The 71,353-nt window shown below is 32.2% G+C and overlaps 6 protein-coding genes across 9 annotated transcripts; 2 read left to right on the forward strand and 4 right to left on the reverse strand.

The window, feature by feature from the left end:
* Positions 1–11,184: 11,184 nt before the first annotated feature.
* On the reverse strand, positions 11,185–17,774 carry LOC126682121 (putative clathrin assembly protein At2g01600). 2 transcript variants are annotated; one of them, XM_050377697.2, is made up of 15 exons: positions 17,468–17,774; positions 17,293–17,362; positions 17,124–17,221; positions 15,824–15,962; positions 15,582–15,712; positions 14,789–14,884; positions 14,635–14,685; positions 13,789–13,854; positions 13,609–13,674; positions 13,358–13,438; positions 13,187–13,267; positions 12,343–12,522; positions 12,117–12,198; positions 11,904–12,022; positions 11,185–11,773 (listed from the first exon to the last, which is right to left on the reverse strand). In XM_050377697.2, exons 1-15 carry the CDS (start codon positions 17,555–17,557, stop codon positions 11,384–11,386), a joined length of 1,740 nt encoding a protein of 579 aa, XP_050233654.1. In that variant the 5' UTR covers positions 17,558–17,774; the 3' UTR covers positions 11,185–11,383. The 2 variants fall into 2 exon arrangements, with proteins under 2 accessions (XP_050233654.1, XP_050233655.1); XM_050377698.2 differs by having other exon boundaries at positions 14,789–14,881; positions 17,468–17,773.
* Positions 17,775–20,637: 2,863 nt separating this feature from the next.
* Positions 20,638–21,880, reverse strand: LOC126682129 (probable NAD(P)H dehydrogenase subunit CRR3, chloroplastic). The gene is made up of 3 exons (XM_050377707.2): positions 21,587–21,880; positions 21,356–21,501; positions 20,638–20,852 (listed from the first exon to the last, which is right to left on the reverse strand). The coding sequence occupies exons 1-3, from the start codon at positions 21,844–21,846 to the stop codon at positions 20,728–20,730; spliced, it is 531 nt and encodes a 176-aa protein (XP_050233664.1). The 5' UTR covers positions 21,847–21,880; the 3' UTR covers positions 20,638–20,727.
* A 1,084-nt stretch (positions 21,881–22,964) lies between these two features.
* LOC126682119 (uncharacterized) lies at positions 22,965–28,586 on the reverse strand. The gene is made up of 9 exons (XM_050377695.2): positions 28,195–28,586; positions 26,893–27,243; positions 26,596–26,811; positions 25,392–26,044; positions 24,564–24,660; positions 24,408–24,461; positions 24,219–24,328; positions 23,851–24,041; positions 22,965–23,739 (listed from the first exon to the last, which is right to left on the reverse strand). Exons 1-9 carry the CDS (start codon positions 28,441–28,443, stop codon positions 23,102–23,104), a joined length of 2,559 nt encoding a protein of 852 aa, XP_050233652.1. The 5' UTR covers positions 28,444–28,586; the 3' UTR covers positions 22,965–23,101.
* A 1,739-nt stretch (positions 28,587–30,325) lies between these two features.
* Positions 30,326–32,214, forward strand: LOC126681133 (NAD(P)H-quinone oxidoreductase subunit L, chloroplastic). The gene is made up of 5 exons (XM_050376540.2): positions 30,326–30,486; positions 30,592–30,660; positions 31,157–31,264; positions 31,355–31,449; positions 31,978–32,214. Exons 1-5 carry the CDS (start codon positions 30,364–30,366, stop codon positions 32,123–32,125), a joined length of 543 nt encoding a protein of 180 aa, XP_050232497.1. The 5' UTR covers positions 30,326–30,363; the 3' UTR covers positions 32,126–32,214.
* Positions 32,215–32,228: 14 nt separating this feature from the next.
* Positions 32,229–36,320, reverse strand: LOC126681132 (uncharacterized). The gene is made up of 10 exons (XM_050376539.2): positions 35,762–36,320; positions 35,541–35,678; positions 35,100–35,288; positions 33,898–34,035; positions 33,665–33,783; positions 33,444–33,576; positions 33,224–33,353; positions 33,045–33,124; positions 32,792–32,926; positions 32,229–32,660 (listed from the first exon to the last, which is right to left on the reverse strand). The coding sequence occupies exons 1-10, from the start codon at positions 36,239–36,241 to the stop codon at positions 32,430–32,432; spliced, it is 1,773 nt and encodes a 590-aa protein (XP_050232496.1). The 5' UTR covers positions 36,242–36,320; the 3' UTR covers positions 32,229–32,429.
* A 10,649-nt stretch (positions 36,321–46,969) lies between these two features.
* On the forward strand, positions 46,970–52,631 carry LOC126683213 (protein BCCIP homolog). Of its 3 annotated transcripts, XM_050379058.2 has the most exons (10): positions 46,970–47,123; positions 47,163–47,201; positions 50,080–50,241; positions 50,331–50,437; positions 50,521–50,742; positions 51,237–51,446; positions 51,567–51,632; positions 51,737–51,823; positions 51,911–51,967; positions 52,246–52,631. In XM_050379058.2, the coding sequence occupies exons 3-10, from the start codon at positions 50,085–50,087 to the stop codon at positions 52,342–52,344; spliced, it is 1,005 nt and encodes a 334-aa protein (XP_050235015.1). In that variant the 5' UTR covers positions 46,970–47,123; positions 47,163–47,201; positions 50,080–50,084; the 3' UTR covers positions 52,345–52,631. The 3 variants fall into 3 exon arrangements, with proteins under 3 accessions (XP_050235015.1, XP_050235013.1, XP_050235014.1); XM_050379056.2 differs by having other exon boundaries at positions 46,970–47,201; XM_050379057.2 differs by lacking the exons at positions 46,970–47,123; positions 47,163–47,201 and adding an exon at positions 49,875–49,977.
* The last annotated feature ends 18,722 nt before the right edge of the window (positions 52,632–71,353 follow it).

A 71,353-nucleotide genomic window follows, 5' to 3' on the forward strand; every position in this document is an offset into this window, starting at 1 on the left:
CATAAATATGATATATTTAAATTAAATTTATATATAGTATTGATATAATAAAACTCTACTGATAATTTATGTTTAAAAAAATATTATTTGTTTATCTCTATACAACAAAAAGTATCTATTTTTATTGTTTATATAATCCTCACATATACTATCTACGTTAATAATAATATTATAATTTAATAAAGAAATTTTATAAATATATCTTCTTTTAATAAGAGAACTAAAAAATTGTGCTCGACATACTGATTTTAGTTGAGATGTTCTTACCATTTGAGCTAATTCATCCTGTTTCGAATTGTATATTATTTTATCATTAACTACACTTTTATTTCAAAATCGATAAGATTAATTTTACTTTAGTTTATCTCAAATTTTAAATTCGTCTTAAATTTTAAAAAATATATTTATTAGAATCATATTTAAAATATTTTTAGTTGAATTAATACTAATCAACTAAATTAAATATAATATAATTCTAATAATGTTATTAATTAATTATCTCTACTAATTTTATAATTAAAGTTACTTTCGTGTTTATTCGAATTGTAGTTATAAAATAATGTCTTTATTTTCTTATGATAAAATAATATTTATCAATTTTTATCATTATTTTTTAATTAAACTTATACTAATTATTTGTAATATTATTATTAAATGATAAATCATAATGTTTTGGCTTAAACTCAAATAAGCTTGTAAATTTGAGAACAAAAAGTACAAATTAAGAAATTTGTAATTTTCCATCTAAAGTGAAGATATTTGCCTTGACGAGGCTTCAAAGAAATTGGGATTTTGGATTGGAAACTCAATAAAAATGAAATTTACTTTAGATTCCAAACAATTTTTGTATTTTTCTTTGAATGTTAGGAGGCAATGCCCATGCCTACTTCTCCGGTCTGGTTTTCTATTTGGGCAACAAAAGATGGAATGGCCCACCAACCATCACCAATCAGTTTTAGTGGGCCACTCTCAATGTTTAGTGTGGGCCCAATTAGGATGCCAGATGCTCCACTTCATCATCATTCTATTTTTGCTAATCTTTACTTTACCCTATAATCCTTTTTATGTTTCCTAATCAAATTCTTTTTTAATTTTATCAGTTTCGCCATTTTTTATTAAGAATTTAGTATTTTTTTTAATTATTGATACTCTGATTAGGTAATATGTTATCATATTAGAAGCAAATAGGAAATAAATTTAAAAGCAACAAATGTGTGAGGGAAAAAAAGAAAAAGAAAGAAGAATAATTGATTGCACCCACATGCACATAAGATACCTAATTAGGTAGTTTATTATCATACAAATACACTAATTATCCATGTGGTATTAAGTCCCTTTTTCTTTTTTATATCCTATCTATCAATGTTTACAAATTAGATTTGTTTTTAAGTACACCCTAATCTTTTTTAGCAAGATCTATATGGATTATGTAATTTATTTTGTGTAATATTATACTTAAGGCGCTATTTGAATTGAAATTTTTTGCAACAAATAAATTTTACTAGACTTATAACTTTTAGAATTTATGAAAATTTAAAATCCATAAATTTATTAATTATTGTTTTGATTAATATAAAATTCATGAACTTTATAAGAATCCTTTTGAAATGATTTCTTTTAAAACAATAAATAAAAAATTATTTGTATTATAAAGGTTAGCTAAACAACAAGAATCAACCAATTTATCAAAAAATCAACCGATTATCAATATAAATAGAAATATTAACATTTCTCATTTGGTTGGCTAACTAAATGCTAATTTTAATTCAATAAAAAGAGTCAAAAGCTCAACATAATTTCTTAATAGTATCTAATAATTCTTGAAAATGCATATGATTTGCATTTTTATCAAACTAGAATTAAATGATATTCATAATTGTGGTGCATATAAATAATAAAACAATCTCTTTAGATTAACTTTTTAACTTGACAAAATAAGAAAGACTTGGAAGAATAGAATGCTAAACAAATTATGTTGGTTCATAGTTGAATCGGGTTAGAGTCGGCATAGGCTGCACCGCCACACACCGACCCATAACCCAACTTTTCTTTTTAAGTTTTCTAATTTCTCATAATTATAAATCATGCCAAACTTGTAATGCATGTACTTACCGAAATTGTTTAAATTGAAGAATTATAGATATTGATTAATTGTGGAATTAAGTCTTTTAGTGTTTTGCATTAAAATTAAAAATTAAAAATCATATATGCAAACTGAAGAATGAGATGATCTGATGATTTATTTATTGAAGTGTTTATCACATATACTGATTGTATATTGTCATATTGACAAAAAATTAAAAAGCATTTGTGATAGAAATTTTTTTAAGTATTATATTTTTTGTACGAATAATATGTCATAATAGAAATATGATATATAGATAATACAAGTGAGTTTAGTTTTCTATACAAATGTAATCTAAATACAAGATATATGCTTATTATCTTGCCGTAAGTTGAGCACGAATAGAAATGATGGTTAATTTATCTCTAAAGATTTCAAATAAATTTTTGAAAAATAGTTTTCATAAAATATCAATAATTTGTCTTGTAAGTTTATGTACTGAACTTGAAGTTTTTTGTTGATAACTTACTCTAACATAGTCAAAATCAACCTCTAAATATTATTGATATGGACGAAAATGGAGTGGTGGTGAGGTATGCAACACTAAAAATTAGGAGTGAACAAAAATTGAGTCGAACCAAACAATCGAGTCCAACCAAATTGAAGTTAAAATGGAGTAGTTAAAGTTGTTAATATAGTTTATTTTGATTTATAATTAATAGAAATTACAGTTTTCAATTTTAATGTGGTTTTAGGGCTCGGTGCACCAAAGCGAACCGAAAAATCCAAACTTTCAAAACCATGCACCTAGTTTTGATTAAATATAAATACCCCTTTAAAGCCTCCTAACCCGAATTTTATCATTTTTACGGTTACTCCCGAACCCTGATGTTCTCATTTATCATCATTTTCATTATTTTCTTTCTACACGTAATCCACACATCCATTTTTCATTATAGCGTTCTCGCATTCTTTTGATGTAAACCGGTTTGCATCTTCCGTTAAATCGCAACGCTCTCATTTGCGAACTCCACTTCTGCTATATTAATTAGCTGTGTTTCTAGTGTTATTACCACCATTGTTGCCGCTACTCCTCTAACACTTTATCTAACTTGCCTTAATTTTCTCTTAAGACATATCTTTCCAACTAACCCTTCTTACATCTAATTTTGAAAATAGTGGTGAATAATTTGATATTTTTCTTTAGCTCAATTATGTGCATGTTAGTCGGAAATAGAGTGTTCATTGAAAAACAATATACTTTTGTGAAGATTGTGCAACACATAGATGAAGACAATGATTTCAAATGGTGAACCGATCAAATTGAACCGGCTAAAACCAACATTTCTGTTCACCGAACTGAAATAACCATAAACTAAAGTAGTGAAGTTTGATTTTTATTTTGGCCTAGCAGACGATCGTCTATAATTTCAGACGATCGCCTGACTTGCCGAAATACAATGTCCATTCTCAGTCAACCCCCAAATCAAATCAAGCATTAGACGAGCATCTTCAACGATCTACCTTGCAGACTATCGTCTCTCCTAAACAGACGATTGTTTGTCTTCACTAAGAGGTATTAAAATGTAAACAAAGAGTTGGACAATTATAGACGATGGTCTATATGGAGCACATGATCGTCTACTTTTCCAGACGATCATCTACTATTTTAAAATTTAAATTAATTTGATCGTTTGAAGCAAGCAGACAATCATTTATTAGGTGCATTAAATGAAAAAAGAGAAGGGTTCAAATGAGATTCTTCTATTTTAAACTAATGAACAATTGTCACGCCACTCAAGATATATTAAATATGTGCGCTAACTCATTGTGTTCGGTTAGAACAATCACTATACACATCTCTTTCTACAAATTCTTAAAAACTTATCGTGCGTCAATTCCTGTATTGATTGTTTGTTGTTTGTTAGGTGAAATTCTAACTTTTTTAGGCGTTAAACTTCTAAAAACACCATCTTTATAACTTGTTCAACTTCAGTAAATTTACAAATCTAAATTTTTAACACAATGATAAATTGTATATTTGATTTTAAACCGAATCATTGTAAAGTTGCTTTATCAATTTCCCATACCTTAACCTACTTTTTGTTATTTCTCTAATCAATTTTTTATTTTTTAAAACAATCTATAAACATCTCTACTAAAATTGCATTTACATTTCTAAAAAATATATTTTCCTTTCCCTTGTATAAGGGATATTGTGCAATTTATCTTCTAAAAAAGTTTTAGTAGGAAACTGTCTTTTAACAATGAATATTTTCGTCGCTAAAGGCTAAAATCCGTTGTTAAATCAGTTTTCCGTTGTTAAAAGGTTGAAATCCGTCGCTAAATCATAATTTTTCCGTCGGTAATTTGCAGTTTTCTAGTAGTTACGGAAACCTATAAAAATCTCTTTTAAAGGAAGTTTTTAGGTCAAAAAATTATATTTTCTTAAAAGGGTGCTAGAATTAGAAATATAGAATTAGAAGTTGTGCACCTTTATTGAATTTATGTAAGAAAATCATAATTTGATGCATTTTGATTCAAATATAAATTGAACTTTCCTAATTTACTTTATTTAAAGGTTTGATCGACTCTTTCATTTTTATTTCTTTACAACTTGCAATTTTTGACCCAACAAAAAAAGTAAGACACCATATTTATTAGTTTAATTGATTCCCACAAGTGTTATGATGAAACACATGATTATTATTTTTTATGTTTAATGTAATGCTCTGATTAAACAAATAAAATTGCGTACTTAGAATGAAATATTGACCCGCAAATTAAATATTTTCAAAGGTCTAATAAAATGCGCCGGAAATCTTCAAATTAAGTGACCTAAAGGGCCATATGTATAAATATATATACACACCATAGTTGATTAGAGGGTCCCCTTAGGGCATCAAACCACATAGGCTAGCGTGGCTAAAAAGATAAATCAAATATTATTTAACAAAAATTAAAACACTTTGTACATTGCTTAATCTTCTCCCGTAATCATTATACCAAAGTGTCCCTATTTATTTTGAATCATAGCAATTCAGTAATTTATCAATGGAGCTCGGGTTATCTAATTTTGGACAACATTCTGCTAAATTTATAGGGTCGTATTTTTTTTATAAATATGAAGAAATTCTTTTTCTCCAATAATATAAATTTTTTTTATCAATTTTCAACCGTTCAGGAGTAAGAGTGTGCTATTAGTTTTCGATTCCAAACTGGAAGTAAATTTCTTGAAAATCTATCAGTTTTTAAAAGAATAGATATAGAATTGAATTAGAAGAATAAAATTTAATTTAATTTGAATTTCAGTTTTACTGACATAAAAAGATAATTATTCTTTTTAAATCTAAGAAAATGATAAATTTTATTAAACCAAATGATGTTATACATTTTGACTACATAAACAATAAGAATTTAATATTTGTTTATAAAAAAATATTTATATATTAATAGTTTGAATAGTTTGATTGTTTGATTTTTCAGTTTTTCAAAATTAATGTGAAATCAAACAAAATGGTTAGGAGATTATAAGTTCAATCGCTACTTATTTAATTTTTTAGTCGGTTTAATTTGATACTTTTTTTATATAAATAAAAAGGAAAGTGTTTGTAAGAAAATTTGAACCCACAATCTAATAATTTATTATCCATTATTTATATCATTTGAACTATAGTTCATTGGTTTTATATGCAGTATTATTCGCAAGCTCGGATCATTTAATAGGTCATTGACATTTTTAGTATATCATATGTTATGTAATTTGGAATGTGTTGAGATAGATTGAGTGGTAAAATAAATAATTAAATTATACTAATACTAATACAAAAGTATCAAATTTTGTCAACCCTTAGCTTATTTCAGATGAGATAAGCATTGATGATAGTTGAAGTGTCCAAGTCTTATGTGACCCAATCTGCCCCATTTTGCGTCCTATAACTGCACTGTTTATAAATATAAAATCTTATTCTCAAAATAAATAAATAAATTTTTTTAAAGAGTTGCAAATTAATTAAGTTCCACATTAATTGATTTATTTTTTAATTCAAAGAAAACGAAATTGAAATTTCAAATCTTTAAATATAAACGATAAGATTGTTATGGGTAAAATAAAATATCAATGTATTTCAACTGAATTTTGATGTGACATATTTTTCTTATAAAATGATAATAGCCTCTAGAAACTTCATAAAATATTGATTCGTTAAAGATATGTAATATACTTATATTAGCCACGAATCAAGATTTTAAGTTGAAATGGAAGTTAAACTTTTTGTTTATAATTCATATTTTACTTTGGTTTATAGAAATTGTGTGGAGAAAGTGCTAGTTGTCGGCTAGCTCCTTTCTTTCCGTCTCCTTAGCGTTTGCTGATGTGCCAGAAGAGTTTTTTTGTCTTTTCCATCCAGTATCTGTGATGTATCAGAAAAATCTTCGTATTCGATTTTATTTGCAATGCAATATTATCAAGACAGTATTTCAGCCTACTATCACTCCTATTGATCAAGCTCAAATTAAATATATTTGATTTGATCCTATTTTCCTTACTTACATTAGTCAAATACTGTAGTTGTGATGTAGTTGTGATTCTCCTTGTAATTAGCTAAGTAATTGATACATCTTGTGTATATATATATATTGGCTCTTTGCCTCTGAATAATATATACAAAAAACACAAAGGTTATACTATTATATACGATGTTGCTTTTTAGATAGAAAATTTATAATCTGCAATTTTTTTCATCAAACTCTTTATTAATTATCAGCTGTGTAATCATGTTATATTTTTGAAATAATGTTCCGATACATATGGTACGAAAAACGTTTCTAGTGTGTCTGTGGATCTTTATTGTCTCCACCAATATTCCTAAGCATTCTCGGATGATGACTTCGTTCTATATTTAACTATTTTAGCTTAGTGCTGATTAATGCAGCATGAGATGTTTTAATAGTCAATTCTAGTAGTGAAAGTAAAGTGTGTACTTCTATTTTAGAATGGTTTAGTTTATGTCTGAACTAGTTTTAATTTGGTTATACATTTTTATATTAAGCCACAATGGATATATTTCCATTTTATAAAATTGCCTACTAGAATTTCATCCTCCGATCGAGTTTAACTTGCGGAGATTAGTGATTTTTCTTTGGCATTTTGGAAAATAGACCTGTTTATGGGTCGGACTCGGGTCGGATCCGATGAGCTTTTTAATTTGGCTTCTTTAAATAAGTACCCTACATGGCTATATTTAATTAGATTTTTACTGTTGACCAAAAAAAAGTTGATGACATACTTTTTAAGTTTCTAAATTGCACAAATAACTTTATGATATTTGAGGATTACTGTCAACTATAAAAAAGGAAGGAAGTGGTTATAAGAATCAAAATCTCCTACAAAATCTCAAAGCATAAATATATAGCAATTAATATTCAAGAATCTTTAATAATCCTTAGTTATAGCAACTGATAATTTGAATTATATGCCATAAACGGCAAAAGGAAAACCAAAAAAATAAAATGATTAAAAAAAATGAAAATAACAAGCATTTGAGAAATAAAAAAAAATCCAGCAAAATAAGAAATTCAAATGTAATTCCCATATATAATGGCAAATACATGATTATTCAAATACATGATTCTTAAAAAACAAATAACAATTTTTTTAGACCAGCTGTAATTATTTTTTCAACAAAAAAACGATTTGATTTTTTTTTTAAATAATAAAATTTTACTAATAGTTACCTAATGGTTAACTAGTATGAAAATTAACAAATTTTTTATTTTATAAATGCAAGAATGACAACATTAAAAGTTCTGATATGACGGAGTGTGGAAGGAAGATCTTTATGTAGACATTGGTTTTACTTTTCAGTTAACCAATAGTATACTACGAATCATTAAAAAATATCAATTTGTTCTTAATAACTTAACATTAGGTTGAAAAATAAAGTTAATATGAAATTAACATACAGTTAACTAATAGTATGCTATTACTCATTAAATAAGCACTGTTAGTTAACTATTAGTCACATATTAGTTACTGTAATTAAAAAAAGTAATTATCAATATATATTGATGTTTATATAAAAAATCATACAAAGTTAGTTAACTATTAATTAACCATTAAAAAACATATAGTTAACCTTAATTATTTTTACATCATTGCTAATATCCCAATTACAATAAAAAAGACAACAATTCGCTTTCGTCCATCATTCGCTTTCGTTCATCATTCGCCTTCGTTCATCATTCGCTTTCGTTCATCGTTCGCTTATCTTCATCTCATTCCAACGACTGCTTTCTTCGTTCAACTCAAACCGCCTTCGTTCATCGTTTTTTTCATCAATTTGACATAACAAAACTGCAATATAAAAAATAATAAAGACGATTCAAAAACTTTAGAAATGCTTGCAGAATTATAGTTTCTGTTATAAATTAACTAATAGTATACTAATAGTTATCTAATGGTTAACTAACATGGATACTGACAGTAATTATTTTTTAAAAATGCAGGAATGGCAACGTTGAAGGTTGTTGTTTATTATAAGATCAAAGGAATTTTAATTAAATACGATGCATAATTCTGAACTCTAAAAGCAATTAATATAAGGAATTTTTAGAACAATTACATTGACATCAACGGGCGGAGGAGCAATCGGTTTGTTCTTTTTCACAATATTGACAGTGAAGCCCTCTTTTTCTTCTACATGAACTTCAATGTAAAAAAATAAATACGATTCCAAAACTTTAAAAATAAATTGTAGAAAAAAATAATAATCCACCACCGCCACGACCTCCCGCCGACCTCCACGTCCGCCATCGAATCTTCCACCCCTTCCACGACCGCCATCGTCACCACAACTTAATGGTTCAATTTATTGGTGCGAGATAAAAGATAAAGAGAGTGAGAGCAGGTTTTATCAAAATTGAATTTTAGGGTTTATTGGTTCATAAGTATTAGGTTTTTCTTTTGGATTAGAGAAAATGGAGAAATCAATGCCGAGAATCTCGGTGGAATTTTTAAAGTTCTATCTAAATGGAAAATATGAAAATCCTTTCCAATTTCTTCTTACCATATTTTTCAAATTAAAAAGGTATAAAGTTGAGATAATAAAGATTATTTTTGCAAGGAAAAAGATGGCCACCGTAATGTTCAAAAATGAAACTTGGACCCGTATGTTTGAGATTAATATGGGCTAAGAAGGTATTTTGTGTGATTTTCTCTTTTAATTTTTTATAAATCCAAACCTGATCAGCGCCCGTCTCGGATTTATATTTTCTACCCAAATTCGGCTCTATACTATATCTTTGTGGTTTTGGTCGGACTTGGGCGGACTTACATATAAATTTTACAAATAATAAAGTCCGAATCCACATATAAAATATCGGATTTTTCGGGCTCGGGTTGGATTTGGTATGAAAAATCATTGTCCAAACCCGACCGTAAGCACCGGGTTTGGATGGTCCTGACCGGGTACCCATGAACCTATGGATGAAATATGTTACCTATTTTTCATTCATGATTTAGGTTTGGGGATGGATTCAGTAGTCAACCATTTAATATTGTCACCAAACTACAATTAATGCAGTCGAGAAATTTGGATAACAGCCAAAAATTGTGCGCTGCTTAAATTATTAATATTGGTTCAAAACTTTAATTCATTCTGAATATATTTTTTTTTAATAAAAGGTTCATGTAAATGGTCCTTCTTATTGTTTTATACATTAAGAAAATTAATGTCCAATTTAGATAAATGCAGTTATATATTTTGTTTCAACCACTATTAATGTAGTGGAGAAATTTTTATACATTAAGAAAATTGATAGTTCTTCAATTTTGTTTCTATTCCAGCATAATTCATAAATTTTTATTTATAGATTAATATATTTTTTAAAATTAAATTTCATATTTATATTGTCCCGATGTTATTCCAGCATCATTTCTGTCATATTATAATGATTTATACGGTCAATCTGGAGTTCTATTTGATAGAAGTGTTGTCATAGTGCGAAAATAAAAATTTAGACATAGTTACAAATTAAAATTTATAAATTATTTGAAAAGAGAGATAAAAGTTGAAAAAATTATCGATAAAATCAAAGAGTTGGAATCTACCCTTCTTTTTCAAATAGTAAAAAGCAAAACATATTTTAAGTTTAATCAAGGACAGACATAATGTTATGCAAATGCAAGCATAGGTTTTTGAAGATCCAAAACTCTTTATAAATTGTCCTCTCTCCTTTCAACAATAAAAGTTGCTAAATATTCCAAAAAATATATAGAAATGAGAGAGGAGGGAAAAGATTTAGGTCAAAATGGAGAGAATGATGATGATTTGAGAGCCTTTGAAGTAGGGACATAAATGCTACTATTTCTTTTGTTTTGTTTTTTTGCTTTATTGCCTCTCTTATTAAATTTTATTTCCTTTCTCTTTTACTTTTTGTTCCCCCTTCTTTGGCTTTGAAAATATTCATTGCATCTTCCTCTCTTTTTTTTTATTGAAAAAAGCTCTAAATGTAAATTCACATAGTTTTATTTTAGAGACTGGCTTTCTTAAACTTGAGCTTGATTAATTTTTTTTATCCCAAGTAAGAAATTATTTTCCAATTGAAATCACAAAGAATTGAGATAAGTGGCTGTTCAAGGAATATAGAGTATCAAACTGACTATATCTCATTACAGAACTATATTTCAAATGACACGCAATAACTTCATCATAAGTGAATCCATAAGCTTCAGTAATGGAGCATGCCATTGTTTTAAAAATCGAATCGGGTTAATCAGAAACCGGTCAGGTGTCCAGGTGCAGTCTGATTTCAAAAACATTGGAACATACTACAAAAGAAATATAACTCACTTCATAACAGCATAAAACCACCAGCCAGCTTCAGGATCCACGGTCATTAAATTCGGGAAGGGTAATTTTCTTTTTTGTCGATTCGTGCACTTTAGCTAATAATTTTGTCTCCGTAAGAAAAATCGTGTTATGAGATTGTTTCCTGCATATGGAATGCAGATGTCTAATTGTCAGAGGGTTCTCCAACCCTAATGCCATCTGATCAACGCCCAAACTGGACAAAAAATAACAATGCAACGTCGATCAGACATGCCCAAGGACAGGAACTTTCAAAAAATCGCTTACAATAATACTGATCCATATAGACTAGTTATTACATAATACACTATTCACTTCCTAACTTTTACAACCCAAACGAACTCATCATTCATCCTGCAAACCATCAACCTTATGATTCACATTCCCTCGCTCATTTTCAATCGACAAATAAACTGCACCACCTAAATTACATTTTCCACACATGTTATTACAAAAGCCCTGTGCTTCCAAATGGATTGCTAGCGGCAGGGTGAGTAACCGGATTCACCGGAAATGTCCCAAACCCTGTATCCAGAAACGGATTTGAAGCGCCCATCATCATATGTTGCTGTTGCTGTTGCTGTTGCTGTTGCAGTTGTTGCTGTTGCGGCTGTGGATGGAAAACATGTTGATATGTACCGAAGGGATTATTGGGAGGCTGTTGAGCCATTGTTGCCAATTGAACTCCAGAAGAAGGAGGAATGCCGTTTGACATTGAAAATGGATCGTGCGACTCGAACGGATTGGGAGCTGGTGCTCCGTAAACAGGCTGTTGGGAAGCTCTATATGCCCCGTCATCGTATAAACTGTTGAGAGTGAGCGTGTCCAATCCACCCGCCTAACAATCATTAGCAAATTAGTTACTTGCAGACCACTTAGTAACCATTGTTGATATGAAATTAAATCATAGTAAATCCAAAATGATGCACAGAAAAATTATGAATTCATCAAAAAAGAAGGGAATGTACCAATTGTCTATCGTTAACCGAAGAAATGTTAGGGCTTGGAGTCGTAACTAGGGCCAGTTCCCATCCTGTAGGATCAAAATTTGTTGGACCAGCGCCAGAACTGAAAGTTGGTGCAGCATCTGGAAAACAAGTTCAATCTAACCGTATAAATAACGAGAAATAAAATTCACAGAATAGCACATTTATGGAGATTAGATAAGGAACAGAGGTTACCCTGTTCTGTAGGAACTATAGCCAGAGCCAATGCATTTCTTTCTTCAATGGCTGAGGCATCAGGGGCAAAAAAATTCAATCCCTATTACCACCAAGGTGAGGAGAGGAAAATGAGATAAACCAGAAAAAGGGTAAGGTCCGCTTCACAAGATCCATGAGCCCCATGACTCAACTAACAGCTACGAGATTTCATTGTTTCAAAAAAAATAAACAGCTAAGAGATTACCAGTAGATCCACAGTGTCCATGTTGTTTTGAGGCGGTGGTATCGGAGGAGCTGCTGGTGGAGGGGTTTCAACATTGACAACTGCAACAGCATCTGAAGGCACGGGTTCAGGTTCATCACTTGGTAATGTAACATCTTCAGTCTCAGAAAGACCCTCGTCTGGTCTGTATGTCAATTGAAGCTGTTTGAAATGACCATATGAGTCCTAAATCATCCTTTACAATAGATACTTCCCCATAAGTGATAAACTTATAAATGATAAATTTACAGACCATTGTGAATGCAAGAGTACAAAGGAGTATATGATATTGTGAAAAAAAAATCGACCATTTGCACATACTATTACAGACGATAATATCATTGTAGGAACGTCTCCTAACAGTGATTGAAGGGTTATATAAAATGGTTTCAGAACCTCTATAATCAAAAGATCCACAGTTCGCTATAATTACCAATCCCCCATTCTAAATCAAATATTTCAATACAAGGTAAAGGTGAACTTTTACTTGTTCATGCTTCAAACTCAATGGGCATTCACATGTGGGGATTGACCTAACAGTTTAAACTTTTTGGTTCAATGGTTATCTCACACATATCAATGGACACATGACCGGTGAAGATTACGAATAAAATATTAAAATTATTGACATAAATTGATATTGGCAGTCTTCTTTTTGATGAAGTCTGTAACTGATCAAAAGTTTGAATTCCTAACATCTTGAATTTCGTTCCCAAATTGGCTACCATTGATCAAATATAACCATCAAAGTTGACTGATATTTGGTCGTCCTAAAATATGGCGTTAAGCAGAAACACATTGTTCAGCTGCAAGTAAATGTACTAACCAATGGCTCATTTGGAGCAGTTACCATCCTGGGTGCCTCTTTTATATACTCTTCCATGGTTGTTAGAAAGGATTGTGGAGGCTGCAAATGAAAATAAATACCACAATTAACCTAACTACGAGAAGAAAATATAAAGCAAGGAAAATATTTTATCAAGTCAGCATCATGTACTTCTCTCAAAACAGGAAACTGGAAGTTCCTAGCAAGTTCCAATCCTTTGCAAACTTCGTAGAAATCTGAAAGACTACCAGCCTGCAGGAAGAAACAAATCCCTCAATACGACAATAAATAAGTTATTTGTTGAGACTGCAGTTCTATCATCTCTTCAACAATTTAAATACCCTAACCGATTAAAGATGCTCACTAAGAATATTTAACTAGAAACTGACAAGCAACATCAGAAAATTGATTCACAGTATGACCTGCTGGCCAGCACGTTTGTACACGTCAAGGGCCTTGATAGCTTCATGTCTTGGCATCTCAAAAAACTGCAAGCATACAATGAATTTAATATCAGCGAGATAAGCATACATTGCTATCTAAATTGATCCTGTACAGGAAGGTAAGCTTCCGTGATTATTAAAACAATAAAACCATATTACCTTGTCCACAAGATTGATAATTCCATCATTAATAGCGCAATATATTTTAAAACTCTCCTTTAATACCTGTAAAGCACATACATCGCAAACATTGTTAATTTTTAATTCTAATACATATAAAAGAAACATTAATTTAAGCCCTATCCAAATATTCTTCAATTTAAATAACTCTGCCAGTTTGATCCCCCCCTCACTCAAAACACCACTGCTCCCAAGCCTAAATACTTGAATTACATGATACATATGCGCACTCTAATAGAATATGGACAAATATTCTAGGTCTGGTTATAAGAATTTCAACTTATAACCGTCAGTTAGCTAATGAAGGAACGTGAGTAGAATTAGTGAATCATATTGCGACATTCTAGAAGTATGAGATGGGAAAAAGCGATAAAAAAGTATCAAGCTGAACATGGAAGAATTTAGAATAGTAATTTTTTTCTGGTACATCTATCTGTTTCCGGGATGGCAGGAAAGGAAAAATAAAATTTTAGGGGCAGAGATTGCCTCTCCAATCCACAGTTGATTTGGATGGGATAACATAAAAATTTCAATAACGTCTCTTGCTCTCTTTTTAAAATATTATTATTTCATGGAATTTTTTTAATGATGGCACCCTATTTCTTCTGGTGGGGCCGTGGAGCAAATATAAAGGAGCTACATAGCCAACCCATACTAGTTTATGCTGAAGTTAGCAAAGTTTAGTTCAGTACTACCATTGGTTATATGAAAAATATATCAGGATGACATTCAAACACGTCAGGTAACAAATTTTGTCAATTAACTTTAAACAAACTTAATAACAATGCAAAATAAGATGGGAATACTGAAGGGAGAGGAACATACCAGTGCTAGAGCATACTGTATAACATAATTGCCAACAGCTGCACCTTCTGGCTGTAACGACAAAGGTCAATTTGTTTAATATATACAAATGCAATATGAACATTAATCAATAGAAAATGGAGAACAAAGTTTCATTATTTTCACAAAAGAATACCCGACAACCAACAAGACGATATAGCAGTTGCTGCAAGGAAGGCAATTGTTCTAATAGGTCTTCACTGTCCAAATCCCTAGTTCTGCTGTACCCCTGCTTCAAGATAACAATTGATTAAGAAATCATTAGAAACCTAATATAGCAATATAACAACAGAGAAATCAATGAAGTCTGGTGTCGGCATGCTTCTGGTTATTACTTTCTGTATTTGGGTAGTGAACTTACATCATCATATGTGCGTAAAAGAACAAATAGAATAACAGTCAAATGTTTTCACATATAATCAATCAAGCCATATGAAAAATGTGGAAGATCTACTTCAATACAAGTAGACTAAAGGCAAGGTTAAACAAACTATTTGTACAATAACATGTATGACCCTCTATTTGTACAAAAACATGCAGTTTGTCAAACATGAGAACTGCATGATCACCAAATTAAATCACAATAAGATGATTTAAAAAAAAATCCTTTAAGTTAAAAATGCTAATATAATCATTTATGAAAAAAACACATTGAAGTTCTTCAACGGCATGATCTTCCAATACCAGAAAGATGGCACGGCTCCTAAAATTAAGTTTTCGCTACACTGATTCAAGTTCCACAATCAGATTGACAAGGTTGTGCTTCCACCTTTTCAACGAGTGTATAATTCTAAGAAGACTAATTCCAAGAATTTGTACCATCTTTGCTAGAATTTAAAAAACTCTTTCTTTTGGCTCCTATTATTCCTTGCATAAGCCCTCTATACAGATTAGTGATGACAGCAAAATTTACTAGGATGTCCATGTACCTTATCCTGCCCTTGGGTCGCAGGTCTTGGAAGACGCTCGGCTTCAATATCATACTTCAGAATTCTAAAACATTCAAGCCGTTCCTCCAAAAATAGTGCATATGTACGTACCCAGCCAGAGCAATCCCAAGCTAAAAGATGAGAGAGAGAAATGATGAAATAACAACACAAGGTTTCAAGAAACCGACTGCAAGAGAAAAAAAGACATCCAAACCAAAGGCAAGAAAGAAATGTAAATCTACCAATAGGACTTGAATCATCCTTAAAATTGGAAAGTTGGAGAATGCGTCCTCGCTGCGAGAAGTTCAGTAATTCTTCTCTGAAAGTAGGATCACCCTCCCGTAATAATCTATGAACAACAATCAGCGTTTTCAAAGCAACCTGTCAACCAAAAAACGTTAGAGTTAATAGAACTTCTGGGACAAGCCTCATTTCAGAAAACAACAAAAAGAAAATCCTCTATCTACCGAAATAAGATATTGCTAAGCAACAAGAATTGGATATAGCTACAAAAAACTAACTTCATTATGTAAAACATCGCATTATTAAAAGAAACAGAACAATATTCATAAATGCAAAGCAATAACAATGTATATAAACAAAACAAATAAAACCATCACCAATACTGAATCTAACCGACTAGTGAAGTAGACATCAAACATCAATCGAGATGATCCAAATTAAACTACAACATAGTTATTAAAGGCGACAAGGCGACCCGAGGCGACAAGGGTCCAAAAGCCTGAGGCGCAAGGCGTGGGGCGAGGCGAAAGCCTTTTGGAGAAAAGGCGATCAATTAAAAAAAAAAAAAATTAAAATATACCTCTACTAGTCAACTGATTTATATGATTTTTATTTTCTATTTACTAATTTAATAGTTTAAACTTTATTTTATGAACTTAAATATATTTTTAATTTACACTTAGAAAGCTAAATTAGCCTTTTTTGCTAAAAACAAGAGTCATTTGAAAACTTAACCATTACTGATGTTAAAAAAAACCCATTTATTATAGATTAAAGCCTTTCAATGTATAATATAGGTCATGGGCTGGTTAAGGGAGGCCCAATAAAATATTAGGGGACCTCTATTCTCTTTCCCTAACCTATTCTAATTTTCCAAACCCTAGACACAGCAGCCGCACGTCAGTCGTCTCTTCTTCTTCTTCCTTCATTTTCTTTTTTGTTGGGTTACAAAGGTTTTAATTGTAAAAAAAAAGAAAAAAAATAAAAAAATGCCTGAAGTCACAAAGGCGCGCGCCTCTGGCCTCTCGCCTCCCACCTGAGGCGCCAGAGGCGAGCGCCTTTGTGACATCGCCTGCCTTTGGCCAGTTGAGGCGACTCGGCCATCGCCTGAGTCGCCTCTCGCCTGAGGCGCGCCTTTAATAACTATGAACTACAACAACCGGCAATCCTAGAACAACACAGATCCTAATTCTAACTTAAGTTGTAATCTCCAAAATACGAAAATGCAACATTACCTACTCGATCAAATTACTCAACTAAAACCAAAACCATAAGTAAATGTGAATGATAAACCAGTACCGTCCAGTTATGAGTCTTGGCTAACCGGCGAGAAATAGCATGAATACAGTATTGAACATCGGCACGAGGCCGAATTGCCGAAGTAGCAATCAATATCTCTGCAAAAACAACCCTAATTAATCCAAAACACTAATATCAGATCAAAAAATAATCCAAAAAAAATACTAACTTCTAAGATGCCGTTCTTTGGGCGGACATTCAACGTGATTGGTTGCTTTGACTATAGCCACATCCAGATCCTATAATCAGACAATAAAATTCATCTCTAATTTACCAATCCAATCAAATAAGCGTAATAATAAGAAGAAGACGGGGATAAAATTGGAAAAGTAAAATGAAAATACCGCAAAATCGGAATTGACATGAGCGAGGCCGACTTTAGTGGAATCTTTGAGAGCGCCATAAGCTTTCCGCCATGACTGGAGCGTTCCCATTGCTAAAATTCTATTTATATACAAAAACTAACCAAAATTTAATAAATCTGATCCTCGTGTTTTGCGCTCTCTCTCTCTGTGTATCTATGGCGGATCAGTAGATACAGAGCGTCTTGATTGGGCCTTGGATTTCTTGGAGAGAAAAAATGGTTGAAAGATCAGCGGAGAAGAAAAGTGTACACAAATTAAATTTAGATGCCTATTTCTTTTCTTTTGTTTTACTTTTTTTATTTATTTGAATAATTTAAAATTAAATAAGATTTTTGGTACAACTAATCTAAATTGCCACTTTATATATATTTGTTACAAGGTTTATCAGTTTTTTTTATCGGATCTCGGCTATAAAATGATACTTTTAAACTTAACATATATAAATTAACTCCTAATCGAGTCGTGCGTGTTTTTTAAGGAAGGCAAATTTTGATTCTAAATTTTAAATAGTTGTATATTTTAAATTATATATTTATATATTGTTTGATAAAAAATAATAATTTAAATTTACATTTTTATTTAATTAATAATAGAAAAATAGTGTTAATCTTATTAATATGAGTTAATTTTATTTTATTTTGGAAAAAACTGTAAATTACATATAAATTCTGATATTTTAAATGAAATATTTTATTTAGGCAAAACTTTATATTAATATTTTTTGTTTGGTACAGGTTTTTCCAGCTTTTCACTTCGGTATTGGCTACCCCATAGATCATCAGTGGCCCCTTATTTTGGTGCCTTGTTTTCTTTTATTTTTATATATTTTGTTATTATAATATTGTTTTGGCATAAGTTGTTGTTTTCAGATTGTTATTTTTGTATTAACTTCTTAAAATTCTAAACTGAGAGTTAATATATAAATTTTTTAAGTTCAATAATTTATCACATTTTACTGGTTAAACAATATTCTTTGAAAATTTCAGTTTTTATTTATATTTATCTCTCTTTTTATAAATTAGTCAATTTATATTAGTTTAATTTTGAAAAGAACAATTAATAATGGTGGAGACAGCTAATGTGATTCTCCTATAGTTTTTATTTTCTTAATTCATTTTCTAAGGTCAAACTAAGAAATATAAAAACGTAAATTTTCAGTCGAAAATGAATGAACATAGTCAAATCTATGATTAAATTGTATAAGAAAGTATACATTTTGTTTTCATGTTTTCTTTTAATCATCAACCAATGTTAACGAATTACAAATAATTTATGCCAACTAAATACTAGTACTAATTACTTATTAAGACATAAGTATTTAATTTAAAATTAAGGACCACATAACCACCGACCAGCAACACTAAAAAGCCTGTAATTCCAGACTACAAAATGAACCAACAATTTGTTCATACCAAAACCATAAAGTAATGGAATAACCAATTAACAAGCAATGTTTTAGAATGTAAGTAATCCAATTAAAACCATTAAATAAAAAAAATAGAACTCAAAAGGTTAAGAATAACATAAGCGTAAAAGCAAAGTATAAACCTGTATTTTAAAAACTGAATCGGTAGCTGAACTAGTGAAACCAATAGTTTCTAACTCGACCGGTTGAGTAATTATATTTACAAGGTAAAAATTAGACATAGACTAGGGTCTAATTTGTTGAACCGACAGTTCAGTATAAATCAACTCGATTCAACCAGATCTTATATTTTTAAAATAAATCAAACCAAACCGATGATCAATTGAACGTTCAACCATCGGTGCGATCTAAATTTTTAATCACCGGATCAAGCATCATTTTCAATTATTACAAATTAAGCTTTCAACTGGGAAGAAAGTAACATTTGCAACCAGAAAGCAAATGATTAATGGAAGAAAATGACTCAATGCACCAGCATAGACAAAATGAACACCCAAGCATAATGGTGTTTTTTTTTGCCTAATAGTTTTAAAAAATTCCGATCTTTTATCTCCTTTTCAATACTATTTTGACGTTGAAAATCAGTCAATTTTATCCTATTTGTATTTTTCATTTCAATTGTACCGTGAAACATTTAATTGACCTTCTTTTATTTGGTAAAAGTTCAAAAAATATTTCTAAATCAACCATTTTTATATTTAAATTAAATTTTTATATTAAATTGAACATTCCTGAAGAATTTTTTTAAACTGTTGCAAAATAACAAAATGTCAATTTTATGCTTTAGGGTACAATTGAAATGAAAAAAAATGTAAAATAGAGTAAATTGACCGACTTTTAATGTCAGGATATGATTGAAAAAGGGATGAAAGGTCGGAATATTTTAGCGCGTTAATCCTTCTTTTTTCTTTCTTCTTTATAAGGTATTTTACTCTAATAATCCATGGACTATCGTCTCTCTTGCATAACATCCCTAGATTTTTATTCGTATTCAAATATTCCTAAGTTTTTATAAGACTTCTGGCTACGGCATCATTGTAATTGATAAAAACGGCATAAGAATAATGGCAAGAACGATCAAAATTATTAAATAAAAGTTAGAGATAATTGAAGTACGAAATAAAATTTAAAGATGGTACTAGAAGGGACGGTAGTCCAAGAGCAATTAATTTCTATTTTATAATATGGACATGTTTTATATTTGGACGCTCCAACCCTATATAATAACGGATCTATAATTTAATTTTTATAAAATAAACTAAAATATAAACTGATATAGTATATTTTATTAGTATAATTTTATAATGGTGGATAACATAAAATTTAAAAGATAATTATATTATGAAATTCTATATAGAATTAATATCAGTAAGTTAAATGTGGTTAGTATTTAATAATAAAGAGCGAATTTTTTAATAAGTCAAACTGGAAAACAAAATGAAGAACTGAAGAAGGTAGGCTACTAGTCGGCTACCATCCAATATTGACCAACATTGCATTACAGAGCTTCAAAATACAGAGTCAAGGCATAATATTCTAAATTTATACTTGCATATTATTATTTTGCATGCAAATTTGTCGAATTCTATAATTTTATAAACTTTTAAATTTAAGATTATTTTTTTTGTTGATAATTTGGGGTGGGGGAGCGCTTGTGGAAAGAATCGAACCTACGGCCTAACAGTTTACTGCTCAACGCTTATACAATTTGAGCTATAGCTCATTGGTTAGAAGATTTAATGATTTTATATGTGATGGTTTATAATTAATTACAGCATTACAATAACAAAAAGTTGAATTAATTTGCATATATTTACAATAGAAAATCATCAAGAAAAGGAGTGCTAAAGGGTAGCTTCACAGTTCCAGTAGTCACCAAGAACATCAAAATGTATAACGGTAGAACCCACTTCAGGAAAAACATCAAAATTCGTTTACCTACAAATAAAAAACATCAAAAACTAATAACAATTATCTATATACATACATACACAAAAACTTATTGTTTCATTTCCATTTCGAAATACTTCAAAAACTTCGAAATTTTATATTTATAACTTAAAAACATATCATTTTGCGGTGTTTCCAACTATAACATTTCTCAAATTTCTTGCAAACATTAGGTTGCAAATAGATGGGGAACTAAGCCCCACCCCAGTTCCGAAATATTAGTCGATAAGTGTCGAATCGAATGATTTTTTCGAAAAATTTAAGCCTACCAACATTTTGTTTAGTGAAAAAGTCAAATAATGTGTAGTTCGGTCTATATAAAAAATATCATATTGTCTAAAACAGATTTTAAAAAGTCAATCATAATATCCTTTGGTCTAAAAATTGCCAAACGAACGTATCGTCCTACCAAAAAAACTTGTATGCCCCACCGGAATAAAATTTCTAGTTTCGAACGGAAAAAATAAGAACAAAAAATTAGTAGTACATACTCGAACTAGAAGAACGAAACTGTTTCTCAGTTTTATCAGAAAGCCATTCTCCAGTTTCTCTAAGCTTTCTCTCTAATGGCCCCTCAAGAACACCATATTCATTCGGCACCACTCCGTTAAAGATAGACTCCTTCTGCTCCGAGCCACTAATATAAAAAAAATCAAATTAAGTTATAGAAACCGAAATAATCCGAATACAAGAATCAAGAAAACGAAGCAAGAAGAACAAACGTAGGATCCGAATCACGGTAACTTCCAGCGCCAATGGCTTGTTCCATTTTCATAAGATTGAGCTGCTGTTGGAGTTTGGATTGCTGGCTGCTTTTCTTACTTGGAGGAGTTGAGGATTTCAACTTTGTGTTTGTTTTAAGGACCGGAATCGATGGCTTGGCATCGGAGAGGTTCGATTGTTGCGGCGGAGAAGCGGTGGAGTCATGGTTTGCGGAAAGAGAAGCAGAAATGAAAGGTTTGGTTATGGATAAGCAAGCCATGGTGTGTAACTGATGATTCTATTGAAGATAGGAAAATGTATAGTAAATAGGAAAAAGGTGCAAATATAACCTTTATGTTTTGACCATAGTCTACATTGGACCTTAAAGTGTTATTTTCTCGCTCAATTTAACGGATATTCAAAGACGTTTAAGCATCTATTGTTTTTGCTGATATGGATTTAGTAATGCCTAATATAGTGACATGGCAAAATCTTTAATTTCCCAAACCCCATTGATCCCAGAGAAATTCTTATGTAAACTCAGTCCACCACGTCATCCGTAGACTAAACCAATCATATCATGACACCTCATTAAAATGAGGGTATTCTTATAATATCATTATTCAAAAGTGTATGAAAATAACAAACGAAATTACATGAATACCCTCATTTTAATGAGGTGTCATGATATGATTGGTTTAGTCCACGGATAACGTGGTGGACTGAGTCTACCTAAGAATTTCTCTCTTGATCCCATTCGGATTCATGCTGCTCATTTGCAGACCAAAAAATGCCTAAGAAAAATAGATTTATACTCGCTATGGTCATAAAAAAAATGATACATGACTTTATCGTTAACTCCGTTAAAAATTCTGTTTTTAAAATAAAAAATACAGATAAGCTCTTGTGGTCAAAAATAGATCACTTAAATCCCTAGTACAAAATGTGTACAACTTTCATTTTAGAAATAAAATAATTATTTTCATTGAATATAATTATTTTAATTATTATAAAATTACTCTAAATTAATTTTTATAATCTTTTTCAGTTCAACAATTAGTAGGTAAATTTTAGTAATTTAAATTTTTTTATGTTTTATTTAATAGTCAAAAAATGACATTTTTCATAAATTTTATGTTAATTTTTATTTGTTTGAATAATTTTTAATTTATGTTGATGATAAAAAAAGGATAAAGCTAACTTTTGAGCTCAGAATCATCTATACACTCGTGATTCGGAAAGGTGCATATATGACCTTAAATTTTTTAAATGGGCTCGTTTAGGCTACTAAAGTTTTTCAAAAAAAGGCTATTGATGCCCCTAACTGTGCTAAATGCGAGGGCATATTGTGGAAAAAGACCATCTTATGCATAAAATTGCATCTAACTAGCTTGAGTGTAGGAGAATAAGCAAATAAATGTGATTGATTTGTAGTACAAAAGATAGCAAAATTGATCAGCATTTGTATAAATATATACAATCAACAAGCTCATACCTCAGGGTAACTAATCGCATGGGTACCTGTCTTGCCATGTTCAAGTTGGTAATGTCCGCAGCAAATGAAGAGCTCGCCTCCATTGCGGTTTTTGTGAAAGAACAATTTTCCTCAGAGTCGGTACTGCTCCAGCAGCTATAATGGCCGAATGATTTTCGATGTCCATGCTTAGATTATATAGAATAGACATTGCTGCTTCTGCAGTCCTCTCATTTCTTTCTTCGATTAGCTTAACCAGAGGAAAAATTCCGTCAGCAGAAGCAACAGCTCGAGTACCATCCACCATCCCCTGGGAAATTATTCTGTTGAGTTCTACAACTGCAGCTTCTTGCACTTCCGGGAAGAATGAGGACTTTATCTGCTCTATTAGCCTCGGAATAGTCTCGTAAAGAGTTATTTCCATGTTTATCGGATCCTCAAATTCTAGTCTACACCCATGTTTAGTGCTGAGTTTCACTAAACAAGCGGCAACCCAGTCCTTGTAATGAAGCGGGATGTCTGCCTTCAGAGTTTTACGCAGCAGTTCAGTAAAATGAGCGGAGTTAATGGTGCGGGAGAATTGATCTGAATCTAGAAGCTTTGTGAGTAACCGGGATGCTGCAGATATTGCTTGACCAGCCTCTTCGACTTGAAGAGCATATAGCTCAGGCTGATAATTTTCACTATCATGATCTAATTCTGCCAAACATCAAAACGCACAACTGGTGACACATTCGAAACAGCAGAAAACGGAAATATAATTACAAGCAAATTTAGTACTATGCGAATTTATAAAATACAAGGCCGTACCACTTAATACATTTTGTTGGAAAACAGCACTCAGACCGGATTCAATATTTCCCGAGATGAGTACGTCCGTGTTTTTATCATTCGTTGCCGCAAATTCAAGGATAGTAGCAGCTTTTCTTTGTATATCCAAGGACGGATCCTTCAGCATCTCCACAAGGCGAGCAATGACAGATGAGTCCAGCAAATTCTGTCTGCAACAATTTGCAAGTTGTGCAGAAAGGTAAATGCAATCTTTGCTGTGCTGATTTGTTATTAACTAATAAATTATTCATCCAAAAATAACACTGAGCTCCATATGAACAAATTTTAAATTGCTTTTAGAAACTAAATTTGCGTTGGAAGTAGGCAAATGGCAGACACTCACAAACCTGGTGTGAGTGGATATTTTCTCTTCGCTTGTAGTTAATCCGCCAGAAGAATCCGCAGCTCTTTCTTTATCTAATCTGCTTTTAAATCCATTTACTGGACCATCATAAAACTGAAACACATCATGTGCCTAGTAAGCCTCTGTCAAAATAAAAACTGCAAAGATAATGATGCACAAACAACCGACTTACCTTTGATTTGATTTCTTTGCTAGGGTCTAATATTTGCTCTAGTAAATTCAAGGTCTGCAATGCAGCATTTTAATGCCATCAAATACCGAATTAGAAACATCATCTACATATTCTGAGAAATGTGCAAAAATAAACGCAAAAAGAGCAACCAGAAACCTTTTCCATCATCATCTTGGAGGAATTTGAGTTTTTGAAGATGTCAATCAATGGACATAGAACGCCTTCAGCTTCAATTATTTGGCAAACGCCATTGCTGCAAAACAAAAAATAATGTAAAATTGTTTTGCATAGCATGACATTTCAAAAATTTAGAATATACTTCCACAGGTTCATAATATTTGTCGTTTTAGACTATTTCACATAAATTACAAAAATAATAAATGTGTCTTGATTAATATACACTTCAACTAAATTTCCCATATTAATAATAGGCTTATCCCCTTAAAAAACCCTCACCTTTTACCCCCAATTCGTTTGCACCCTCACATTGCAAAACCACCAAATATACCCAAATTACGACCTTTCACTTTCAATTGCACCCTCAAGCATTAAATTGATCTCTTTTCACTTGAAAAATAGGTTTATTTTTATTTTAAATAAAATATTAAATCCTATTTTAAAATATGTGCTAAAATTTAAAGTATTGATTTGAACATTTTTCAAGTAAAAAGAGGTCAATTTAATGCTTGAGGGTGCAATTGAAAGTGAAAGGTCGTAATTTGGGTATATTTGGTGGTTTTACAACGTGAGGGTGCAAACGAATTGGGGGTAAAAGGTGGGGGGATTTTAAGAGGATAATCCTTAATAATACTATGTTTGATTATCTTTTTATTCTCACTAAATTATTTATTGACAGGGATAAACTTGGAAAAATAGCAATAAAATGCTCCCTTGATATTTTAAAGTGACAGTAAAAAAAAACATTTTTAACAGAAATCGAGGCATTACGATAGTCATTTGAAACAAGGGAACTGATGACATTACCTGGCAGACAATCTCTCCAATGCACCAATAGCAGCAAGTCTGATATCATCATTCTTATGATATAAAAGCCGAACTAAATGCTTGATAGCACCTGCTTCCTTGAATGAATTTCGCATTTCTTCATTAATAGATGCATCAGCAATTGCATTTGCAGCTCTGGATAAGGCAGACTCGTCATCAAGTTCGAGAATTAAAACTAATCTGGCCACACCATCCATCCAAGGCAAAAGTGTAAACTGCCTTTTTGGAGATATTTCAGTTTGAGAAGATTTTGCATCTTCGACTTCTATGGATCCAGAACGAGCAAGGAATTGTTGCTTAGATCTTCCAATTATTGCTTTCATCTTTGCGTCCTCAATGTTTGCATTTTTGTCATCAACATTCAAACCGAGGAGCAAATCAGACGCACCGAATCTTGAAGGGCCCTTATAAGAACGTTCAACATTCATACCATCAGGTAAACTAGGCCATGAATGCAAAGCCGGAGTATAAGACTTATAGGCAGCTGCACCAATCAGTGGGACAGGAACCAAGCCTTCCTCTACGATAAGAATACGATAGTATTCATTCTTCGATAGTTCCACAAGGGCATTTCTTGCTTCCTTCCTAATGACTTTATAGTCATCTTCAATTTCAGCTTTTATGAACACTGCCTGCATCATCATCAAAAGATATTAGACTTCTAAGAATGTGGCAAGCAAACAATGGAACAGTGCACACGATGTTTGTTTAAAAGTGAAATATTATAAATAATATTATATGACATTGACTTCTCACGAGTTCATCCTGAAATGAAAAATAACAGAGAATAACAAATGCTGAATCTATTATCTGTATAAACTTTTGCATGTGCTCATTTCTTATTTTGTGATGCAAAGACTCTTGAGGAACTTGATTTTTGAAAGTTTGTGTCCGACAAGAGTACCATAATGTAATTTCTGGACCATTGTCTTTTTTTCCAGACCAAAACACTTACAGCCAGTTAAAGTTGAAGAAAACTCAATCAGCCAAAGGCAATATGAAATATGCCCCATCTACATATTTCTCATTGAACCAACAACATGAAGGCATAGCCACTTGAGAAAGCCAATCAAAACTTCTTTAATTGTCTTATCATGCAAATCACTACATTTCGAAATGAAATTAACCTTTAATGTCATTAAACATTAAACATAGTCATTTCAAAATATGAAAGACTTCTCACCAACTTAGGAATAAGACCTGCTTCAACCATAATGTTATGATTTGAGTGAGTCAATGCCAGATTGGCCAAAACCCCTCCAGCTGCTTCCTTCACTCTTATGTCCTCGTCCTCAAGGGATTTAACGAGAAATGGCAATATATCATCGTTTGCAATTTTAACTCTGATATTCTCATCTACAGACAAGTTCCACAAAGCACAAATACTTTGTTCCTTTACCTGCAAAAACCAGCTCACCTCTACCTCAATGTTCCAACTCGAAAGTCGTGTAGTAAATTAGCAAATGGTAACTTCCTATACCTCAGAAGTCAAGGAAGATTGCAAAAGTAAGCCAGTTATCTCTTCTATTGCTCCACTTTCTGCTACCACATCTCTATATACGTTAACCGACGCTATTGATCTTAGAAGGCCAGCAGCTGCCTTAGAAGTAGAATCGGAATCTGACTTGAGAAGATTTACAATGAGATTGACACATCCGCCAAACTGCATGATGTTATCGACACAGTTTTTTCCTCCCAGTGAATATTTCCATAATGCCTCTACAGCCTGTTCTCTATCAAGCGGATCATTGTCTAGCCCAAGCATCCGAACAAACAAGCCAACATAATTGTCGCCAAGACCAGATGAACTAGGTTTTGTTTCATCTATTTTCTGCAATTGCGGAAAATTTATCACTATCCAGCTTAAATTTGTTACTATGCAGCAAGTCGAGATCATAAAATTTCAAGCAAAAAACATGATAAAATAGATTTCTGATTTCTAACCCGATGTAAAATTGTAGTCTATTTCTTTAGATAAAACTTATAAAAACATCACTCAAAGCACTATCGCATCTAAATCAAAGAACCCAATTCGTACAATCTGTATCGAACCACTTCAAGCAAGGAAATCCGTTTCCCATTTAACACACCAGAAAGATAAGTGTGTGCATTCAACAACATGGCTTCATGATCAACTCTGCAAAACGCTTCCACATTTCATAATAGCTCCTAACAGCATTTTACTAAGAAAAATTAATGTTTTCATCAAACTTCACAAAATGAACAAGAAATTACTCAATTAAAATGACATTTCCACAAATTTCACAAAATCAGGAACACCATTTACAACAGCAAAGAACCCAGAGATAATGCCATACGCGAGTATACCTATAAGCAAACTCAGTTCCTAAATAGAACCTACAAAATGATGTAATAAACAATTCAACCAATCACATAACAACTCATATGTAGAAACAAAACTTGTTGCAAATGACATGTATAAATTTAAGGTTTAATAGCTTAAAAAATTACCACCTTTGACGTGTTTTGCAAATTTAACACAAACTTTTAATGTTGATAAATTAATACATGAATTATCATCTTTTTGCAATTTTTTAGACACCGAACAAATTTCCATCAGAAAAGCACTGATGTACACCGGAACAAATATTGTTTAAGCATCCACATAAGCATTTTTCTGACAAAAAATTGCTCGGTCTCTAAAATTGCAAAAAATCAGAAGTTGATGGCCAAATTTGCCAGAATTTAACTAACGTTCGTGATTTTTTACGCTATTAAGTCTAAATTTAATAATCAAACTAGCAAATTTGGGGATAATTACACTGTACTCTTGCTGTGGAGCGGCACCACCACCACCACTGCCACCAGTATTTTCAGCGCTGACCCTAGCAAGAACCTTGAGCAAAGAGGAAGATTTGAGGTTAAAGATTGGATTTTTAGTACTAATATGGAAATGGGTACTACTATAAATTGGTTTTCTTGATATGGGTCTGAGATTGGAAGTGAGTTGCGAGTGTGGAAGATAAGAAGGGTTCCAAATGAAGTGAGCAGGTATTGTTGTTGCCATCATTTCTTGCTTAAAAGAACACTGACATATGATGAGTTTTTATATTTTTGGACAAATTGGCTTCTTAATCTTGATTTTGTCTTGGGGTTTAGGGGTTTTTCTATTTTTCTTTGTCTTTGGTAAGGATTATTTTCCTGCAAGTTGTTTCTAGCTTCTTCCTTTTTTTTAGGCTAAATTTATTTTAAGGTCTCTGTACGTTTTTGGTTCATTAGATCCCTTAACTTTTATTTGGCTTTTTCAAGTTCCTAAACTTTTATTTTTTTGATTCATTAGGACCTTCAACTTTTATTTGACTTCCTCAAATCTCTAAATTTTTGTTTTTTGGTTCCTTGAGTCCTTAAACTTTTATTTTTTTACTTCATTAAGTCCTTAAATGGATCTCACTTTAAGGACCTAACGAACCAAAAAACAAAAGTTTAGGGATTTGAGGAAGCCAAATACAAATTGACGGACATGATGAACTTTAAAATAAAAGTTTAGGGACCTGAGGAAGCCAAATAGAAGTTAAGAGATCTAATGAACTAAAATTATATAGTTTAGGGACCTCAAAATGGGTTTAGCCCTTTTTTTAAGAGTAAATTATTTTAAAACGACCCAAAATTATGCTCGAGCCGAGACCTATACTAGAGAATAGGAATGATAGTTTCAAAATCCATAGTAAGCCTAAAATCATAAAAAAAAAATCGCCAAAACATCAATCATACGTTGACCTTATAAACGGAAGCATTTGCATATATGTTTATACACTAATAACTTACACATACAAACTACTTGGGCTTACTATTTCCATATCCTGTATGTTCTAGCCTGATATATACTAGTGTTGATAACTGTATTATCACGGATATTCACTTTCTGTGTACAAACATATATTACTACAAAGACAGAGTATCAAAATCGACATTGTATCAAAAGTTGTACTAGACCATGACTCTGGTCAGACAAGACACTACTGCAGCAACAACGAAAGTCCGGACTGCACACGTCAAGGTTGGCTTCCGATCAAGAACGCACTTCTAGACAACTTATATTTGTTATAATTTATAGTTTCATTTTTTTATTTGAAACTCAAATAATTTAATTTTTTATTTTTGATTCTGTCAGCAATTTAATTTTTCTATCTAGTTTTAGTGTTAGGCAACTAAATGAAAGGATTTAGGGATAAATTAATTTCAGAATTGAGGGATCAAATCGTAGACAAATATCATCTATCAATAATAATTACTATATGCAATTTTAAATTAAAGAATTAAAAAAAATACTAATCAAATTTTATTTTTTTAAAATATTTGAAAAATTCTGAGAAGGATACCCCAAGTAAAAATTATAAGAATACTATATTTTAAAAAGTTCTACCAAAAATCATTGTCGGAATATAAACGCCGGAATTCGGCCATAAATTTTGGTGAATTTTGATAGATTAAATACTTTTAAATTTTGGTGTATTTTACATTATTGTAATTTAAGTTGTAATATACATCTAAATTCATTTAAATATTAATATTTAGTCAACAATCACTTAATCAACAGACCGTCATTGACCACCGACGATCGGCGAAAATTCCGGCGACCGGATTACCACTCCCTCCATTTACAATAAAAATATAAACAGCTTAAAGTAAATATCCTAATTTTTCAAACTTTAAATGTATTTTATTATATAAACTTTATAAATGGATAAACCTTATATTTTTCTTAAAAAAATTATAATCTATCAAAATATGGGCAGCGTATGGAGGACTTGAAGTGTAGTTCTTTTACTATAACAGAAAATAAAAAGAGTGAAAAAGAATGTACCTTTCTGGTAATAATAGAAGAGTTTTTTTTGTGGCCTTAAAATATTTGGACTGTCTGTTTATATCTTATAACTTTTCAAATAAATAATGAAAGAAATAAAAAAAAAGATAGATAAAAAACTCTAAAATGAGCTGCTCTTTGAGTCTCCATATCCCCAAAGCTTTACCTTCAATTTCTCCACAGTGCACAACAAAACTCCTCTCTATTTCATCTAATTACAAACCACTCCTCAATTCTAAGCTCCACAAGGTCCATATTTCTTTCTCTTAAATTGTTTAATTTGTAATTTTCTTAATTAAAATAGTTTTTTGGTCATAATTAGTAAATTCACAATTTCTTGTTTGTGTATAACAGAAAGTTGGAATAAGCAATGATTTGAAGAAATTCAGCTTGGCATTTCAACTTGGTGCCTTTTTGGCCACTGTAAGACTTGGCTTCTTTTTAGTAGTTTTTAAGAAATTATTATGATTACCACTTTAAGAATATTTATGTATTAGAATAAAATTACTGTTTTTCTGTTTTTTTAAATGTTATTGTTTATCCTAATATTTACGTATTAGATAATTCGGTTTCGTGAAATTAAAATATCAGAAGGAAATAGTAATTCTCTTAAATGTAGGGAAAATTCGGGTTAGACGAATTAGCCGATATATTTCAATTAAGTTCAGTTGATTTGGTTCGGCTAATAAAATAATTTGGTTTGGTTGAATTAATCAATATTTTTATCTTTTTTTATTTTTATTTACATTCTTTATATTTTTCCTGTTTAACTATAAATTAACCGACTAATTCAGTCGATTCGGTTTTATAGTTCAATTTATTTAGTTTCGGTTAATTTAGTTAATTCGGTTGATTAAACCGATGGGCCATGAATCACAATTTTCTTGAGTTTGAAACATTGTGAGTTGATATAAAACAGGTTGAGCAGCCAGCATTAGCAGTAACAGGAGTGAACAATAAGGAAGACTTGACATCCATTTTGATTCAATCAGCAATTGTTGCTTTTGGGTATTTCATAGTCATGCCAGTGAGTCTTTTTCTTCATTCTTTTTTTATAAAAAAAAATGTTTGTAATTTGTCAAATAAAATTTAGCCTAATCTAATGCTAAAATTGCAGCCTATAATAATGAACTGGATGAGAGTCCGTTGGTACAGAAGAAAGCTCTTTGAAATGTACTTACAGTTCATGTTTACCTTCATTTTCTTTCCTGGGTAAGCCTCTAAATTTAAAACCTAATCAATTTTTTTTAAGAATTAAGAAATCCGTGTTAAGTAAGTTTACAGAACGGTTATCGATATTCAAATTTATCGTTTGGGTAACCCGATATTCATTTTTCAAACAACGATCAACTCAGGCTAAAATTTGCCTATATAGCAATCCACTTGACCAAGTGATACATTGACAATTTATCGACCACATAGATAAAATTTAACCTAAACTGATTGATAACCTCTCTTTATTTTTGAAAAGTTTATGTGACGATCGATTAGTCAAGTGACTTATTGGACATTTATTGACCAAATAGATAAAATTTGGCCTAAATTTATCAGCAACCTCTCGTTTTTAAAAATGTTCGATTATTAAAATGCAACAAATTGAACATCCACACTGTTTTGTAGTAGTATAGTTGGATAACCGTAAAAATATGTAATCCTAAGAAACCCATATCAGATATTAAAGTGATTTTTGAGCAAATATCATTAATTTGCATATGATAAATTATTTTCAATTATGTGCAGAATACTACTGTGGGCACCATTTCTGAACTTCAGGAGATTTCCAAGGGATCCAACCATGAAGTACCCATGGTCTACACCTGAAAATCCTTCACAAATTAAAAATAACTACGCCAAGTACCCATTTGCTACACCTGAAGATTATGACTAAAAATTCCTGAACTTTCTTTAGCCTCTCGCCTGGCTCCTTGTATCATATCTATTTTATGAAATATTAACACATCGGACCATTCTCTAATATATATTTTGTCAAATAAATAAAAATTGCCCACCAAAAGGCTTATTCCTTTTCCTCATAAACGTAACATCCTATCATATGGTATGTAAATAAAGAGCCTAAACATTATGCTGAAAACTTTAACCTTTCTCTTAGTCATAAATTAGAAGTACAAAATTGAAGAAAACAAAGTTGATGCTTTGCATCAAAGTTGTTGATTTGCATAACACAGCCCCATTCAGTAAGAGAATTGGGAGTTAACAAATACCGACAACTTTTTCCAATCCAACGACTCCACGTTGGGAGAGACGACGGCAGCACCAATAGCCACCGCAGCAACGACTACAACCATTTTCATGCAATAATTGCCGCGGGATAGCTTCCCCAATACCGATTTGCAAAACTTGTCGGCATCCCGGTAGAGTGCGTGTTTTTTAGCATCTTCTCCGCTTGCCATTGCTTTCTCATTCTGCACAAAAAATAAATTAAAGGAAAAACTCTAATGTAATGTATTGAATAATAGAACCAGGCTGCATTTACGTAGAAACTCTAATATAGTTGTGGAATTAAAATACTTTCTTTAAAAGAACAAGCATCTACCTTCTGCCTAAAGCTCTTAAGAGTTTCTCGAAGAGGATCAAGAGGTGAGAGTTTTACTGAGAGCTCCTTCCAATCCTCTGAGAGTTTCCTCAAAATAGCGATGCTAGCTTCTAGATTCTCCTGGTACACCTTATCCTGTTTGCCCAGATTAAAATAAGTAAAAATATTTCGTAGAATTGGAGACTAACAGTAAATAGATAACAGTGGACATGTAATAACCATCTTCTAGAAATAAAAAAGGAGAATAGCTCACCCAATGCTTGTAGCATTCAGCATTCTGTGTTAAGCACCAGATGCAAATGCCAGCTGTTTCCTTTGATAGCTCTGGATTACCTGTTATAACAAATTCAAAATCATCAAGAATTTTAGAAACCTCGGCTTTTCTAAAAAAACTGAATTTAGATACCAAAACGCAATAAATTCAAGTCTTACTTTCTCCTGCTGCTTTAAGACCAAAACTCAGTATCTGCAGTGATACTTGTTTCATTGCTTTGCTTCCAGTGGAACCAGCAAGCGCCACCTCTTTTAAGGTGGGATATATTGCCTCGAACCTCTCAGTAGCCTGCATTAAACACCACATGCAATAGATATAAAGAGCATTACATCTACATTATTGCTAAGATCGAGTTCTCTAAATGCCTTAACAAATCACCTTTACTCTAGCTGAAGATGCAGGAAATGTCACTCGCAATAGTGTCTCAAGTGCAAAAGGTGGCACCAAGCGCTCTCCCTTTCTAACAGCACCACTCACCAGAATTGTCCGGGCCTTAGGGGAAGACAAAATTCTGCAACCAAATAAACAGTTTCGATGATTGAAGAGTTGAAAGAAAGGATAAAAACGAAAAAGGCGAGCAACAGTAAAAGCTTGCATACTTTTCTACAAGCTGCAAAATTATATCCCTGGACTGTGGATTCGAACTTTTGCCACTCACTAAAGGCAGGAGGTTGTGAGCCCATGCGTGCAGCCCAACAGCCAAATCTCCTTGAGAGGCCTACAAGCAAATATTTCATAGCTAGGGTATAAATCATCTCCAAAAAAGAAAAGTAATAAGGATATGAGTGCTAATTTTGTTAGATAATAACTTGATATTTTCAGTCTTTTTTACCTGCGCTATCATCCATGCAACAAGTGGAAGCTTGTCTTGTCCTTGGTACTTTGAACTTTCCCTTAGTGTCGGCAATACATTAACTAAAGCATCAGGCTTTCGTCTCAACACCATTGCTAGGACCACAAACATACCAACCTGTCATTTTGCTAATAAGTCAATATAAAACTAAGTGATCGGCTATTTATATGAAGGATACATAGGTAAAACAAAAATACAGATTTATAAGGAAAAAAATTAGATTGCACAAGTTTTGGACCAAAGTTATAAAATTATAACACACAAGCTGAAGTTGGACAGGAATGTCATGTATAAGCAAACTCAATGAAGTTGGGCGGGGGTGGAGGGTAAAATTAGAAGAAAGTCTTGACAATGGATTCCCAAATCCAGTAAGAAATATATTTTTTCCAATCAAATTCTGCTGCTCGTCCTTTTGTCAGCAAATGGTCACAAGCAATATTGCACCGTCCAATGATCAAGCTATAGTACAGTCACATGAGGGCCAAGGAACACCCAGTCGCAAGACATGAACATGTAGCAGAAGCATCAATTCTGGGATCATAAAAGCTCAAAATTTGATTTCAACTATCCATAGACTTAAAAAATATGCAACTGCTAGATGCACAGTAATTAGCATAGATCCAAGAATGTTCGTGTATCCCAAACACACAAGAAGTATATATATGCAATTAGCATCAAAATCCTCATTGGTAACCAGAAGAACAAGACACATTAGCAAATTCGATCACCACCATTTAACTAGTCTTTAGGTTGTGCCCCTAATACTTGCATTGATAGAATTAACTTCATCGCATGCTAGAAGAACAACTCCTAAAGTGGACTTAAATCAATCCTCACTCAAGAGGCTGGTCTCCCTATAAACAAGAGAAAGACACCCTGATACATGATTCTAGAGCTATAAAGTTGATCTATTGAAATTAGAGACAAAAACTTTACTAAATTTAGCTCACTGATCTTCATTCTTCACAAGAAATGCTTTGGGGACGTCAATATTAAAAGGTCAACAAAATAAGGAACCAACTTCACTCTAATAAAGAAAGAGATTAGCCTATTTAGCGAACGAACATGCAAATAAACAATATGTAGGTTGATACTATCATCATGAAAAGATATTGTGGTCAGATAGGCAACACATACAAAGATACGAAGAAGATTGATAAAAAACACCAATTACTCATTACCTGAGATTTTGATGATACATGTTGCACACCCTTTTTAGAAACCTTAGAGCCAGATTGTTGGCTTGCCAAGTCCTGGAGGATGCAATCTAGAGACCATAACACAAAGGAACCAAGCGCCTCAATTGTGCGTTGATTAATCCAGTCGATTGATGTTTTATAAACAGAATCAGAAATGTGAGACAGGGGAACCTGTTAAAAGTAAAATAAAACCAATTAGTTTTTCCAAAATTTCAAATATTTTTAATCATCAATTGATCAAAGATAACTTATAGCACATCTACAATAGCATATTATATTATATTATATAACACAAATAGAATCCTAAAAATCAAGAAACATATCTAACCAGTAAAACAGAGCAAAAAATATGAAATCATTACAAACAAAAACATAGACAAATTATAAAAATTTGATCACCATAATTCAAAATTACAGACTTACATCAGCCATTTTAGCCACAGAGTTCTCCCTGAACATTTTAACCCAAGGAAACTGAGCAGAGCTAACACCAGCAAACGCTCTCCCGAAATAATCCGCAAATCTCATCAACATTATGTCCTGTTGTCCTTCATACGATCCCTAATTTAAAAAAATACCACAAATCAAATCAAAAACATTATTACTTCTCAATTTCCGATTAAAAAAATTCAAATTCAACTAACCGATATTTCAGCGCCAAACGCTTCGAGATCTGACGCATCAATTTTCGCGGCGGCTTCCGCCACGGTCACCTTAGGTTTCTTCGGCTTCTTTTGCTTAATTTTCTTCTCTTCGCCCTTCTCAGTTCCCTTAGCACCTTCCGCATCGTCACTATCGTCCTCATCGTCGTCGTCATCAGATCGGCGTTGTTTCGATCTCACCGGCGCATCTTCTTCATCGGCATTCGCAGCTAATTGAGATTCAACGATTCTCCGTCGTCGCTCCTCCGATTGCTGTTCCAGCGATTTAAACACGTTCGCCTTGTCCGTTCCGTTGACTTTACCTACACCGGCGACGGATTCCGCCGGTTTCTGCTGCTTCCGTTGGCGCTTGGGGTAGACGACCTTCTGCCAGCCGTGATCGGCGCTGGTGACGTGGCTGTTACCGGCAGTAATCTGGTGATCTTCGACAATGTTGTTCATGTTTGATTCGAACGAGTCCATTTTTTTCTGTTTGGATTTGGATTTTGATTTTAATTTAATTTGTGTTTTTTCAGAGAGAGATTGAGGACATGGACACAAGAAAAAAGAAAATTTGGGATGGTGAGGAGAATTTGAAGGCTTCAATTTGTACGATTTTGACCTCGATTAGTTTGAGAAATTACGTGATTGACATGTGTGTGATGTAAAGATGACAGGTAGATAGAGTTTTGGATTTATAGTTTTTGTATTAGGATTGGATTTAAAAAACAAAACAATAAATTTGATTAGATAAGATAAGATATTTGGATTAAAAATTTGATTAAATAATTAATTTGTTTTATTTGCATAAAATATTAGTCCAGTTTAGTTCGTGATTAAATAATAAAAATATATTATTCTCTTTAAAAATATAATCATACTTTTTATCTTCTTCTTATCAATTATATAAAATCAATTCTATTTGCAGATGGTAACTACATTAACTTTAAATTTTTTTGTTTATTTTATTTTATTCTTAATATGATAAAAATTAAATCAGCTCCACCCCTTTAATATATATTCCAAAATCGAAAATAATATCAAAACAGCTCAACAACAATGAAAATATTTAATCAGAAATACAACTAATTTTTTGTTATAATTTGTTTTTGGTCTTTCTTTATATAAGTTTATTTGTCTATTTTTTGGAAATTTATTTATGAAAACTAAGAAATTTTTTTATAGTTTATTGAAACTAAGTAATTATACAATTCTATTTTAAATTTATTATACAGTCCAAAGAAAATATTGTCTGTTTTTTATTTAAACATCTCATTAAATTGTAATCTAACACTTCTAACTGTTTTAAATAATCATTCAATGAAAATTCTTTCATTCAAAAAACATAATTATTTATGTTTAAATTAATATTAAAAAGGATTAATTGCAAATTAATTTACGAACTTTAGCATAATTTTGCAATTACAATATAAACATTAAAACTTGGCAATATCGGTTACCAACTTTCACTTTTTGACAAATCAAAACACCATTCATTTTCCAATACGAATCTGCTGAGTTGGAAGTCGGTATTGCCACATAGACTGACACGTTTGAAAATAAACAGCGTTCCAATTTGCCAAAAAATAAAGATTGATGCATGTTTTTGCCAATTTTTTAAATCTAGTGTTATAATTGCAAATTACGCTAAAATTCGTAATTTAATTTGCAACGTGGCAAATTATATCGCAAATACTGAAATCCATTGTGTCAATGACATGACAATTCTGACTTCCAACTCAGCAAAAATATCACGAAAAAATATCGGTGTAATGATTTGCCAAAATTGTAAAGTTCGTTGATGGCATTGAAAAATTTAAAAATTTATGTTATAATTGTAAATTAGGCCAAAATTAGTGAATTTATTTGCAATTAACTCTTTTAAAAATAATATTCAATTCCGAATTTATACTTATTTTTCATATTTCACATTAAATTAGTAAAAAAAATTAAATGATCATAATAAAAAGTTATATTTATGAATAAAAATTTAATATAAAAATACCTTGAAGTGGGAGGTGAAATAGAGAGCAAAAATAGGAGGAAATAAGGATACCAATTGTGATGACTGATGAGGATAATTATTCTGCAAATTGGACTGGATTGGTCAATCGAACCGGTTTGAAAATACATCAACTTAATTTGATTTTTTCAATAATATATTAACATTTAAAGTAGTTAAATCATAAAAAATCAACTGACCCTTTGTTGATTTACAGTAATTCATTTACTAATTTTTTAATTAATTTATCAGTTAAATTTTAACAATACAGATTTAGGTGGCGTTTGATAAAATTGAAAATTAAATGCTGAAAATTAAGTGCTGAATTTTAAGTGCTGAAAATAATAATTGCTGATTTTTTAAGTGCTGAATTAAATAAGTCTGTTTGATAACTGTAAGTCTGCAATTACTGAATATAATTGAAATTATTATATTTACATATGAAATCTTTAAAAATTAACTATTTTAAGAATAAATTACTAAATACAAATAATTTTTAAAATATAGTTAAAAAATATTATGAATATTACACATATTATAAATAAAAATTATAAATTTTAGTTGCATATATTGATAATTAGTCCTTAAAGATATAATGATGATCCGTTTTAATTTAAAAGTTAGTCCTTAAAATAAAATATTAGTTTTTAAAACTCTAAAAAATCGTTTAAATATGATAATCAATGTTGTGTGCTACAACTGAAGCCCAAATAATATTTAAGAGTAGATAGATTAAATAAATGACATACAGACTATAAAAACAAAAGTAAAGATAAAAAATAAAATATTTATAATAAAAAATATAATAATTTGTAATTTTAAGTGTTCATTTAAGTATAATACGCTCATTGTGATATTAAAAAAAATAAAAAAATTAATAAAATATTTTTATTCGTGAGTAATAATTAGAAATGATAAGTATATAAAGTTTATTGAATGATACAACTAATATTTAATAACTTAATGTTTTCAGTTGAAAAAATAAGTCAAAATTTTTGGCTTATTATTTTAAGTGGTTTTTGACTTAACTGAATAAATTAAGTTGAATTTTTTTGAGTTATCAAAACAAAAAAAAAACAATTAAGTGCTTAATATATTAATTTAAGTAATAAATTGGGTTATCAAACACCCCTTTTTAAATATAAGTAATGAAGTGAACCGGTGACTAAAAGAGAAAATCTTTATAATGGTTGGTTGGTAATTAGCAGCAAAAAATAGAAAAAAAAAAGTCTACAGACACGTATAGGTTTTAAAATGTGATAGGAGACACATATAGGTGAGGTGAATATTGACAAAATGGGATATTCATTATTTGGGCACGTGATTATCAGTTTCAATTGGTAACATTAGGTTCATCGCCTTAACTGCAATTTCCACGTGTCTTTTAAACCTCTAGTTTTTTCTCTCTCAAATATTCATCATTTTGATGATTTATAATGATTTTAGTAATAGAAAAGAATTCCATTTAAAGAGAATATAGTTTCATTTATAGATGAAAAAACGGCTTAAGTTCAAAATTATTAAAAAATTAGCTAAAATTATAATAATGAGACTATTTGACAATTTACCGATAAGCTTCTACTCAAATATTATAAGCGTTAAACAGCAAATTGTTAGGTCGTGAGTTTGATTCCTCTCATAAGCGCTCCCCCCAAATTATCAAAAAAAGACTATTTAACAATTTAAAGCGTCAATTAAAAGTACATCAAAAATAGGGAGTGGCTCCTCTCAAATTCTTATTCCCTCAATTTTTCTCTATTCCATCGTTAGATTACTTACACCATATTAAAATTCATCCAATGATGTATATCTTACTTAATGATTAAAGGTAAAAAAAAAAAATACTATCCACTTACTTCTCCATTAAAATTAAGCGCCAAAATGAAAATATTAGCTGAGATTTATTCCGCCAAAATCTGAGTCTAAGTTAACACATATTCCACCTTTTTACTATTTTATTGGGTTCTCCTTCTATTTGCTGCTAATTTAATTGTTATTGAAGGAGATTGATAATCATACAAATACAAATTGACGAACCATAATATTGAAGAGTTCTTTAGAGCAAGAGGTAATTTGGGAGATGTTTTTTGATATTGTGTTTTGTTTCTTATTAGATCTAATTTTTGGTTTTCATTATTGAAAGTGATACTTGACGAGTTTGAAATTTTAAGGATAGAGCTGTTTCAAGATCGTATTTCAATATTTGAACCATAAATGTATTGGATGACCCATTTGGGCGGTTTGAGAAGCCCTTATCGATGACTGTATGTACAGCTGTATTTACAGAACTCATCATTATCTTAAAATAGTTTTTTCAATTTGTTGAAAACCGTTCATTTATGTAATTTTTGTTAGCACTCATATACCTTTTGCATCTAATTCTGTAATTTATTATATGATTAATGCGTTAGTAATAACAATTGTTTCTTTTCATGAGAATATTTATAGATAAAAAAATATGAAATATAAAGGTAAAAGAAAGCTCTTTTTTGTTTTAATCAATTAATTAGACTCAATACTAACCTGTTTATTAACATGCAATCAGTTTTTGTTCTAGTCAGTTTAATAGACTCGATGCTAACCTATTGCATGTTATGGTTTAAAAGAAATTCAATTGAACCAGTGGTTCATTAGTTTGATTTGAAATGAAAATTTAAAATAATTTCTTCTTGGTTCACTTTGATTCCAAAAAAATAAATTTTAATTTAATTTAGTTATAAAAAAATGGCAAAAGGCTCACTTTAGCCCCTAAGGTCAGAGCGAAAGAATTAATAAGACCCTGAGGTCGAAGTTGGCTCAATTATCCCCCTGACGTTGTCGAAACTGGCTCAGATCGCACCACCGTTAGTTTCTTCTGTCTAACTGATGACATGGCTGTTAGGAAAAAATTTCAAAAACATCCTTAATGTTTAAAATATTTACCAATTTTATATTTATGATTTTTTTTAACTATTTTCACCCTCTTTTTTATTTATTGAAACAATCGAAACTCAATTAAACACTTCGAAACATAATTAAACGCTTCGAAATTCAATAAAACCAATCAAAATTCAAATAAAAATATTCCGATCAAAAATCAAATAAAAAATCTAATAAAAAAGAAACAATATTTTATATTTTATGATTTTCTAATTCACCCGCCCACCGCTACACACCCGCCGGATAACACCTCTATAACTTTCGATAAAAAAATTCCGAACAAAAATTAAAAAGAAAATTAATCGGGAAAAAAAAACGGTATTATTTTTTGACCATTCTCTTTTACCGGCCGCCGGAATTTATTTCCGGCGGTCATCTCCGCTCCACTGTTCTTCCCATGGGAAGAACAAGATTTCTTCTTGTTCTTCCCATGGGAAGAACAGTGCTGTTCTTCCCAACCTGGGAAAAACAGATCTGTTCTTCCCAGGTTGGGAAGAACAGCCGCTGTACTTCCCAGGTTGGGAAGAACAGCGGCGTTCTTCCCAGGTTGGGAAGAACAGGTCTGTTCTTCCCATCCTGGGAAGAACATAGCGATGTTCTTCCCAGGTTGGGAAGAACAGATTTGTTCTTCCCAACCTGGGAAGAACAGTGGCTGTTCTTCCCTTGGGAAGAACAGATCGGCTGTTCTTCCCAAGTTGGGAAGAACAGATCTGTTCTTCCCAACTTGGGAAGAACAGCCTTTGTTCTTCCCAAGTTGGGAAGAACAGATCTGTTCTTCCCAACTTGGGAAGAACAGCCTTTGTTCTTCCCAAGTGGGAAGAACAGATCTGTTCTCCCATGGGGGAACAGCCGGCTGTTCTCCCATGGGAGAACCGGAGAAGACCGCCGGAAAAAAAATCCGGCGGTCGGTAGAAGGCGGTGATATTTTTTTAAAAAAATAGATTCGAAAAATATTCGATGGGTTTTACGAAATTTTAATTTTAGTTGATTTAATCAGTTTTAAATTGAATTTTGATTGGTTTAATTGAATTTTGATTTGTTTAATTGAATTTCGATTTGTTTAATTAGATTTCAAAGAGTCTAATTGAGTTTCGATTGTTTTAATAAATATTTTAATTTTAAGTATTATTTAATTATTGATATTTAAATGAAGAAGAGGGTGAAAATGGTTAAAAAAAGTTATAAATAAAAAATTGGTAAGTATTTTAAACGTTAAGGATGTTTTTGAACTTTTTTCATACGTGCCACGTCATCACTTGACAGAAAACTAACGGTGTCAAATATTTCGGTGGGATGTGAACCATTTTGGACAACTTCGGGGTCTAAATTGAGCTACCTTCGACCTTAGGGTCTTATTAATTATTTCGGTTTGACCTCAGGGGCTAAAGTGAGCCTTTTGCCTAAAAAAATATATTTCTCATTATGCAGGTCACTTCAAAATAGTTAAAAATTGGCAGCAAGTATGCTTTTGAAAATCATGCTACTGATAGAAAAGAAGACTTAGATTTGTTAGATGGACTTCCGATTTCGAAGTTGGAATTTGATTCTGAAAAGCACGCATATGAACGATAAAGTAGATATGCCAAAGGTATCGGCTTCAGTATTTGGTGTGAGTATAAAAATATCAATAAAGATGGGATACTAACAAGTAGGAGATTTGTGTGTTTTAAGCAAGGTTTTCGAAAGGATGATAAGAGATACATTACTAAAAAACCAAGAAAAGAAGTTATAAATGAATGCTTGGCACGAATGACTATAGCTCTTCAAGCTAATAGAAAATACAGTGCTACTGATTTTGAACCAAATCATAATCATGAGCTGGTTGATGAGTCATTAGCACATATTTTATCATCTCAAAGATGTATTAATGACGTTCAAGCTATACAAATAGATTTGGCAGATGATTCGGGCATACGACCATCATTAGCACATGAGTTATTGTGCAGCCGTGCCTGAGGTAGAGAACATCTTGGGTTTCTAAAGCGAGATTAAAAAAATTACTTAAGTTCAAAAAGAAAGAAAGATCTAAAGCGCGGCGAAGCAGTAGCATCTTAGAGTACTTTCACAATCATTTGTTAGAAAATCCTTCTTTTTTCTTTCGTGTTTAATTAGATGAATGCGACCAAATGACTAACATATTTTGGGCTGATGCAAAAATGATCTTTAGATTATGCTGCTTTTGGGGATGTAGTTTTCTTTGATACAACTTATCGAACAAATAAAGAAAGTAGACCTTTGGGAGTAATCATTGGTATAAATAATCACTACCAACAAATAATTTTTAGAGCTTCTTTATTATACGATGAAACTACTCTTTCATTTGAATGCTATTCAATATGTTTTTTGAGTGTATGTCAGGTAAAAAGCCTATAACTATATATACAGATAGAGATCTTGCTATGGAAAAAGCTTTATCTTCACTACCTCAGATTAATCATAGGCTGTGCTTATCGCATATATACCAAAATGCACTTAAGAATCTAAATCATGTGTTCAAGGCGTCAAAAGGGTTTGGTGTTGATTTTAATAAGTTTGTTTATGATTGTATATATGAAGATGATTTTTTTACATGGTTGGGATAATATGTTAGACAAACATGACCTTCGAGATAATTAATGGTTGAAAGATTTATTCAAAGTAAAAGAGGAATGGACTTTGGTGTATGAAAGAAATGTATTCTTTGCTGGTAAGAAAAGTACACAACTCAGTGAAAAGATTTAATGCTCGTTTAAGAGATTATCTTAAATTTGATTTAGATGTTGTCCAATTTTTTAAACATTTTGAAAGGGTGGTCGACAATCAATGGAACACTGTGATTCTTGCTAATTATGATATGTGCCAACGAATTCCGATTTTGAAAGTAAATGTTCCAATTTTGAGGCATGCTAGAGATATTTATACATGGGCTATTTTGAAAGTAAATGTTTTAAAATAGTGATTCATACCAACACTGTGGAAAAAAGGCGATTTGGCCAATAATGTTAAGTTAGTTGCCTATAAGGCGATTTGGTCCAATGTACGATTGATTTTTATTGAAATATTCATATGTAAACTTGATTTTCATTGGAATATCCATATGTAAGTTTGATTTTGATCGGAATGTGAATATGTTTGGCTTGAATTAATCATTGAATTGTGTTGTTGGTTATAGTTATTGCTTACGTTGTATGGAGAATTGATTGAGTTAGATTTTAAATACCTAGAGTGCTTGTAAATGAATTGCAGGCTCACCCCTATGTGATTATTTACCAAGAACTGATAGTTGTAAAGCGTCATCTCGTAACATTAAATAGAAGTCCAGAGGTGGGCATATGAAGATGATGTTATTTGTGCATTTTTGTGTCATATATATGTTGTGTATGCTACTTATATAAGTTCTAATAGTTTTATATGTATAACTTCATTTTATTTAAAAAGTGTAAGTATGAGATAATTTTGATGAATATGCATGTGATATAAGGTAAAAGCTTGTGTCTGTGACATGACTTATATGTAATATTATCTGTTATAAGGGTTAGTTACAAATTAAATCAGAAATTTTACTCTAATTTATAATTATAACACGAACTTTAAAACTTGATAATGTCAGTAACCAACTTTTATTTTTTGGAAACTGGTACACCGATCTAAAAAAACACCAACATGGACATTGTAATGTACCGCCATATGTCGTTGCATGATTGGTCGGTGTATCAATTTGCCAAAAAATGAAAATTGTTTACTGACATTGTCAAATTTCAAAATTTATGTTGCAATTATAATTTAGGATAAAGTTTGTAATTTAATTTGCAATTAACCGTTGTTATAATAGTATACATCATGTGTTGTTCTCAGTTGGACCGTTAAATCATTGATAGTAGCATTTGTGTTTTAATAGCACATGCATTTATGATACCCATCTGAATGTCGATGTCTGCTAAATTGAGATTTTTCAGAGCATTTTTACCAACAACATTGTTTATTATTTGATTATGTTCCGCTAAAAGATTTAATAGTTCAAGATTTATTTTTCACTTTAAAGATTGTCCAGATTCATCATGATCACGAAGCGCAAATCCTTTTAAACTTCATTATAAAAATAACTTTAAGATGATAAAAGTATCGAAAATATCTATTTGTGGATAAATAAAGAAGATTAATTACTATAATTTGACTTAAATGAACTCAAAGAAGTTTTGTACGTGGAATTGCATATAAAAGTTGTTTTATCAAATGGTTTATACATTGTGTACAACTTGTTTTTTTTTACTAGGGTTTACTTGTTTACAATCACGAACAATTCATATATAAGTTTGATTAATAGTTCGTGACCTGACTCGTATATATTTGTAATTTAATATAAATTATTTATTAAAGACTTTTTATTAGATTTATTTTTATTAAAATTATATTTTTTTATATTAAATAATTTAAATTAATAAATTTATTTATTTCTAATTTGTAAATTTTATTATGTAGTTACGTTTTTATTTGTATAAAATTATATTAATAAAATTTAAATTTTATAGTTTTAACTAATTAAAATTATATAGTTTTTAACTTATTGCAACTATGTAGTTCAAATAAAGAACAGAGCATCAATTTACCTCTAAAGTTGACACGGAGTACGAAAACAGTCAATTATAGTAAATCAGTCAAAAAAACCTCAACACTGCCACACCGTCTCTTAATGTTTTTTATTGACCCTAATTAACCTAAATTAACTTTAAAACCCTAACACAACCGCAACTTTTGACATCCTCCACCTCTTTCAACGAACGAACACCAGCAACGGATGGCAAATTGAGCACACCAACAATAGATGGAGAACCGAGCAACACCAACAACGGACGAGTAGCACCATCAACATATGAACAACAAGGACGATTAACAGCAACAATCGAACCGACAAACAGCATAAGCAAAGGATGGAATGATGAGGAAAAACAGCAAGGACAAACTAATGACGACGGGCAATAGAAACGAGGAAGAAAAATGTAGTAGGTGATAAAGGCGATGGTGATGAATAGGTGCAACGATTAATAGATTAGTAATTAAATTTTAAAAAATTTATGGGAATAATTGATATTAATAAAATCATTAAGCATCAATTCGAAGAATGAAATAAATATTAATGATCAATTTAATTTTTTATCATTTTTTAATGGCACATGTACTTCACGCTTTTGGATGTGATCGAGGGGGAGTTTGATACAATTGGGCAAAGGTTTAGCCTTTATAGCTAATTTTCTTAGATTTTACTTATTTGATACTTCATTCCAACTACATGGATGAATTGATCCTTTGTTCTTAAATTGATGGTGAAAAGAAAAAAAATATTAATAAAACTTGAACAAAAAATCACCCGTTTATGAAGTTATATACTGTGATTAATTATCTCCCATTTAATTATTTTAATCAACCAGAGACGGAACTAGGAGTCCAAGTTAAGAGGGTCGAAATTTTCGAGTTCGGCCATTTAAAGAAATAAAATAAGAATAATAACAGTGTAAAATTGATAACTATTAACCGTCCCTACATGAAAAAAAACCACCCCTATCACTTCTTGGGGCGGTTTTTAAAGGCGGTTATAACCGCCCCTAGATGAAAAAATGTTTTTTTTTCGCCGAGAAGGGTCGGACGACCTTTTTCGACCCCCCTGGATCCGTCCCTGAATGTGACGTCCATATATTAGTCACAATTCATACTTTAGTCTTTTATGTTTGAAAATCAAACGATATAATCTCTCATTTTTATTTTCGTTAGCAGTTTAGTCCCCCTGTTCATTTTGGTGTTAGTCAACGAAGTCAAAAGATTTAGAGGTAAATTAATTTTCAAACATGAAGGACGAAATCATTGACATAAACAATAGTGAGGAAAGAAATCATTGAGAAAAATAAAAGTGGAGGACTATATAGTTTTATTGACTCAGTTGACTAACAACAAAAATGGACAGAGGGACTAAATAATTGACAGAATATATTGTTTGATTTGCAAATATAAAGGACTAAAGTGTGAATTATGACAAATTTGAGGATCTCTTGGTAATTTGCTCTTACATTTTTATTTTTTAATTAATTAAAGATAATATTTTATATTTATCAACTAATTTCAAATTAAATCATCGGAATCTATAATTATAGGCCAATTAATTTTAAAAAAATCACCATAAAATTACAGAATATTATTTTTAATTGATTAAACTAAATTACGTGTGAGTTAATTGATCCTGAGAATAACTTTAGGGATCACGATGAACCTTTGCGCATTATAAAATCCTCAAACTCAACCCGTATGTTTTCTTCTACTTTTCATTTCATCTCCAGCATAAAATACACTGTCAAAACAAAATAATCTTCCTCTTCCGTTTTATTGCCGCTGCCACTACTCATTCCGCCGACAGTTCTGTGTGTCTTCCGCAGCCGCCGCCTCCGCCGCTTCTAGTGCTGTGTGTGTCCTTCCCGCCTCCTCCGCCGCTTCTAGTGCTGTGTGTGTCCTTCCCGCCTCCTCACTCCTACTCCCATAGTTTTCTGTCTTCTTTAGGTAATGTCTCGTATATTTTTTCTATTGTTTATTTATTTTATTTATTCTTTTTTTTTTTGAATTTGTATTTAGACATTTGATCGTTATTTATATTTTGGATTATAGTTGAACTAATATCAGTAATATGTATTTGAAAAATTGATTGTTTGGTATAATTATTATACTTAATTTGTTAATAGGTTTTTATGAATTTAGATGTAGCTCAAATTTTATTTATTTAGATGTTGTAGGATTCTGGTTCAAATTGAACTGAGCTCAAGCTCGGTTCATTCTTGCCCATTTCAGTTCTAAAGGAGCTCAGCTCGAGCTCGACTTGTGTAGTACTTAAACGAACATATACCAGCTGATCGAGTTTGCTCGTTTAGCACCTCAAGGAACACATACAAGTTGAGCCCGAGAGTTTGGCTCATTTAATTCCTAAACAAATAATATATTAGCTCAGTCATTTAGCATCTAAACGAACTATTTATGAGCTGAGGCCAAGCCGAACATGAACATTATAAAAGGAAAATGTCTAAATATACCCTTAATGTATAGGTCAGATACAAATAAGCCCTTCTCGACTTTGTTGGGAATAAAACTTAATGTTCTTAATGTGGTTCCCATAAGCCCCTCGTTGTAACAGTGTTAAACAAATTAAAACCACCAGTTGTTTAAGTCTATACGGAAATGCTGACATGGAGCATTTGTGACCGACCTAATGACCAAAAAAATCTTTATCTATCATCTAACTGCCAGAGGATCCCAAGGTTTCAGGCTTTTTCAATTGATACTGCTCAAACCTCTGCCTCGCATTCTCCAAATAATCAAAATCAAGTTTGTTCACATACCCCTGCATGCGAACAATGGAATTGTAAAACATCAAAATCCTGATAACTTTTACACGTTTGCCTGCAGACGAAAATGACAACACTCTGACAAGTGACTACTGACAACAGAAGCACATAATGCTTAGAGAAAACTGTTGCTCCAAGCCAACTTAATCCTGAGTTTGGAATTTAAAATTTGAACCAATCTAGTGGTTCAGTATTCCATCTTGGGCTAAGTTTGAAAAAAATACCACAGATTTGCATAATAGCAACTAACCTGCAAAACTTAGGTAAGCATGACGAACCACTTGCGTTCCTTGCGTCCTATTGTCATTGCAATTCAGGAAAATGAACATTATTTTTAAGTTCTAACTACCAAAACATATTCTGACTGCTAACATATTCAATCGATAAAGCAATTAATTCTATAAAAGAACCTGGGTATATGGAATAATAATTTGCTGTCTGATGTGGTACATTATATTTATTTTTCTGGTATAAGATAACTCTCTACACAATTAATTTATATTCTTCCCATATATGTATACTGTATATCATACAATATAGCTATATATGTAGTGGTAGGAAACAGGTGTAGGATTCCTTTTACTTGTTTTTGCTTGGTTTTATGTATGGAATTTGGAATTGTTGATTCAAACTAGCAAGTTAATGCTGGCTTTTGCTTTGACATTTCTTTTCATGGCGACTTGTATTTTAAGATAGGTGTTGCTGGGGTGAGTAGCTTCTAGTCTCCGACTGTTTTATTTTTCTAGAAACTGAAATTAATGTATAATTTTTTAAATCTGTTATTGGCCTAATTTACATTTGTGCACCAAATTTCATTGAAATGAAAAAAGAAAAACAAACGAAAAGAAGAAGCAATAGAAATTAAATAACACGCATTACATATTCGAAGGTAACCAACCAACACAACAAAAAATTAAACAACCAAAAACATATACCCTTCTCTCATCAGCAAAAAGCAGTTTATTAATAAGATAGCTTTGAAGCAGGGTCAATACTTTGATGAATCCAACAAATTCATTTTAGTTTGATTAAAGGAAAGAAAAAAAGTATTGGTGAATTGTATCTAAGATTAAAGTTTTGTAAGTAAAAGAAGCCAGCTGTTGTACATTTTTTTTCGAGCTAAACTTTGTCGGCTCACAAATACAAATTTTAATATTGCTGATGCTGGTACCTTTGGTTTAACCGTAAGAACAAAACTTTGTCAGCTCTAGGAAAAGCTGAATGAATAGGAGAATGAACATTAAGAAAATCCAGTTTATACCAACCTTGTAGCTCTTCTAAGCTTGGCATTTCGACCTTTCTATATCAAACGTTTTATTTTGGATAGTTAGAAGAGAGAGAGTTTGTTTTATTTTTGGTTACTAGGCGGTTCACAAATGTTCCGTATCGACATTATTTTTACCATGTAAGCATAAACAAACGGTAGCTTTAATTTTATTTAATTCTGTTACAATAAGGGGCTTATATTGGCCACTTTAAAAAAAAGTTAGGTGTGTTTTCTTCTTTCTTTCTAAAAACGGCATAAGGGGTTTATTTGTATCCCGATCTATACATTAGGGGCATATATAGATATTTTTATTAAAATGTAAATAAATCGAGGTCGAGATCAGTATTCAAAGGTCGAATCTAGTTTGAGCCGAACATGAACATATGAACATTCACCGCATGTAACAAGTTGAGCATGAATATTTCAAAGTTCGACTCGTCAAATCAGCTCGATTATATCCCTAATTAGCTTACTACAAAGTGATTGGGCCACTTATATTTTTGTGTTCAATAGATACAGATAATGGGTATGTTTATTTAGCTGATCTAAATTTTAGCCCAATCTAAAAACTCTAATAGAGAATACCAATAGAATCTTGTCTTAAACCCTAATTTCATCAATTCCTAATCCCTAAACCCAAACTCTGAGTCGAGTTGAAATTGTCTATAAATAGGTTTTTGATGTATAAATTTGTAATTCATGTTTTATCTCTATTAGTTTAAATGGATATGAATGGCTCAGTATTAGCTGTTTATTTTTGTTTATGTGAATGCAGTGACCATGCCACCCAAGCTGAAAAGGTGTCAGAGATCAACAATGGCTCGGCCGGTGAGTTTCTCTGCTTTTTCGCGTTCAATTGCTAATATTGCCACAAATTACATGATCAAGCGTCAAAAGCTGTGCAATGAACTAATGAAATCTCATCCTACTGAACCAGGTATTATCATCTGATTGTATTCGGCATATTTATTAGATCCGATTCTTCTCTCGTGGTTTCTGCTTCACATGGTTTGATTTTGTTTGCAGGGGATGGAGTTATGAAGCACTCTTTGGAAGAAGAGAGTGAACTGTCCGAGTCAACTGGAGAAGAAGAGAGTGTACTGTCCGAGTCATCCGGGGAAGAAGAGTTTGAAGTAAGTAAATTACCTCGGTAGGATTGCTATTTAGATGCTCAATGTTAATTTAGTTTATCCTAATTATTTTGTTTCTGTTGAAGGGAGTCATCCAAGCGGATTTTGAGTTCTTTGATCCTAAACCCGATGACTTTCATGGAGCAAAGGTCCTGCTACAAACTTACCTTGATAACAAGGAGTGGGATTTGACAGGTTTTGTTGATTTGATACTGGAGCAGACCACCGTGGGCACTGTTGTCAAAGTAGATGGTGACGAAGATGGACTGTTCTCTCTTACTACTGCCCTTAACCTGGGGAGATATAAGGCAAGTGGTTAGCACTTTTGGTAATTTTTTGCATTGTTAATTTGTTATTATTATGATCTTCTTGTTTCTTTTCCTGCTTCAACATCTCTCTCTAAAGCAATGAGAAGGTATTGTAATTTTTTTTATAATTGAACTAAAGTTGACTGGAGTTTCTTTTTGGAACTTCATAAAAAATCATCATTTATTTACCAACCAAATTATGCTAGTTGTGTTGCAATCCAAGTGTCCTGACTAATTGTTTTAAGATGTATGGTAATCTTTGTGAAGGCGCCCAAAACCTAAATTATACTCTGGCCTTTGATTAATGCTAACTAGCTTACCTTCAAATTGGCAAGATGGACATATGGAGAATCACATTTCTTATCAAATTTGGCATGTTACCATGATTTTCATTTTACTAGTATTGGTGGTTATACTTGTATTAAACAATACTTTAATAAGTCGTAACACGCTCTATTGAATTGTGGATTGTTTTTTTTTTCTTTTCTTTTCAGGATCATAAATGCATTATGGAGATAAAGGAATTCCTTAACAACGCATGTCAAGACAAAAGTGTTATGGATGATTTGAAATTACTTTTGGGAGAGCAAGCACAGTATGTAGGTCTCTTGGTTTCTCAGCGTGTTGTCAATCTTCCTCCCCAACTTTTGCCACCTCTTTATGATGCCCTGTTTGATGAAATTTTGTGGGCTACAGAAGATGAGGTTAGATGAGAATATTGTTTAATATGGGTGAGGTTAATGAGCTTATCTTTATTTAATTTGAGCGGTAAAAATAACTTTGTTTGCTTTACTAAAAGTGTTCTTTTCATTAATTTAATAAAGCCAACAGAGGATCTCAGGAAGTCTTTTTGCTTCAAGTCATATTTGCTAGTTACTAAAATTTATAAGGTATAGCTATTCCAGAATTTTCCGTTAGATGACTGTCGTTTTGCCTTTTGTTCCTTTCCTTAAGTGAAAATAATCTTTTCCTCTGGTTGGATGTAAAACCACAGCACCAGAATCTAGATCAGAAGAAGAGACGAAGCAAAGACGAGGAAGCAATACTGTATATTAAGCCTGAAGATGAAATCTTTTACAAGGTACTGATATTTTTACATCCATGATGTGCCATTCTGCTCCTTTTGGCTTCGACGTTTGCTGATTGTTTCGCAAATACATTTCATCAGCTCTCTTCATGGTCCTTCTGTTTTCCCTTGCACGCCGAGCATTTGACAACTCATGAGGTATGTTATTTATTTATTTTCCATAGATTTCTTTTTTAAAGTTTGTTTACTTCATTCCTTTAATGGCCCTAAATTTAACTATTCTTGGAATACACTACTACCGTTTTATGTTGATGCATTGTGCTCTAAATTATGCATCCAAGAGCACGTGAAGACGCATTTAATTATGATTTATTGCATTATGACGCTTTGTTTATTGTTTCCCCTAGCTTATTTTGGGCGCCACTAGGTTTTTTTATGATGCTGTGCTGATTTCTTCTGTCCAATTGTTTATGCAGCTAAAAGATTACCGAATAATGGGGTTAGTCATGGCTGTAGACGCAAATAAAATTTCTAAATTTCGAGAGGAACTGCATTCTTTGATTGATGAATCATGAAAGTCATATACTCATGTCGAAGGTGCATCATATTCCAAGTTAGAACACAATTTTGTTTATTTGCACTGTGCTGCGGAAGTTTTGTGTTTTTTTCCTTCTGGTGCAAATGAGAAGAAACCCGTGGATTTTTAATCACCCTTTGACCCGTATAATACAAGGATATGAAAGCTAAAACTTGTTACAATAGTTGAAAACTAAAAGATGTTAGTAATAATTTTTGTTTTCTATACTGTAGGAATTCTGTATTCTGTGTGAACTTTTTTCATTTATACAGCTTCTTCCACATAGTAGATGCTTGGTACTACATATCCAATTTAATTAGCTCTAAATTGTGTACGTATGTATTCATTTGGGTTTGCAATTGGTTCAAAACAAATTAAACTGAATCAAAATTGTCTTTTCTTTAAAATCAAACTGAATTGAATTTATAAGGATGTACAATTCATTAAATTAAGCTAAACTAGGCAGTTCAATTGATTTTTTATTTAGTTTAGTTATTTCAGTTTGTTCTACAACTCTGCATGTACCAAATTTTTTAATTCATTTATACTATCATATCAAATTGAATCGAGTTTATCAATTCGGTTTTGATTTAATTTTTCCGTGCTCTAATATTATTTTCATATGTATTTGAGAAATTATGGATATACATTTCTGAAGTGGCAATAAGAATTAGTTCATGTAGTACATGTAGCCTTTCTGAATTTCTTGCACCTGAAAAGAGGTGAGACCATCGTTTTTTTGTTTGAAAATGGGGTGAGATCATTTGCTAGCCGGACATAAGCGAAAATAAAGAAGTGCCTTATGAGTTATGACAATGAAAAAACCAAAATCACATGCATAGACATGTGGGTTAGTTTTAAAGGATAAGCTACTGCAAAAAAAAAAAAAAAAAAGAGAGATTCAATCCTTATTTGTTAGGCATAAGGGTACCAAAAAAATCAAAATATTTTTGACTTTTTAAAAATCTATCAAAACCTTTTAAAAGTAATAAATTTATTTCAATTTGATTAATTTGCTGAAATTCTATTTATTTATTTTTTTGGATAAATGATAATTGGATTAGCTCAACCACAAATGAGTAGAAGGCAAAAATCGTTTCGAAAAAAGATATCGGCTATAAGAATTTACAGAAGAAAATCAAATTCCTAAATACATCATTTGTCGAGTAATCAAAATCCAGGTTGTTGTCCTTGTAATAAGTGACCGCTTTGCAAATTGTTAAATCTTAATATCCACATGTTCTTGTTGAAAAACTCTTCTATTCCTTACTTTCCACAACTCCCAAATGCCAAAGAACCATATAGTTTGTCAAAGAGAACGATAACGCTTGTTCGATAAGTTACTCCAAATGTCAAAAAAACTGATGAAGAGAATGCGGGACTGCCCCATGAAGATTACACAAACTCAAAATGGAGTTCCAAGTATGCCAAGGAAAACGGTAAAGAAGAATAATGTGTATACTCGATTCCTCTTCTAAGCAAAGCAAACAAGACGAATTATGGAGCGGGAGGACTCCTCTATTAACCAACATAACATTTGATGAAATCCTATCTCGAGCCAATAACCAAAGGAAGGAGTGAATACGAGGTAGTATTTGGAATTTCTAAAATCTACCAATGTTAGAGTAAAACTGCCGAACTGAAGCTTGCCAAATCTGCCTGTATAAACTTGAAGAAAATTGCTTGCCTTTCCAATCAAAAATATCCAGACTTGAAGTAGGAGAACGAGTCGGGATAGAGGCTAACATGGAGCTGAGCTGAGATTGTTCACCAAGACGGAGTCATTTGTTCAATTCTTTAAAATCGATTTAGTCGTGTCTATATGTCAATGCCAATATTACGTAAATTATGAAACTATAATTTTTGAGATACGACGTGGTAACTGGTAATTCTTTTTCTATTCAAATTTTTGAAAAAAATACACAATTTACAAATTTGGATAAATTTACATTGATTGGAAAAAATTAAATTTTTAAAAAAAGTTTTGATGAATTTTTTTAAAAATTGACTTTATGGCACTAGCTTATTTCTTGCCTCTTGTTGAAGGGCAAAAACAGCAACTTCAATCAAAGCAATCGGATAATCATTGAGAGACATAACAATTTTCTATCCCTTTTATGGGTCCTCAGTACCAAACATTACAAAAGGAGATAAATAATGAGTTTAAAACTATTTTTACTTTATGTGTAATAAAGAAGAACTATGATATACAATATTTTAAAAAAATTTACTTAATAAAAGTTTGAAATTTATTATATAAGAATACTTAAATAGGACTCTATGCCTATGCATATTTACAATGATTTATAAGAAATAAATCATTGGATAACTATGCCAATGAATATCTACATATAGTATTAATATGTTTCTCAACATATTGAAGAGTGTATGACCACCATCTTTAACATTGGATAACTATGCCAATGAATATCTACATATAGTATTAATATGACCACCATCTTTAACATAAAATAAAAGTAAGTTGAGCTAGCATTTCCAAGATAAGTCATAGAAACACCCTAGGCCAACTATAAATTTTAATATTATTTTGCTACATTCTTTAAACTAAAAATTATGAAGTGAAAGCTTTTGTTCAACATTTTGTTATAATCAAATACGAGCAATGGTAAATTATATACAGTACCACTTTCTCCTCTCTCTCTTATATTCTCTCACTAGAATTTGCTCTCAATTTCATCTCACTAAGCTTGATTTGGATGGGTGGAAAAGCGGCGAATTCCGGCTTTAAGCTGGAAATTCATTATTTTTTCGCCCTACAAGTCTAATTTTTTTTTTGTTTCTTTCAATTTGCTTTAATAAATAGCTTCGTTTTAAAATTTTATTTATTTTTTGGTATGTTTTGCTGTGTATTATAATGACTTTAGTTTGTATTGTTCAAGTCTATTTTTAATTCAATCAAGACCGTCTAGTATTGTTTCGAACTTCGACATTAAATTTCTTGACGAATTAAAATTATGGTCCTATCTTTGAAATACATTTGACTGGAACAAGTTAAACAAAGAAGGGCAGTGGCTGTAAATGGTGCTAAGAAATTTTCAACACTTTTTTCTGTTATCGGGGAGGAGAAAATACTTGTGAGAGCAATTGAACTCACACCTAACAGATTGTTACTTACCACTTATACGATTTGAGTCATATGACATTGGTAGAAGTTTTCAACACTTATTCTATTTTCTTGGTTCAGTTTTATTCAACTTGTGCAATTGTTTGGTTTACTATGTTTCAGATACTTTATAACAGTTTATTTATGATACATTTCATTATTTATTTTAGTATAATCTACCTATTGAAAAATAATTATATACATTTTTTTTGACAAGAAAGGTTATATACACTTGGTATAAATAATAAAAAAATTCTTTAATCAAAGACCTCGAAAAAAAATCAGTGATCAAAGAATTGTTGTGATCTAATTAAATTCTTTTGAATTTGAGATTTCCAATCATTATTCGTAAAAATAAAATACAAGTTTTGTATGGGATTTACAAGATAATGACTAGATCTGCAATAAAATATCAAAACAATTACCGTTTGGATTGAGGGTTTTTAAAATCCATGGATTTTAACAAAATCGATGGATTTTAAATCAATGGAATTTAAATCCATAGATTTTAAAATTTCATCGTTTGGATTGAAAATAAAATCAATGGTTTTTAACATTATTTATGAAAAAAAATAAATAGTATAACAATCCATCATTCATAAAAAATGGTGGATTTGGACTTTCCCACCTAGTAGGTGGGAAATCAAAACCCTCAAAAATGATGGATTGTAGAAAATGAGGGAATTTATAAATTCATGGATTCTATTAATTTTCTTTTGAGGCAAACGATGGATTTTGTCCAAATCCATTGATTGTTTAAAAGGGCTTTTTACACAAACAACCTACTTTGCCAATTTCTTATCTTTTATACGGGTCCAAGTTTGCCTTTTCTAAACTACCATGTGCGGCCTATTTTATTACTTTTATACGGACTCTATATATTAAACCCTAACAGCATACAAATCATAATTTCATTTATTTTCTCTCTCCTCATCATTCAATTCTCTCTTCCTCTCAGTTCATCTTCCTCTCTCTTTTTACCGTTCGCCGTCTTCTGCTGAACCGTCCTCTGTTCCTCCGCCCCTCCGTCATCGTTCTCATCATCGCCTCCGTTGTCATCTTTGTTAACGCCATCATCTCCTCTGCTCATCGTCGTCATCTATTTGATTTCAGATCTATAATTTATTCATTGTTCTTCTTCTTCTTCTTTTTTATTTTCAGATCTACAATTTTTTTACTGTTATTTCACCATTAAACATGTATAGAGATTATATTTTAAGAATATAATGCTAATTTCATGTTATGTAATATAAATTTAAGGTTATATGGAATAAATTTTTGTTATTTCTGTATTTTTTGTGTTTGGTTGTATTTCTGTGTTTTTTTTTATTCTGCAGTTCGATTTATTGATGATGGTTGATTGCTGAAATATTATAATATTACAGTGTTGTTGATTTTATGTTGATTTTGTGTTGATAATCAGTTGGTATTTCCTTAATTTTAACATTGAAAAAATTTATTCTAAAAAAAAACTTTAGCAAATTAGATAATTTCGTGCGTGAAATAAACTAAAAAAAAAAACAAAACTTAAATGATATTAGATAATGATATGTTAGCATTATCATGTTGACATGTTGTTGATTTCTTGTTGATATTTTATAGATTGTCACAATTTTTCAAAAAATTATGTTTTATTTCATTCCTTATGTTGATTCGTTGTTGATTTATTATTGACATTATATTGATATGTATTTCAACTTTTTTTGATTTTCAAGTTTATGTTGACATGTTGTTGATATACTGTTGATAACATGTTGATTTTTCAATCATTGAAAGAAAAATAAAGTTAGTCTTAAATTGATGTATTAATGTACTATTGATATGTTTTTGATAATATGTTGATTGTTTTTGACTCAAATCAATCAATGTTCTCATTTTACAAACATCTTGACTAAATTAGCATTAATTGTTGATTCGTTGTTGATTTATTGTTGACATTATGTTGATAAGTATTTCTACTTTTTTTGATTTTCAATTTTTATGTTGACATGTTGTTGATATACTGTTGATAATATGTTGATTTTTCAATCATTAAAAGAAAAGTAAAGTTAGTCTTAAATTTCTTTATTGATGACCTGTTGACATGTTTTTGATAATATGTTGATTGTTTTTTGCTTAAATCAATCGATGTTCTCATTTTACAAACATCTTGACTAAATTAGCATTAATTGTTGATATCATGTTGACATTATGTTGATAATTTGTTAATATGGTAGTGTTAATTCTACTAAAGAACAACAAAGGTATAAAATGTTTAAAATAAATGAATTAGATAAAGATATTAGCATAGTAAGTAATCAAAACAATATGAAAAAACAACAACAATAATTCAAATGAAAAAATAAAATTATTCTTACATATAAAAATAAAAATATATTAAATATACATCAACACAACAGTTCACAAATTAAAGATATCTATTTTAAAATATTTTTTTCCTCAATTCTCTTTGCAGCTGCACAGTTTCTTCAAAATCACTTGTATAACTGTTTTGCGTTCCACCTCTCATACCTAACTAAATTTCGACAAACACGGTTATGATACAGTTTCATTTCATCTAACGAAAGTTTATTTCACAGACAATATTATCTTATTTGTCAATGTTAAAATAAAAAAAAATCAGTAGATATCAACATAATATCAACATAATGTCAACATAAAATCAATAACACTGTAACATTACAATAATTCAGCAATCAATCATCATCAACAAATCATTCTGCAGAATAAAAAAAACGCAGAAATACAACAAAACACAAAAAAATGCAGAAATAACAGAATTTTATTATATAAAATCACAAAATTATTCCATATAACATGAAATAAGTATTAAATTCTTTAAAAATACTCTTTATACATGTATAATGGTGAATCAACAGTAAAAGATAAACAAATTACAGATCTGAAAATAAAAAAAAGAACAAAAAATTTCAGATCTAAAATTAAAAAGATAAAAAAAAGATAACACGGCGAGACAAAGTCGGAACGATGGAGGCGAAACGGCGGAGGCGGTACGGCGAAGGCAAAACGGCGGAACGAAGGAGGCGGAACGGCGAAGGCAGAACGTCGAAGGCAGAACGGCAAAACGGAGAAGGTGGAACAGCGGAAGCGAAGGAGCAGAAATCGTGAAAATTGTCTTCCACAGCTCAAAAGAAATCATGGAGAAGAAGAATGATTGAGAGAAATAAGAAAAATCGTATAAAAGAGAGAAATTTGAAGTACAAGTTATTAAAGTAAGAAAATGAGGTAGGTAAAGTAAAGATTTAACTTGTCATGTATAAAAGTAAATGGGCTGTCAAAATCAGTATTTTATATAAAAAGCCCTGTTTAAAATCCATCGTTTAAAATCCATCAATCCAAACGATGGATTCTAGGATCCATCCAGTCCACAATAGCCCATTGCGGGCTGATATCCAACCCACAATGGGTTATTATGGGCTGGTTAATTTCAGCTTAATCAGCTGGAATTAACCAGCTTAAGGGCTGATAAGATATGGCAACTGACAAGATTTGACAAGACCAGTTTATTGCTTTCAGTTTATAGTGGCACTCCATGGAGACTCACACTTCCACATGCACGTATATAATCAATAAATCAGTTTATTGCTTTCAACTTTCCCATAATGTATATTTCAATTGGTAAATTATTTTCTTATCTCCATATTTTCTATTTGGGAATTGTTTTCTATTTAATTTATTTTCTTTTAAATTGATATAAAAACTTCAAGAATTAATTTAAAATGGGGCATTTTTAATTTAAATTGACAACAAATAATTGATTATGTTAAATAAAAGTAATAAGATTCAATTTGAACAAAAATATTATTCACATAATAGCATATTATCCGCGCGATGCAGCGGAATATTATAATATATATATATATATATATAATTGTTATAAATTTAATAATAATTTTTATCAAGAAGTTTAAAAATTATTTTTATTATTTAAATTTATTATTTTATTTTCTCGATAGAAATGGTTTAACAAATTTTTCAAATTTTTGTTATGAATATAATTATAGAAAAAAAAATTGATTTCATCAATATTATCGACCATAATTAGTAAACATTTGTGAATGTAAAAAAAAAAAAGTAGATTGGTCATTTAAAACAATAACTTGTAAAAAAGAACAGTAAAAATATAATGGACTCAATGGTGACTATATATAGCATGGTTATAATATTTCTTTTCAATTGAGCTAAATTTCATCCAATTATTTAGTCAATCATTGACTTTTCGATAGTATGAATTGAACTATTTGTTGTTTTAATTTTATTGTATTTATATTTTATAATAAATTATTGCATTTATATATAAATTACTTTATTTAATTATTTAATTTTTTATACACCATGTAAATGCTAGTAATAAAAAAGTTTATACTATAATATATATTCTTACCTTTACTTGCCATGTTAAATTGCTGAGTGCCACTTTCTCTATTTCAGCCCGCAATTGATTATTGCGGGCTGGTTAGCCCGCAATGGGTCATTGCGGGTTGGATGGATTTAAGGCATAAAATAAACTTTTTTATTGTTTGAGGCATAAATTGAAAATTAAATATAAAAGAGAAGACTAAAAATATCAAAAACCCTTTTCCGACGTCATTGTTCTAAAATGAATATAAGTTTAGATTTTAATCCTCACATATGAATTAATCCTAATAAGCAGTCCAAATCAATCACAATCTCAACTAAATTAACTCCTTATCAATGGGCTATTGCGGACTGGATGGATCCTAGGCACAAAATGAGAATTTTTATTGTCCGGGACACAAATTGTAAATTAAATATAGAAGAGGGGACCAAAAATATCAAAAACCCCATCGGAAAGAATGCCAGAAGGAGTTATCATCTATTCGCTTCAACACTCAAGTCAGTTTAATAGAAAAAAAAAGAGAAGAGAAAGAGGTTGATGGATGTGTGAAAAAGAAAAGTTTCTTAAGATTTAGCTGTTATACTGATTTTTTGAGTTGTCCATTTTGTTATTCTATAGGGGAGGTGTGTCAGGCGCGGGTGTGACGGGGACGCCTCGTGTGTATTGGAATATTTTTAGTGGTCTCCTCTTGCCTTGTTATGTAATTAATCCCTGGTCTTATATGTATCTCGGTTATAAAGGTACGAAACCGGAGTTTCACCTTACTTGTTGGATGAAGGTACGAGATAGGGACAAATCTATCCCGGCAACTCTGATTGTACTCGAGTTGTCTTTGTTATTTTTATTGGGACTTTAGGACTTACGCTACTTAAATTCTTGCAACTAAAATCTGTCGCTAAATGTAAGGGATCCGTTTCTAATTTTCATTAGCGACGAATTGTCGAAGGACAAGGTTCGTCGGGTTTTCCTGTCGCTAAAAAATTAGCGACGAGAAAAATGGTCTGTCGCTAAACTAGTGACCGAATAATCTGTGTCTAGTTTATCGTGGGTCGTCGCTAATTACTTTTTTTTTGCAATGTTTTAGTGACGGCCCACGACATTTTAGCGACATTTAAGAGAGATATATACTTATTCTTTGGTGACTTTTAAGCTGCCTGAGGTGGCTTTGCCATTATGGTATGTTGTCATTAATTTAATCACATGTCAGTATATGGCTTATGTTCTGGTGTTGCTAACATTTCTGTCATTTATGTACTAACTATTTAGTATCTTTTCCCACAGTTGTCCAATAACATCCCTGCAAAATAACATTTTTTGCTAATGATAGAAGTAGATATACTCCTATACTTTATGTGTATTCCGAGTCATATTCATGCATATTACGTTTGTTTCGGACTTCTTTGTACTCATTTTGAGCTTGAGCATTTCAGAAACCATGTCGGCGTGTTTTATGAGTTTTAATCCATTTGAAAGCCTTTGGGACCATAGTTGAAGTATATTAGAATGTGGTGGGAAGATCCGATAAAAATAGACGCCAAGAGCAAAAATACATACTTGTAAATCTGACCCGTTGCATTGATTGAAAGTTTTGTAGCATTTATAGATCTCAATTGATTTTTTTTCTTCATAAGAAATAAAAAGACATCTTATGCTTTCCGTAGAATCAAGAACCAACTCATTCCGACGTTTCTATAAGGAGTTACGAGGTTTGAAGTTGGAGTTTCTGCAGCAGAAAATGTCTCGCGAAGAGAGACTAGTTTCAGACCCAAAGATGTGGATTCTCGCGACGTGACACTAACATGTCCAGATGTCCGTTTTTGACCTTTTTAACATGTTTTATCATTCTGTGGGCCAAATATGACATGGGTAACATCAGATATACACAAAAGAAGAGTAAAAGCCTTACTCTGCGATAGAAAACATATAAATACGTCCATCCATTAACATCTTGCAAAGGGTTCGCTTAATCTTAGATTAGACCAAAAACATTAGAATTAGCATAGATTTACTGTTTTTCCTTAGATTACTCTATATTCTGAGATTGCATATCAAGATTAAAGACGGATTCAAGCGACGTAGAACATAGTAATATTAGAGAGATCGATTATTGTTTGTGCTTCTAAACTTTGAGTTCTATTTATATTATTTTTGTGTTGTTATGATTATGAGTAGCTAAACCCTTGTGTCCGTTTAAACGAATTGAGTTTATGGGTTTTTGTTCTTGATTTGTCTTAACTGTTATTCTTAATGCTTAGCCTAAATTTATTACTTAGTCTATGTCATGTGTTTTACTTTTAACTCGAGAGAGTAAAATTGAAATAGACCAACATAATAAGAGCGTAGGAGTTAATTGCGCGAGAATGAATTAACGAGTGCATGTTCATGTGATTTACTTCATAAACATTTAATTTAGCAGTAATTCGGTTAATCATTGTGCAAGAATGAATAATTAACCTTATATCAGTTAGTTTCATGTTTTTACCTGCAATTGCTCGAAAGAGAATTTTAGATGTTCTTTACTAGTCCGAACCTTATCTGTAATACCCCAATTATTTTAAGATAAATAAGTCGTGCCACGTGTCGTAATTTCCGATAAGTTAAGTTAAGAAGAATTTAATTTAATTTTATCGGGAATTTAGAATAATGTTTAGAAAGCGGATTAGCGGGATTTAAAGATATAACTTCAAAAATTAATATAAAATAGAATATAAATCCCGAGCTAGTAATTATTTCGCCAAAGTCCGTGAAATAATTTATAGTATATGTGGTAAAAATCTCGAGTCGATCGGACGCCTTTTAAAATTTGGACGCGGATAGGTTTTGGACTAATTTGTAACTTTTGAAAAGTTTCAAGGACTAAGTTGCAAATTAGCCAGGATATATATGATATCAAAACCTTCATAAGGAAGGTTACAGAAATCATATCATCAACTTCATCTTTTCATTTTCTATCGACGAAACCACCGTTCCGTCGCTCGATCGTCGTTTCTCGTCCGTTTCTGACGTTTCTTAACTCGAATTGATCGTATTCCAGTGGTGTATCACGGTAAGCTTGACGTTTTATCGTTTGGACGGATATATTTTGAGTTATATCGATTCAAAGTTTTAGGCCACGAAACGATTTTATCGTTTTATCGATTATAGGATCGTTTTTGGATGTTTAGATGTTAGAATACGCGTTTTGGTTGAGTTTGGAGCGTTTTTACGTATATAGCATGTCGGAAACCCCGGAAATCGATTCCGGAGGATCGTGTACGATAGTACACGATCGTGTACTTGTGGTACACGAACGTGTACCATCAAGGTACACGAACGTGTACCTCCCTGCACGATCGTGCAACCCCCCCCTCAACCCTCGCATCCCCGATTTTTCGTATTCCTATTGAGTTAGTTTAACACTCGTCGCCGTACGCGCATGCCGAGAATTGAATGAAAAGTGATGTTCGATCCGTGAGCGAGTACGTGTGTGTTTATATCTCGAGTCTAGGATGTCTATCGAGTTAGACTCTCACTCGAGTTATGTTTGTCTGTTTCTTAGGTCCGGCAAGGCAACCAGCTACCGGACAAGGAGCTTGACGGAGATCGCGTAATAAAGTTTTTGGGGAAAAAGCAAGCAGTGAGTTTATATGTGTTTACTTTTGATGTATTGAAAATGCATTGCTTTTAAACGTAAAATGATTTATATGAATTGCATAACACGATTTGTTATCAAAAATGCTTTGTATGAAATACATGCATCATTATCTTGAAACCAGTATAGATCCGATGAAACATGCTTTCCTATTGGGCGGCAATAGGAACTACGTGATCACTAGTTAAGTTCAAGCTGTATACTCCTTCGGTTGTGTTTGAAAATGTTTTGTTTGTATGAATATGAAATTCATATCGATCGATCGTTGGACTTTAAGATGGACAGTCACCTTGGTTGAACTATCCCGGGACTGTACCAAATGGTATTGGTTGATCTGGTTGAACTATCCCGCAACCTACCAGCAAGATTAAGATATATCGTTTTGTTTGAAAGAAAGAATTCGGTTTTGATAATTCGATGAATCAAGGATTAGGGTTTCAATCGGAAGTTATATTTGGATGCATATGAATGAATGATTTATTGCATTGTTTTGTTTTATAGAATACTCAACTGTAAACTTATGAACTCACTCAGTTTCGACTGACCCCGTTGTTATAACCATTTTTCAGGTAAATAGTCTTTTGACGTGACAGGCTTCTATTCTTGCTTCAGAAGTCTGCTTAGAAGTATGTATAGAAGAAGTAGGTATCAGTAGTGCTGCAGTAGACCAGTCCTAGATATGTATATAGTTTTGTCAAACGGTCTAATGAATATTTATACTCTGATGTTTGTAAACTTGAATGGTGTTACTGCGCTTTAAACCGTTTGTTTTTGATGTGCGAAACAGGGCAATGCTTGATGTGGCATCGCATTGTAAGACCCTAGTTTCTATTGATGGTTTTCAGAAAATGTACATAGATGTTTAATATCTTTCGTTAAAAAGCTTTTCTGAAAACGCTTACTTGTTTATATCGCAATAAGTTTGTAGTGGTTTTAGGCTTGCTACGGGTTTCGGAGCTACCACTCCCATTCCCTAGCGCCGGTCGCGGCTCGAGTTTCGAGGATGGAAATCGGGTCGTGACAACGTTGGTATCAGAGCAATGGTTTAGTTTCCTAGGCCATTGCCTTATATTTTGTGTGTTATGTGATCCTAGGATTGACAATGCCTTTAGGTTAAGATAGGAACTACTGCAGCTATAGGATTCGAATTATGTCATTGAATTGTCTTCGTTTGTTTTCGCGCTTTCAACTCTTATCTATAGGATGTGAGTTTGTTGTACGTGTGATCGATAGTATACGGATGCCTTCGTTTGCATATATGATTAGTTTTGCACTTGGAAGTAAGAATATGTTCATCGTATGATTGCTGATCGGGGCGTTGTTTGCTTTGGTCAGGATGGCTGGCCAGAGACAAACTAGATCGCGTAGCGCTATGGCACGAGCAATAGCTGGAGAGGCTCAAGATGAGTCTTCTGTCCAGGGTGGACAGCAGGAACCGGCTGGAGCAGCTGGAGGAGGCAGAGGGCAAGCTGCCAATGTGCAAGAACCAGTGCAGGCACCAGGAATGCCTCAACCTGTGTATTTTGGAGGATTTAATATGGAACAGTTTTTAACTGGAATTGCGACTATGGCAACAACTCATGTGGAGAACCAGACTATGCAACGGGAGCAATTGCTGCAACAACGACAACATCTGATCGGGAATGTGGATAGAGATATTACTTTGGCTTACATGCGTCTTAAGCCAACTGCATTCAACGGTACTGGAGATGCGTTGGATTTTCTGGACGAAGTGGAGCGTAACGCTAGACGTCTCCAAGCTAATGAGAGGCATTCTATTATGATGATAGAAATGTCGTTGAAAGGACCAGCAAAGGATTGGTTTCAACGTGTTATTCAACCGACTATGGATCAGATGACGTGGGCCGAGTTCGTTAATCGCTTTAGAGAGTCCTATCTACCGTACTCAGTGACTGAGCTGCATCGTGATCGATTGCTGAATTTGGAAAAGGGAGATAGGTCGGTGCAGGAGTATGTTACGGATTTTACAAGATTGAGTCGTTTTGCACCAGACCTAAATGTGGATCCAGTTAGAGTGAATACGAGGTTCGTAAAGGGATTAGGACCCGAGTTCGTGAGCTTGATGTCGAGTGTGACTAGGGATTTGGTTCAGCTGATTGATAGTGCTCAACAAATTGAGTCTACCCTGATTAGATACGGGAGACTTCCAGATCCCTCTGATCGAGTGCCGACTAGAAATGAGAATGTGCATGTGGTGCAGAGTGCTCCAGTACAGTCTCATGATGGAAACTTCCCTAGACCTCAGCGTAATCGAGAACGTAAAAGAGCTAGATATGATTCACAAGCTAATACGTTTGGAGAAGGATATAGTGCAAGGACAACAAGTGATGCAGGAGTTGAACCTCCTATTTGTCAGACCTGTAACAAGAGGCATTACGGAGTGTGCCATCTTGTCTCAGGAGCGTGCTTTAATTGTGGTCAGTATGGTCACTTTGCTAGACATTGTCCGAGGCAGATACCTCAAGGCTCAATGACCACTGTGGTGCAACCTTCCTACAACCAACAGAGGACTGCGTATCAGGCAGCATCTGGATATGGTCAGACAGGAAGTACTTTTACTGGTCAGAGAGGCCGTGGTTATGGAAATCGTGGAGGAAGGAATGGTGGAGGTCGTGGTGCTGGTCAGACTTCACAGGCTGGTGGGGGTCAGGCCAGAGTTTTTGCTTTGAATCCGCCAGAGGCGCAAGAGTTTGACGATAATGTTCAAGGTACCTTTTATAACTCTTATGGACGTGTTAGTTTCTTTTGATAGGTACGTGAGCTAAAGTTTTAAATTCGAGGACGAATTTATTATAAGGTGGGGTGAATGTAATACCCCAATTATTTTAAGATAAATAAGTCGTGCCACGTGTCGTAATTTCCGATAAGTTAAGTTAAGAAGAATTTAATTTAATTTTATCGGGAATTTAGAATAATGTTTAGAAAGCGGATTAGCGGGATTTAAAGATATAACTTCAAAAATTAATATAAAATAGAATATAAATCCCGAGCTAGTAATTATTTCGCCAAAGTCCGTGAAATAATTTATAGTATATGTGGTAAAAATCTCGAGTCGATCGGACGCCTTTTAAAATTTGGACGCGGATAGGTTTTGGACTAATTTGTAACTTTTGAAAAGTTTCAAGGACTAAGTTGCAAATTAGCCAGGATATATATGATATCAAAACCTTCATAAGGAAGGTTACAGAAATCATATCATCAACTTCATCTTTTCATTTTCTATCGACGAAACCACCGTTCCGTCGCTCGATCGTCGTTTCTCGTCCGTTTCTGACGTTTCTTAACTCGAATTGATCGTATTCCAGTGGTGTATCACGGTAAGCTTGACGTTTTATCGTTTGGACGGATATATTTTGAGTTATATCGATTCAAAGTTTTAGGCCACGAAACGATTTTATCGTTTTATCGATTATAGGATCGTTTTTGGATGTTTAGATGTTAGAATACGCGTTTTGGTTGAGTTTGGAGCGTTTTTACGTATATAGCATGTCGGAAACCCCGGAAATCGATTCCGGAGGATCGTGTACGATAGTACACGATCGTGTACTTGTGGTACACGAACGTGTACCATCAAGGTACACGAACGTGTACCTCCCTGCACGATCGTGCAACCCCCCCCTCAACCCTCGCATCCCCGATTTTTCGTATTCCTATTGAGTTAGTTTAACACTCGTCGCCGTACGCGCATGCCGAGAATTGAATGAAAAGTGATGTTCGATCCGTGAGCGAGTACGTGTGTGTTTATATCTCGAGTCTAGGATGTCTATCGAGTTAGACTCTCACTCGAGTTATGTTTGTCTGTTTCTTAGGTCCGGCAAGGCAACCAGCTACCGGACAAGGAGCTTGACGGAGATCGCGTAATAAAGTTTTTGGGGAAAAAGCAAGCAGTGAGTTTATATGTGTTTACTTTTGATGTATTGAAAATGCATTGCTTTTAAACGTAAAATGATTTATATGAATTGCATAACACGATTTGTTATCAAAAATGCTTTGTATGAAATACATGCATCATTATCTTGAAACCAGTATAGATCCGATGAAACATGCTTTCCTATTGGGCGGCAATAGGAACTACGTGATCACTAGTTAAGTTCAAGCTGTATACTCCTTCGGTTGTGTTTGAAAATGTTTTGTTTGTATGAATATGAAATTCATATCGATCGATCGTTGGACTTTAAGATGGACAGTCACCTTGGTTGAACTATCCCGGGACTGTACCAAATGGTATTGGTTGATCTGGTTGAACTATCCCGCAACCTACCAGCAAGATTAAGATATATCGTTTTGTTTGAAAGAAAGAATTCGGTTTTGATAATTCGATGAATCAAGGATTAGGGTTTCAATCGGAAGTTATATTTGGATGCATATGAATGAATGATTTATTGCATTGTTTTGTTTTATAGAATACTCAACTGTAAACTTATGAACTCACTCAGTTTCGACTGACCCCGTTGTTATAACCATTTTTCAGGTAAATAGTCTTTTGACGTGACAGGCTTCTATTCTTGCTTCAGAAGTCTGCTTAGAAGTATGTATAGAAGAAGTAGGTATCAGTAGTGCTGCAGTAGACCAGTCCTAGATATGTATATAGTTTTGTCAAACGGTCTAATGAATATTTATACTCTGATGTTTGTAAACTTGAATGGTGTTACTGCGCTTTAAACCGTTTGTTTTTGATGTGCGAAACAGGGCAATGCTTGATGTGGCATCGCATTGTAAGACCCTAGTTTCTATTGATGGTTTTCAGAAAATGTACATAGATGTTTAATATCTTTCGTTAAAAAGCTTTTCTGAAAACGCTTACTTGTTTATATCGCAATAAGTTTGTAGTGGTTTTAGGCTTGCTACGGGTTTCGGAGCTACCACTCCCATTCCCTAGCGCCGGTCGCGGCTCGAGTTTCGAGGATGGAAATCGGGTCGTGACATTATCAGACAACCCAATCCATAACCGAATCAAATAAACAGCCTAATGAAGATTAATAATTTCTGCTTTACTTATATTTGTTAAAACCTCAATTAATTTCAGCTATTAGTTTATTTAATTACATTAGTTTAATTTAGCCTTTTAATTTACATAATTCAATTAAAATTATCCTTTTAACTATCCAAATCAAATATCCTAACTAGGTGTATTGAGTAGCTTTTTTTGTGGGTACGATATCCGAACTTCGCAGTCTGTATTACGAGTTGACACTGTACGCTTGTAGTATTTTGCCAACGGCTAACCTATGATGAGCAAAATGGATGCCACAATTTTCTTATGTATCGCTCTCGTTACATATTCACCCTTTTGTCCGGTCAAGCTTCTTGACTAGAGATGGTTGTATAGTTTTTTATTCAACAAATCACCAACGTATGAGAAATAAGGTGTAATACCCCGTATTTTATAAGCCACGTGTAAAGCTTTTAATAGCCGGGAATACGTAAATTAAATTTAAGCGTAAATTTAATTTATAAGTATCCCTAAAAGTATATCGTAATAATAAGAGTTTAAAATTCAAATCGAGGATTTAAATTTTAATAAAGGGATATAAACTGGATTAATAGAACATAAAATACGACTGGAGTCGTAAGATAAAAATATATTGATAATTAATATATCAATATACCACTCTAATTGGAGAGTTTAATATTTCAGAATAAACCCCGAAATTAAAATGTTGAAATTCGGAGGTTTTGACGTGTAATTAACGAATATAAGTTAAGATATATATAAATATATATTATATATATATTAAAGAAAAGAAAAAAAAAATAAAGAGATAAGAAGATGAGAGCGGTGAGAAGTGGAGTGCAAGGTTAGGAAAAAGGGTAACTTTAATCCCTAAACTTTTATTTCAATTAGTTTTAATTATAAACTAATTAAGTATTATTCGTTAGTCCAAATTAAAATAAAATAATTTATAAGTCCCGAGCGAATAATTTTGGTATCATTATTCGCGAAATAATTTGACGAAGCTATCGTCAAAGTTTCATAGAATTTGGACGTAGAAAGTTTAATTAAGTGGGACTGATTTGGACCTAATAAATCTTCAGAGATTTATTAAGAATAAAATATAAGTCGGATGAGAATAAAAATTATATTTTTATTCTTATTAGATTTTATTAGATTTTTCGATAAAATTTTACGAAATTTAGAAGTCGTTTCCGTTTAAACTACAGACGACTAATTAAGAATTTGAGTTGAAGTGATAAATTAACCAAATCTTATATATATAACATTTCAAAAGAAATGTTAGTAGCAGGATTTCATTCTTTCATTTTGAAAGAATAGGCAGAGCTGCTTGTGCTCTCCAGAGAAGCGCGAGAGTTAGGGTTTCGGGCCGTTCGTCCGTTTCTCGATTCTAACTCCGTTTCTTCGACGATTACTCAAGTAATCGAGGTATTAATCTAGTATTAAACGTTTATTTTAATATATTTCAATATATTTCGAATATATATTCGTTTATAAACGGTTACCGTATCGAATCGAACGTATACCTATTATTTTTACGTTCTGAATGCGAATATGGATATATTGGATTGTGTATACGTGTTAGGAGCGGAAAAATGAGGATGAATCACGTCGGAATGCCCCGGGAATTGAGTTTCCCCGGGGCTGTGCACGTTGGTGCACGGACGTGCACATATGGTGCACGAACGTGCACCAATCTGGAGGTGCACGAACGTGCACCAAGGTGCACGAACGTGCACCATCCAGGGTGCACGACCGTGCACAATGGTGCACGATCGTGCACTAGCAAGGGGTGCACGAACATGCACCCAAGGTGCACGGACGTGCACCAGGCCGACGCCGAAGGGGGGGAATTCTTTTGGGGCCTTTTGCCCTATCCGTTTGACGTAATTTCGTCGAACTAAAACGTTTAAAAACGATAACTTCTTTTGAAAGAAAGTGAAAAGAGTTTTTAAACCTAAGCTAAAGACTTTTAAAATATGATTTTAAAAGTAAAGTTAAACGTTTAAAAAGGACTTTAAAAGAGTTAAAGTCGACGTTTAACCGGTTTAAAAGATTTAGCAAACGATGTTGCTAAATAATTAGTAGTCGACTGTGAATGGCTTTGGCAATCAAGTCGATGCTAGTAAATGATTTTAATTAGGTATTGTTATACCTAAAATGACTTCTAGAGTGAAGTCTAAACGTTTTCTCGAGGTGAAAACGGTTTATATGGTTTTTAAAAATAAAGAGACCATAAGTGTTATATGTTTGTGTGATTTGTCTGGACCTAGGTTTCAGGACCTAGATGTTTATACCAGAAATAGATATTGATGTGTTGTCTTGTGTGTTTTGTATGTTTGATCCGACTAGCTGTCCAGCAGTCAGACCAGGACTCAGGGGAGTCTGTCACACCTACGACGGTGCTAAGTAGTAACTTAGCAGAACTGTGAGTTTACGTGTTTACTTTTGAATATCAGTATTCAACTGTTTTAAATCCATAATCGCAATAGTATAAACTAGCCAAGAGAGGTCCATTGGAACGAGCTACCTATTGGGCGGCAATAGGGTTGCGTGATCACCAACACTGATTTTTAGATGTACTTCTGTCGAGGTATAGAGGTATGCATGTCGTGTAAGTCATTGGGAAAGTAGATGCCCTGACTTCACGGGTAAACCCTGAGACGGCAGTAATACAGTTACGGTCGCGGAATAAGCCGCGAAGGCAGTTTCTGATTACGGTCCAGGTACCAGAGATACAGAATTGGACGGCAGTGATTCAGTTCACGGTCTTTATTCTGTTGTCCATAAGCTCGTAAGATGAGTGTGTCTGTTAGGACAATTGTGGACTAGGGTTTCATATGGATCGACATATTGGTAATATTTTTATATATAACTATTTTATATATATTATGCG

The sequence above is a fragment of the Mercurialis annua genome, linkage group LG5 (assembly GCF_937616625.2).
Source record: "Mercurialis annua linkage group LG5, ddMerAnnu1.2, whole genome shotgun sequence".
Lineage (NCBI taxonomy): Eukaryota > Viridiplantae > Streptophyta > Magnoliopsida > Malpighiales > Euphorbiaceae > Mercurialis > Mercurialis annua.

What these genes read in the sequence shown, in the direction of transcription:
- LOC126683213 (XM_050379056.2), top strand. Translation starts at nt 50,085, where the DNA reads ATGCCACCCAAGCTGAAAAGGTGTCAGAGATCAACAATGGCTCGGCCG. An exon ending in CCGGGGAAGAAGAGTTTGAA is followed by an intron (nt 50,438 to 50,520) that starts GTAAGTAAATTA and finishes TTTCTGTTGAAG; the next exon opens with GGAGTCATCCAAGCGGATTT. An exon ending in TAGTTACTAAAATTTATAAG is followed by an intron (nt 51,633 to 51,736) that starts GTATAGCTATTC and finishes GTAAAACCACAG; the next exon opens with CACCAGAATCTAGATCAGAA.
- LOC126682119 (XM_050377695.2), bottom strand. Translation starts at nt 28,443, where the DNA reads ATGATGGCAACAACAATACCTGCTCACTTCATTTGGAACCCTTCTTAT. An exon ending in GCAAAGAAATCAAATCAAAG is followed by an intron (nt 24,329 to 24,407) that starts GTAAGTCGGTTG and finishes GATGTGTTTCAG; the next exon opens with TTTTATGATGGTCCAGTAAA. An exon ending in CCAACAAAATGTATTAAGTG is followed by an intron (nt 23,740 to 23,850) that starts GTACGGCCTTGT and finishes GATGTTTGGCAG; the next exon opens with AATTAGATCATGATAGTGAA.
- LOC126681132 (XM_050376539.2), bottom strand. Translation starts at nt 36,241, where the DNA reads ATGGACTCGTTCGAATCAAACATGAACAACATTGTCGAAGATCACCAG. An exon ending in TTGCATGGATGATAGCGCAG is followed by an intron (nt 33,784 to 33,897) that starts GTAAAAAAGACT and finishes ATTTGCTTGTAG; the next exon opens with GCCTCTCAAGGAGATTTGGC. An exon ending in CTGAATGCTACAAGCATTGG is followed by an intron (nt 32,927 to 33,044) that starts GTGAGCTATTCT and finishes CTGGGCAAACAG; the next exon opens with GATAAGGTGTACCAGGAGAA.
- LOC126681133 (XM_050376540.2), top strand. Translation starts at nt 30,364, where the DNA reads ATGAGCTGCTCTTTGAGTCTCCATATCCCCAAAGCTTTACCTTCAATT. An exon ending in TCAATTCTAAGCTCCACAAG is followed by an intron (nt 30,487 to 30,591) that starts GTCCATATTTCT and finishes TGTGTATAACAG; the next exon opens with AAAGTTGGAATAAGCAATGA. An exon ending in ACCTTCATTTTCTTTCCTGG is followed by an intron (nt 31,450 to 31,977) that starts GTAAGCCTCTAA and finishes AATTATGTGCAG; the next exon opens with AATACTACTGTGGGCACCAT.
- LOC126682129 (XM_050377707.2), bottom strand. Translation starts at nt 21,846, where the DNA reads ATGGCTTGCTTATCCATAACCAAACCTTTCATTTCTGCTTCTCTTTCC. An exon ending in TACCGTGATTCGGATCCTAC is followed by an intron (nt 21,502 to 21,586) that starts GTTTGTTCTTCT and finishes TTTTTATATTAG; the next exon opens with TGGCTCGGAGCAGAAGGAGT. An exon ending in GTTTCGTTCTTCTAGTTCGA is followed by an intron (nt 20,853 to 21,355) that starts GTATGTACTACT and finishes TTTTATTTGTAG; the next exon opens with GTAAACGAATTTTGATGTTT.
- LOC126682121 (XM_050377697.2), bottom strand. Translation starts at nt 17,557, where the DNA reads ATGGGAACGCTCCAGTCATGGCGGAAAGCTTATGGCGCTCTCAAAGAT. An exon ending in CGACCCAAGGGCAGGATAAG is followed by an intron (nt 14,885 to 15,581) that starts GTACATGGACAT and finishes GTTATCTTGAAG; the next exon opens with CAGGGGTACAGCAGAACTAG. An exon ending in TACAGTATGCTCTAGCACTG is followed by an intron (nt 13,855 to 14,634) that starts GTATGTTCCTCT and finishes TGTGCTTTACAG; the next exon opens with GTATTAAAGGAGAGTTTTAA.